Here is a 72,089-nt window from a genome sequence, read left to right on the forward strand (position 1 = left end):
AGAACTGTTTTTCACATTTCCCTGTACATTTCAATTATGAAATTAACATGAGCATACCTCTTGAGTATTCCAAGATGATTTTTCTGTCATTATATAATTTAAATGACTTTCAAAAATTCAAAACAATTCTCTAAAGAAGGCAGAGAAAATATCTTTATTTATTTATTTTCCCCCTGAGTGGGTTACTGGATTGCCAGGGAGGAGGGAGTTGGGGAGCTGAGTGAAAAAGTGAAGAGATGAAGAAGTACAAATTAGTAGTTACAAAATAGTCGTGAGGATGTACAGTACAGCATCGGAAGTATAGTTAATAGTATTGTAATGGCTATGTGTAGAGCCAGATGGGGGCTAGAGTAATCTGGAGAATCACATCATAAACTATATAAATATCTAGCCAATGCAGTATATACCTGAAACTGATATAAAATACAAAATTTTAAAATATATTTTTTAACAGTGGTTTCCTTTAAGGAGAGTGATGTGGTGGAGAGAAGGGAGACTTCTACTTTTCATTTTGAACCGTTTAAATTTTCTAACCTAATACAGTTTTTATTGTTATTTATTTCTTTTTAAAATTTTAAAAATAATTTTATTTCTCAATTATAGTTGGCATATAATATTATATTAGTTTCAGGTGCACAACATAGTGATTGGACATTTATATAACTTACAATCTGACACCATATACAGTTATTACAATATGATTGACTATATTCCTTATGCTATACTTTACATCCCCATGACTATTTCATAACTACCAATTTGTACTTCTTAATCCTTTTTCCTTTTTCACCCATCCCCACACCCCCTCCAAACTGGCAATTCTCAAAATGTTCTCTGTATCTGTGAATGTGATTCTGTTTTGTTTGTTTATTTTGTTCCTTAGATTCTACATGTAAGTAAAATCATACAGTATCTGTCTTTCTCTGCCTGACTTACTCCACTCAGTACAATACCCTCTAGATCCATCCATATTATTGCAGATGGCAAGATTTCATTCTTTTTTTTTATGGCTGAGTAATATTCCATTGTATATATGTACCACCTCTTCTCTATACATTCATCCCCTGATGGACACCCAGGTTGCCTTTATATCTTGGCCATTATAAATAATGGTGCAATGAGCATATGAATGCGCATTTCCATCAACATAGTGTTTTGAGTTTCTTTATATAAATACCCAGAAGTACAATTTGAGGTCCTTTTTTGTCTCTTGTTACAACCTTTGTTTTAAAGTCTATTTTGACTAGTATAAGTATTGCTACCCCAACTTTTATTTCTGTTTCCATTTTCGTGAAATGTCTTTTTCATCCCTTTACTTTAATCTGTGTGTATCTTTCAATCTGATATATAAGGGTCTTGTTTTCTTATCCATTCAGCCACCCTACCTTTTGGTATACATTTAATCCATTTACATTTAAAGTAATTGTTGATAAATATGCAGCTATTTCCAGTTTATTTATTTTTTCATTCCTCCTCCTCCTCCTCCTCTTCCTCTCTCCTTCCTTTCTCTCTCCTCCTCCTCCTCCTCCTCCTCCTTCACCTTCTTTTTCCCAGTTCCCCAACATTTCCCGTAAAACTAGATTGGTGGTGATGAGCTCCTTTAGCTTTTTCTTGTCTGAGAAGCTCTTTATTTGTCCTTAGATTCTAAATAATAGCTTTTCTGGGCAGAATAATCTTGGTTGTAGGTCCTTACTTTTCATCACTTTGAATATTTCTTGACAATTCCTTCTGGCCTGTAAACTTTCTATTGGGAAATCAGCTGACATTCTCATGGAAGCTCCTTTGTAGGTGACTAACTGCTTTCTCTAGCTGCTTTTAAGATTCTTTTTTTTTTTTGTCTTAAACTTTGGCATTTTAATTATGATGTGTCTTGCTGTGACCTCTTTGGGCTCCTCTTGTTTAGGATTCTCTGTGCTCCCTGGGCTTGTATGTCTATTTCCTTCACCAGGCTAGGAAAATTTTCAGTCATTATTTCTTGAAAGAGGTTTTCAATTCCTTAGTCTCTTTCTTCTCCTTCTGGTACCCCTATGATGCAAATGTTGGTATGCTTGATGCTTTCCCAGAAGCCCCCTTTTTTTTGATTCTGTTACTGTTCTGATTGGATGTTTTCTGTACCCTATCATCTTAATCACTAATTAGATCCTCTGTTTCATCTAATCTACTGTTAATTCCCTCTAAGGTAGTCTTCGTTTCAGTTATTGTATTCTTCATTTCCTTTTTATATTTTCTATCTCCACTTTTATGTTTTCTATCTTTTTGTTAAATATCTCATTGAGTTCATGTACTCTTCCCCTAAGTTCAGTGAGCATCTTTATAACAAGTGTTTTGAACTCCGCATCTGATAGATTGCTTGTCTCTATTTTGTTTATTTTTTTTCTAAAGTTTTTTTTAACATGGGTTATGTTTCTTTGGCTCCCCATTTTGGCTGCCTACTTGTATTTGTTTTTAATGTATTAGGTAAGGCTGCTATGTCTCTTGGTCTTAGTAGAGTGGCCTTATAAAGTAGATGTGCTGAGGGTCCCAGTGGCACAGTCTTCCCCGATCACCTGAGCCAGGTCCTCCAGATGTGTCCCTTATGTGGGTTGAGTGTGCCTTCCTGTTCTAGCTGAGCCTTGGTTTCTCTTTGCTCATTAGTGGGAAAGATTGACCCTTTGTTGATTGGTTGTGATGACTGACTGTGACCAGGAGAGGAGCTGCTGTGCAGAGGCTGACTCTACAGAGCAGGATTCACTTTAGCAGGGCTCTTGTGCCTGTCTTGTCTGCTCTTTGGATGTGTCATCCTCAGAAGTGATCCCAGGTGGTACTCTGGCTCAGACCAAAGCTAGCCACTAAGCATGTAGGTTGGGGCTTCCTGAGGGGGTCCTGCCTTAAGTCAAGTTCGGTTGCAGCTTGTGCCCTGCCTGGACCATTTGGCATGAGCCACCAAACAATCCACAGATGGCCACCACCTAAACTGGGCTTGGAATTGCCTCAAGTGGCCAAGCAAAAATTGCTAGTGCTGGGCTTAGGGCTGCTCAGCAAGAGGTATGGAGCACACCAAGATCAGATGCTGCTTGTTTAGATTTTGTGAGCCTTTGAGAGGTTTTAGGAACATCCACAGCATGAGACAAGACAGTTTGTATGGAAAATCCAATGGAAGCGACTTGGGTGGGCCTACGCATTGGGAGGGGCAGGGTCTGAGGGACTTACCAAGATGGAGCGACCAGTGCTAGCTATGTTGCCAGAGATTTAGATATGGTGGCCATCTGGGTCTGCAAGCCGGACAGGGGAGGGCTCAACAAAGGAACAAAGCCCTCTGCCAGCACTATCTGGGAGAAAGTTGCCCCTCCAGTCCCTTACCATGAAGCCAGACAGCTCAGTTCCTCCCTCTAGGTCCCTGGCAACTTTCAAGCTGCTGCCCCAACACTGGAGCTCAGAGTGAGTGAATTCATCACCGAGTAAGCTGCTGTGGGGTCCTTAAAGAGGAGCACCTGGGACTTCCTCAGTCTTTCATCTCACTCAGCCACAATCTCTGCTGATTTTTACAGCAAATCATTGTGGGGACTTCTTTTCCCAACACTGGAACTCTGGGTTGGGGAGCCTGGGCTGGGATCCCTTGTTTCTCACAAAGGAATTTCACAGTCAGGACATTAATCCCGATTCTCAACCACCACACGTGGGTGTAGGACTAGCCAGTTTTGCATCTCTGCCCCTCTCATAAGTCTTAAAGTGGCCTCTTCTGAGTGTTTCCAGTTGTAGGACTTCTGCTCAACTAGACGTCAGGTGACTCTCAATGATGGCTATTCTGTAGTTTAGTTATAATTTTGATATGGTTTTGAGAGGAGGCAAACACAGCATTTACCTACTCTACCATCTTGACCAAAATTCTGGGTAACACATTTTTACATTAAATAACCAAACATCTGCCTTCTTCTATCTTCTGTTCGTTGGTTCATTTTTTCTATTTAATTCAGGACTCCTGAGCAAAAATTGTATTCAATGTCATTTCAATTATTTTTAACAGCAAAAGAAACAGCTCTCTTCTGAAGAGTGGTTTCTCCTCTCAGGCACCTATGATTTAGTGCTGGCTCCCACACTCCATAATTTTTATTCTCATACCAGTACTTTCTTCATTCCCAGCAAACTGTGGTAGAAAATGCCACAATGGTTTCTGGCCCAATCATTGGCTGGAATAAGTCACAATCTACATGATATGTTTTATGGACTCAAAAAAAAAAAAAACACCTTTCTTATCTCCAAAAATGACAGCTTGTTTTGGTGAAATTAGACCCAATCATGAGGACTACATTCCAGTCCTCACTATGCCACAGTCTCTTGTTTTACCTGGGATGAGCTATTTTACTTCTTTGGCCTCAGTATTTTCACTTGTAAAATGAGTGCTTTGTATTATCTGGACTCTGACATTCCTTCCAGCTCTTACATTCTATATTTCTATGATTTACACTTTTAGATTACATCCTACCAGCATCCAGAAGGCATGTGTAGGTGTCTGAATACAACTACTTTGTGTTGGCCTAAATGACTTTATGGCAATTTCACCACTTGGGAAAAAGAATTGTGTGCAGTTTCAAATCCTGGACCTCTATTACAATGCCAAAACAAAACAAAACAAAACAAAAACAAAAACAAAAAAGCACAGGCATTCTCATAATACAACTGCTCTTACAGGAAATGTGAACATAATCAGAACTCAGAGTATAACCAGACTTTGCCAGATGGGTTACTTCTCGGCTTTACTTTTTAAACCAATTGATTTCCTTTGGCTACTTGTTATTCTGTTATATTGGAAAAGACAGTGGATTGCGGGCATGAGGTAAGCAGAATAATGCCTCCCCCAAAGATGTTCATGGTCTAATCCTCAGAACCTATAAACGTGTTGCATGGCAAAGAAGAAATGAGGTAGCATATGGAGTTAAGGTTGCTAATAAGCTGATTTTAAAATGAGATTATCCTGCAGAAATGTCTTTACATATCCTCTGTCCATTTTTCAATCAGATTGTGTATTTTCTTGTTATTGAGTTGTGTGAGTTTGTTATATCTTTTGGATATCAACCCTTTATCTAATATGTAACTTGCAAATATATTCTCCCATTCAGTAGGTTGTTTTTTTTGTTTTGTTGAAGGTTTCCTTCACTGTGCAGAAGCTTTTTAGTTTGGTGAAGTCCCCTTTGTTTATTTTTGCTTTTGTTTCCCTTTCTTGAAGGTATGTGTCCGAAAAGATATTACTCAGATGATGTCAAATAGTTTACTTTCTATGTTTTCTTCTAAGAGTTTTATAGTTTCAGTCTTACATTTAAGTCTTTAACTCATTTTGAGTTTACTTTTGTATACAGTGTAAGAAAGTGTCCAAGTTTCATTTTTTTGCATGTATCTGTCCAGTTTTTCCAACATTACTTGTTGAAGAAACTGTTGTTACTCCGGTGTTTATTTTTTACCTCCTTTGTCATAGACATATAGATGACCAACATAGACATATAGATGACCAATATAAGAAGATGCTCGACATTATCAATCGTCAGGGAAATGCAAATCAAAATCACAATGGGATACCATTTTGCATCAGCCAGAATGGCTATTATCAAAAATTCAAGAGGAGGGGAAAAATGACATAGATGATAGACTCTTTGTTCATCCCTCTTGCGACTACATCAAAGTTGTGACAGAAACATGGACCAAACAGCAAGCAGAAAATACATAGATAAACATGTGATAAAGCAAGCATAGTAGACATTAATGATAGAATCTAATTTGTCAGTATATGGAAATTGTTTATAAAATTTATTCAAGTTTGCTTATGTTTGAATTTTTCTTAATAAAATAATGGGGGAAAGAATATGCCGATTAGATTTAAAAAAACAATATCGACAATAAAAAGTAACGAGTCATATTTGTATTACAAAGATAAATACATATTTACAACAGACTAGAGCAGGTGTAGAATAATGATATCAAAATATGCTAATATAAAAATATTATGCATTTTCTTTTAAAAATATGCTAATATAACAATATTATCCATTTTCTTTAGGTAAAACATGTATGTATCTGTATAGTTACAAAACCTCGGGGGTAGAGGACAGTGTATATACCAGGACTGAAGTATGGTCAAAGGGACATTAGCCTAATCTATAATGCCTTAATATTTTACAAAAGTAATGTTACCGGAAATCACTTTTTAAATAAAATTAAAAATAATATTTAAATATGTGTGTGTGTGTGTATGTGTGTGTGTGTGTGTTTTAATTTATTCTCATTCTCCTAGTTAAGGACTCAAGCTATCTGTGGCAGGCATAAAATTGAGTACTTATTGCTTCTTACCACAGAGGCTTCCCCAAAGGATCCCCTCTCTTCCTGGGTCCAAATATTTTGTCTCTAGCCCTCAGAAGACTAAAGCCCTCTCTCTATTTAACCCCAGCCAAATTGATGAAGTGATTAAGTGCAAAAACTCTGGAGACAATCAATCTGGAATTGAATCTTACAATTCCACTATCTTTGCCACTTCCTAGGTGTAGACTTTAGGTGGATTCTTTAAACCTCATTGTGCTTCAGTTCTATCATCTATAAAATGGAGATCATAAGACCTCACAGGGTTACTGCAAGGATTACATGGATAAATACATGGTAATTATGCAGAATAGCTCCTAGTACATATAAGATTCTCAATATGTGTTTGTTAGTATTACCTGTGAAAACTGCATGAATTTGACTAATACTTCTGACTGCTATATTTTAGTCAAAGGAAGCCATCATTCCTGCTTCTCTGATTAATTTGAATTTTATAAGAAACTTAAGAAGACTTATTTTCTGAATCAATAGCTAGATATAAAATTAGTATAAGGCAGAAAAAAGTTATAGGTGCCAAAAGGCAATGTCAGTTTATAACTAAAGCCTAGTTTAGGAGTACAAACATGTTTTATGCCCCTACCACCACCTCACTTGAAATGCACTTGTTCTCACTTTCTACTGATTCAAATTATTTCTATCCTTCAAAGTTGAAATCTCACTTGTCCAAAGAGCCTTCTCTAACTCTAGCTTTCATAAACTGCTTCCTCCTCCAAATTCCTTGAGCACTTTTAGTTGGTACCAAGCAGTATAACTTTTAGTACAATAATGTTTTGTATCACTCCTTAATAACTCAGTATGGGAGTTTTGTCTTAGGTATGACAGTGAGATATCTATCACCTCCCTAATCACCAGTACTGAGCCACATGTCTCACGTGGCAGATTACCTTTCCTTCCTTACTACTTATGGCAAAACAAAGAAACACAGTGGGCACTACAGACAAATAGTGGTCTGATTGCCAAGACATTTGTGAATGAAAATGTGAGTATTGTTTAAAAGCAGGTTTACTAGGTTTATTTCTGGAATTTCTTAAAGTCTTGTATAATGTTCTGCCTATAATAAATATCTGTTGGATGGATACATCAAGGAACGTTAACGAAGGCACACACTACAAAAAGTATAAAGTAGAGCCACTATTATTTGTTAATGAATACATAGATTAAAATGGCTATTCTGATAAAGGCAAAATTTCAGGGAAAGAAAGTGCTTTGTTTCAATTTTTTAAAACAAAATCTTTCTACTGGATAAATCATGATCAAAAGAGAGACTTTAAAAAAATTCATTTGTGAATCTATCTGGACCTGGGCTTCTCTTTGTTTGGAGATTTTTTATTACTGAGTCAATCTTGTTATTGATCTGTTGATATTCTCTATATTTTATGATTCAGTCTTGGTAAGTTGTGTTTTTCTAGGAATTTATCTATTTCTTCTAAATTACCTAATTTATTGGCATATAATTGCTCATCATAGTCTTTTACGATTCTTTGTCTTTCTGTGACATCATTTGTTACGTCTCCTCTTTGATTTATAATTTTATTAATTTGTGTCATCTCTTTTTTTCTTAGTCTATTTAAGATTTGCAAATTTTGTTTATCTTTTCATAAAACCAACTATTAATTTTGTTAATATTTTCTATTGTTTCTAGTCTTTCATTTATTTCGGCTCTAATCTTTATCACATTTCTCTTTCTGCTAAGTAAAATAAGAAATACAGAAAGAGAAAAATACTGTATGATACCACTTAAATGTGGAATTAAGAAAAAGCTTATTTCATCGAAACAATGAATGGTGGTTTCTAGGGGCTGCAGGAAGAGATTTACAGTACTGAGTGGTGACTATAGTTATTATATGGCATCATATGCTTGAAAGTTGCTGAGAGTTTCTCTTAAGCATTCTTTTTTTGTTATTTTCTTTCTTGAGAAATGCTTTTCTTTTTAAATTTTTTTTGGCTTTATTGAAATATAATAGACAATTAGTTGCTTAATACATATTATAATCCAATGAGTTTTCTTTTCATAGTTGGCATACAATAATATACCAGTTTCGGTTGTACAGCATAGTGATCAGAAATCCACATGACTCACCAAGTGATCACTCCACTAAATTTAGTATCCCTTCTCCCCTTACATATTTAGTACAACATTATTAATCATCTTTGCCATGCTACACTCTACCTCTCCATGTCTATACTGTAATTATTCATGTGTACCTCTTAATCTCTTTGCCTTTTTTTTGTTCCCCCAATCTCCCTTCCATCTAGTAGCCCTCAAAATATTCTCTGTATCTATGAGTTTATTTCCACTTTTGTTGTTGTTGTTTATTCTGTTCTTGACATGCCAAATGTACATGAAATCATGGAAAAATGTCTTTCTCTATCCGACCCATTTCATTCAGCACAACATCCTCTAGATCAATCAAGGCAATATCTTTTTCAATCCCCTTCCTTTTAGTCAGCGTCTTTTAATCTGAAGTGAGTCTCTTCTAGTCAGCAAATGTAGGGGTCTTGTTTTCTTATCTATTTAGCCACTCTATATTTTGGTTGGAGCACTGATTATCTTTTTTTCCATTTGAGGTACTTGTTGATAGGAATGTAGCTATTACCATTATTTATTCCTGTTTTTGATACATGTTCTTTCTTCTTAAATAATCCCTCCAAAATTTCCTGTAATACTGGCTTGGTGTTGATAAATTCCTTTAGCTTATTTTTGTCTAGGAAGCGCTTTATCTGTCCTTTGACTCTAAATGATAGCTTTGCTGTATAATGCATTCTTGGTATAGAATTTGGGTTTTCATCACGTCAAATATTTTGTGTCAATCCTTCTGTCCTGCATAGGTTCTTTTGAGAAATCAGCAGCCGGTCTTATAGATGTTCCCTTATAGCTAACTAACTGCTTTTCTCTTGTTGCTTTCAAGATTCTCTCTTTGTATTTAACCTGTGGCATTTTAATTATGATGTGTCTTGGTGTGGGCCTCTTTGGGTTCCCTTTTGGGGGGTGGCAGGGAACTCTCTGAGCTTTCTGGGGTTGTATGTCTATTTCTTTCACCAGGTTAGGGAAGTTTTCTGTCATTATTTCTTCACATTGCAATTTAACATCTTGTTTTCCTTCTGGTACCCTTATGACATGAATATTTTTACATTTAATAGTGTCCCATAGGCTCCTTGAATTATTATTTTAGTCCTGGCTTCTTTTTCTGTGCCATTCTAATTGAGTGTCCTTGGCTTCCTCATCCTCTATATAGGTCATTTGATCCTCTTCTTTATTCGCTCTGTTTATTCTGTTTAATATGCTTTTTCATCTCAGATGTGTTCTTCATTTATGATTAGTTCCCTTTTATAATTTCCATTTACATTTTTATGCTTTTTAAATCTTTTTGTTAAAGTTCTCACTGAATTCATCTACACTTTCCAGAAGTTCATTGAGCATCTTTATAACCAGTGTTTTGAACTCTGCATCTGTTAGATTGTTTGAGTCCATTATTTCTGGATCTGTGTTCTGTTCTTTTATATGGATTCTGCTTCCTTGTTCTCCCATTTCAACTGGCTTTCTGTGTCTATGTTTGTGTACTAAGCAAAGATCTGAAGTCTCTTGGTCTTATTCGTGTGGCCTTGTGAAGTAGGTGTCCAGAGGAATAGTCCTGAGAGGGACTCAGCTGCAGGCCAAATTTAGCCCTTGCCTGTGCCCCTCAGGGCCACCTATTAAGATTCAGCAAGCAACCTACAGATGCTATGCTTATAGTTGCCTCAAGAGGCCATGCCAAAAAGCATGATCAGCTGCCACCAATGTGATTCTTGGCGCTACTCAGCAAGGGGCACCTGACTCACCTAGGATACACTTGGATGTGGCTTGTGTGGGGCCATGAGTTGGGGGAGGCAGAATTTCAGGAAATCCTCTAGGCAGAGTGACCTCTGTTATCCAGTTTGATGAAGTCTCAGCTATGGTGGTGCTGAGTCAGCACACTGGGAATTGGGAGGGCTCAACAGAGGAACAATGGATACCACCGGCACTTCTGTACAGAGTGAGTCTTGCCTCCAGTCCTCACTCCAACAACTCAGTGTCCCCCCTGTAAGTCCCTGGTGCAACCTGTGTAGCCGACCCGGTGCTGGTGCTGACAGCAAGCAGGTCCATCACCCCAAAAGTTCAGTCATAGACACAGCTCCTTTAAGTGGCATCTGCAGCTGCAGGCTGCCTCTGCTATGGCCTCTGTCCCACTCAGCCATTCAAGACCAGGCAGCCTCACGTTCTGGTCCCATCCTACCTCCTCTTATTGCAGAGTGATTTCTTATTTCTCTCCCTAGTTGTAGGACTTGTTCCTCTAGATCTCAGGTGATTTTCCTTGCTATTTGATTCTTGTTTCTGTCGCAATTTTGATTTGGTTACAAAAGGGATGAACAGAGCCTCTATTATCTATGCTATTTTTTTTTCACTATTAAGCATTCTTACCGGAAAAAGTTAATTGTGTTACTTATGTGAGGCGGTGGATAAATGTTTAATTATCTTCATCCTGGTAATGTTGCAGTTCCACGATGTATATGTACATCAAATCATCACTTCATACACTTTACATATATACAATTTATTTGTCAATTATTTATTAACAATTTTTTTAAAGGCCATCTATAAAACAAAAGGAAAAGGTAGAGAGAGATGACTTTTTGATTAATAGAGAGGAATTTCTGGAAGCAAGGCTATGTGCTTGTTATATAATAGTGTGATCAGAGAAAAAATTCTGGAAAGAAGAGCCCTGTTGTGCAATCTGAAACAGGAAAATCATCAGTGAAAAATATAGAATCCAAATTACCATCGATCACAAAAATGACTTAGTATTAAACAAAATTCTTAATTCCATTATGATACTGGAGATAAAAACAGTGATGTAATGTTTAAATAAAGTGTTCTCCCTTTTCCTCGGGGATATATTCCAAGATCCCCAGTAGATAGATATCTGAAACCACAGATAATACAAAACCCTATATATATTGTTTTTTTCCTATGCTATGCATATCTATGATAAAGGTTAATTTATAAATTAGGCACAGTAAAAAAATAATAATAACTACTAACAAAATAGAACAATTATAAGAATATGCCATAATAAATGTTAAATGAATGTGGTTTTTCTCATTCTCACAGAATATCTTATTGTACTGCACTCAATATTGTGATGACGACGACGATGATGCTGCTGCTGATGATGATTATGTGAGGTGATAAAATACCAAACCTATTTCTGAATCTCTATAACCATCACTTACTTGCAGTAAATCGCTTGGTGTGACTCATTTCAAGAGATCCTTTGCTGAAGTCTTCCTATAGATTCAATGCTTTCTGGCATAACATGTCATCAATTAGAACACATTTTTTGTTGATGTCTCCCACCCACAAATCTAATGTATTTTCGATCTTGACTAAGCACTTATCACGCACTTGGCTGTAACTTTTGCAGTTTGAGGCACAAAGTAAAATTAGCACAATTTGTTCTTCACAATTTCATGAATACAAGATTTATTCTTACTGTAGATCTTAGCAACTCAGAATACAATATTTTTTTCCTTATTAATTCAATAACTTTCTTCTTTTCACTTCAGAGAAGTACTTTACAGTTTCCCTTTGTCATATTAATATTGCCATCATCACTAGTCTTGTGCTTTGGGTACATTATTAACTAAAATAGGGGTTATTTGAACACAAGCACTGTGATACCTTGACAGTTAATCCAATAACTGAGACTGTTACTAAATGAATAATGAGCAGCTGGTGTATACAGCGTATACAAAAGGATACAGTAGACAAAAGGATTATTTACATTTGGGTAGAGTGGAGTGGGACAGCATGAGATTTCATCATGCAACTAAAAACAGCACACAATTTAAAACATGTGAACTGGGAGACCAGTCAAAATGGTATAGATGTTAGAAGCTTCACTCATGCTTTCTTGTGACTACATAAAAACTGAGGTGGAAACACAGAGCAAACAGCAAGTAAAGTCACATGAGGGTCTAGATGAACAGAAACACTACTATTAGGGAGAGATATAAGACATCAACTTGCAACAGTAAAAGGTAGGAGGGGGCAAAGATGCGAGGCTGACCAGTCTCCAGCAACTGAGGGATACAGAGGCAATCACAGGGAAAGCTAGCCACTGCAGATGCTTCTTAAAGTGACTGTGTCTGCAGCTGGACTTTTATTGACAGAATCGCTTGTGCTGAGCACCAGAGCTGGTTTGGCTGCTCAGAGTGCAGCAAGAACATACGCTGAGTTGTCAGAGCGAGGGCTGGAAGAGAGGCTTTTCACAGGCAGAAGTGCTGGCAGTCTCCATTGCTCCTCTGTTAAGACGCACCCTATCTCAGCAGGCGAATGGTGTTCCACCATAGCTGAGAAGTCATCATACTGGGTAGCAGAGGTCACTCTTCCCAGAGAATTCCCTGAAACACCATCTCTTCCAACTCGTGACCCTACGCAAGCCACATCCAATTGTCTCTTTGACAAGTCCTGTGTCCCTTGCTGAGCAACAGTAAAATCCCACACTGGTGGCAGTTAACCTCAATTTCTTGCATAGCTTCTTGAGGCAACTATGAACACAGCATCTATGGATTCCTTGCTGAATCTTATAGGTTTCTCTGGAGGGACACAGGCTAGGGCTAATCTTGGCCTGTAGCTGAACCCTTCTCAGGACTGTGCTGCTGGACACCTACTACACAATGCCACGCCAAAAAGACTGGGAGAGACTTAAGAGCTTTGCTTAGTACACAAAAGTAGACACAGAAGGGCAGCCAAAATGGGAAAACAAAGAAGCAGAAACCATATGAGAAAACAGAACAGAAATCCAGGAAAAATGGAGTCAAGCAATCTAACATATTTATAATTCAAAACCCTGGTTCTAAAGATGCTCAATGAACATAGGGGAAGAGTACATAAACTCAGTGGGAACTTTAACAAAGAGATAAAAAATGTAAAAGTGAAAATGGAAATTATAAAAGGGAATTTGTCAGAAATAAAATATACATTATCTGAGATAAAGAGTATATTAAATGGAATAAACAAAGTGAATAAAGAAGAGGATTGAAACACTGATAAAGACGATGGGCGAACCAAGGATACCCAATCAGAATGACAAGAGGAAAGAAGCCAAGAATATCATAATAATTTTAGGAGACTATGGAACAAAATTAAATGCAAAAACATCCATTTCATTGGGGTGTTTGAAGGAGAAGAGGGAGAACATAAAGTTAAAAAACTATTTGAAGAAATAATGACGGAAAACTTTTCTAACCTGGTGAAGGAAATAGACATACAACCCCAGAAAGCTCAGAAAGTTCCCTGCCACCCCCCAAAAGGGAACCCAAAGAGGCCCACACCAAGACACATCATAATTAAAATGCCACAGGTTAAATACAAAGAGAGAATCTTGAAAGCAACAAGAGAAAAGCAGTTAGTTAGCTATAAGGGAACATCTATAAGACCGGCTGCTGATTTCTCAAAAGAACCTATGCAGGACAGAAGGATTGACACAAAATATTTGACGTGATGAAAACCCAAATTCTATACCAAGAATGCATTATACAGCAAAGCTATCATTTAGAGTCAAAGGACAGATAAAGCGCTTCCTAGACAAAAATAAGCTAAAGGAATTTATCAACACCAAGCCAGTATTACAGGAAATTTTGGAGGGATTATTTAAGAAGAAAGAACATGTATCAAAAACAGGAATAAATAATGGTAATAGCTACATTCCTATCAACAAGTACCTCAAATGGAAAAAAAAATAATCAGTGCTCCAACCAAAATATAGAGTGGCTAAATAGATAAGAAAACAAGACCCCTACATTTGCTGACTAGAAGAGACTCACTTCAGATTAAAAGACACACACAGTCTATAAGGAGGGAGTGGTGAAAGATGATAAATTGATGGACTTAGAAGGTAATGCATGGAATGAAATAAGTTACATAGAGAAAGATAAATATCACACGGTTTCATGTACATTTAAATCTAAAGAACACAATAAACAACAACAACAATGAAAATACAGACAAACTCATAAATAGAGAATATTTTTAGACTCCTAGACAGGAGGGGGTTGAGAGGATGGTGAAAAGGGGCAAAGGGTTTAAGAAGTACGAATAGATAGTTACAAAGTAAGCATGGAGATATAAAGTTTAACATAAAAAAATAATCAACTCTGTTGTAATAAATATGTAAGGGGGAAGAGGGATACTAGATTTAGTAAATGATCACTTTGCGAGTTACATAGATCTCTAATTTCTATGCTGTACAACTGAAACTAATATATTATTGTATGTCAACTATAATTGAAAGAAACTCATTGAATTGTATAATGTGAATATAAGGAACTAATTGTCTATTATATTTCAATAAAGCTGGGGAAAAATTTTTTAAAAGAGGAAAAAATAAAGTGAGTGAGGTGTATTTCTAGAATTTTTAATTTCATATTTTTGACTATAGGTAACTGAAACTGTGGAAAGTCAAACTGTGAATAAGCAGACTATTGTATATGTAACTATGAGGCATTTTTGTACCAGTTTTCTTACAACATCCCTGTAAATTTACTTTTTCTTTCAGAGTTATTGCCTGAAAAAGAAAATGAATATAATTCTAGGCACCCTAAATAAGTTATTTCTATGAGATAACATGTTTGAGGGGCTTTAATTTTTTTTTTAATTAGACTCCTGTACATCAAAAACATGGCGGAGTGAGAGATGTCCTCAGATCTCCCCCGATGAGCCAGCAATAAGCTGAAGAACTAAAAGTCAACAAAAAACACCCAACCTGCACAAACACACAACTGAACATGGGATGTGAGTACAAGAACTACCACAGGTCAGAAAACCGGGAGTGGAGGGATAGACTGGGAGAAACAAAGCAGCTGCTTCTAGCAGCCGGAGCTCCCAGGAATAAGAGGAGAAAGGGAGAAAGTGTGGCAGGTTCCATGAACAGCTCTGCCTGGAAGAAATGTGAACTTCACACAGCAACAGTGCCCAGGGATCAGGGCAGAAAGCAGAGAATTGGGGACTGCAAAGAAGTGAAGAAAGCAGAGAAATGACAGTTGATTATTACTGGCTGCGATTGCAAAATGCTAGGCTGAGCTGCAGCTCTCATCCCCCAACTTGGAGGGCCACTCTTTCCGTATTCTCCAAAACTGAACACTGCTGAGCACCAGAGAAATCTGAGCAAAGGCTACAGGAACTGTCACTAACACTGACAGGGACAGAGACACAGGATAGCCAGTGTGCCTAAATATCTATAAGAAAAAAAAAAAGGCGTTATTAAGACTTATACACAGCAGGATCCATGAGGCTTAGACGCTACCTACTGGAAATCAAAAGAAAAACGCTATTTTAGCAACAGGGAAAAGAGAGACCTTTTTACAATAAATCTCTGGAAAAAAAGCAGAATACACTTCCTTTAATGGATTAATGAAATAGTCTATTAAACACCATGAGCAACCAAGGTGAGAAGGCACCTTAGAAAGAAAGAGAAAAATCTCCAGAAAATACTTACGTAGAAATATACAATTTAAATAACAGAGAATTCAGGATGGTATTTCTGAAAATAACTCAATGTGATCCAAAATAATTCATATCAACAATTCCAGGAATTAAAAAAAAGAAGAAAAAAACTAGATTAGCAGAATGAGTATTTAGCAAGGATATTGAAACCTTCAGAAAGAAACAAAAAGAACTTCTGGAGAAGAATGACACACTGAAAGAATTGAAAAATGAAACAGCAAGCTTGAGAAATAGAGTCGACCAAATGGAGGAAACGATCAGTGACTTCGAAGGCAGAAATATATGAATAAACCAGAAGGAAAAAATAGAGAAACTGAAGAATAAAAAATAATGAAAAAGAAATACAAGAACTAGCCGATACCATAAGGAGAGGAAACATAAAAATAATGGGCTTTATCAAAGGCGAGAAAAAAGAGCAGGGACTAGAATTCATTCTCAGACAAAAAGTTAATGAGAACTTCTCAAATATAAAGAATGAACTGGACATTAGAATACAAGATGTCAATAGAACAACCAATTATCTCAACCCAAAAAGGCTATCTCCAAGACACATTGTATTAAAAATATAGAAAATCAATGATAAAGACAGAATTCTCAGGGCAGCCATGGAAAAGAAGATGGTAAACTATAAAGGAAAACCCATTAGATTATCTTCTGACATCTCAGCAAAAACCTCACAAGCCAGAAAGGAGTTGAATCAAATATTCAAAGTATTAATCAAAAAGAACTAACAGCCTATAATAATGTATCCAGCAAAGCTCTCCTTTAGATATGAAGGAAAAATAAAAACCTTTACAGACAAACAAAGATTGACGGAATTCTCCAGTATGAGGCCTGCAATACAGGAAATACTGAAAGAGGTCAGCTCACCGAAAACAAAATGACAAAAAACAAAACAAAACAAAACAAAACAAAAAAACCCAAAACACATAATTAGGAGTAAAGTGACTATCAGGCAAATAGAAGCAGAGGAGTGCAACCCTTATTAAGAATGGGGCATTATGAACTTAAATGATAAGAAGAGATATGCTATAGCAAGATAGTAATGAACGGTCAGCATAGTTACGGATAAAATGAGACAATGATGACAGAGAAAGAGATGATTCAAAGATCCAAATTTACAAAGGAGAATGGAGATGAGAAACGCGTGGAAGAAAATAGACTACTATATATACACAAATATCCTCTACATATTCGTATGGTAACTACACATCAATGATTCAGAACTGAAGTATATAATATAAAACAAGAAGAGCTAGAGGGAAAATCCGCAAAACCCAACCAAAAGATAAAAAATCAGACACAAGAACAAGGAGGCAATGAAAACACAAAACTACCAGAAAGTAAAAAATAAAGTGGCTATAGGAAGACCTCATATTTCAATAATCACTCTAAATGTAAATGGACTTAACTCACCAATAAAAAGGCACAGAGTTGCAGATCAGCTAAAAAACAACACCCAACCATATGTTACCTCCAGGAGTCACAAAGACAAATATAAACTCAAAGTGAAAGGGTGGAAAATAATATTTCAAGCAAATGACATTCAGAGAAAAGTGGGAGTACTGCTACTAATATCAAATAAAATAGACTTCAAAATAAAAAAGATAAAGAATGATACTGAGGGACACTTCATAGTGATGAAGGGAATCATGCATCAAGAAGATATAACACATTAGTATCTATGCCCCAATCAGGGAGTCCCAAAACATATAAAGCAATAACTAACAGAACTAAAAGGAGAAACAGACCAAAACACTATTGTAGTATGGGACCTAAATACCCCACTGTCAAATATGGACAGATCATCCAAACAAAAAATCAATAAGAAAATAACATCCTTAAATGACACATTAGACCAACTGTACATAATTGACATTTTCATCCCAAAACAACTTTTGAGCCTTTCATCCCAAAACGACTGCTTATACATTCTTCTCTACTACACATGGAACATTCTCAAGGATTGACCACATACTAGAGGGATATAGAGATAGACTCAACAAATGTAAGAGGGTCAAAATCCTACCAAACATATTCTCTGATCATATGCTTTGAAGCTGAAGATGAACTATAAAAAGGAATCAAGAAGAACCACAAATACATGGAGACTAAACAACATGCTACTGAAGAATGACTGGGTCAAAGAAGAAATAAAACGAGACATCAAGAGATACATACAAACAAACGATAATGATAGTATAACATATCAAAACTTTTGGGATCCAGCAAAAGTGGTCATAAGAGGAATGTTCATATCATTACAGGCTTATGTGTAAAAGCAAGATTGAAACCGAATAAACAACCTAATGCTTCATCTTAAAAAAAAAATAGAAAAAGAAGAACAAATAAAGCCTACAACCGACAGAGGGAAAGAAATAATCAAAATTAGAGCAGAATTAAATGAAATTGAAAAAAATAAATAAATTAAATAAATGCAACAAAGAGCTGGTTCTCTGAGAAGGTTAATAAAACTGACAAACCCCTGGCTAGACTCACTAAAGAAAAAAGAGAAAAGACACAAATATAATTCTGGATGAAAGTGGAAAAATTATAATAGACACCGCAGAAATGCAAAGGATCATACAAGAATACTATGAAAAAGTATATAACACCAAATTTAATAACCTGGAAAAAATTGGCATGTCCTTAGAAAGACACAACCTTCCTAGACTGAATTAAGAAAAATCTAAATAGACTGATCACCAGTATGGAAATTGAAACATAAATCAAAAACCTACCAAAAATTAAAACTTCAGGACCAGATGGCTTCACCAATGAATTCTACCAAACATTCAAAGAAGATTTAAAACCTATTCTCCTCAAACTCTTCCAAAAAAAATCAAAGAGGAGCCAATACTTCCGAACTCATTTTATGAGGCCAATATTACATTGATACCAAAACCTGGTAAAGATAACACAAAAAAAGAAAACTACAGACCAATATCTCTCATGAACACAGATGCAAATATCCTTTGTAAGATACTAGTGAACTAAATACAGCAACATATTAAAAAGATTATACATCACGATCAAGTGGGCTTCATCCCAGAGGCCCAGAGATAGTTCAACATATGCAAATCGATTAATGTGACACACCACATAAAGAATTAAAGAATAAGTATCATATGACCATATCAAACATTGCAGAAAAATCTTTTGAAACTATATAGCATTCAACTATGATCAAAACACTTAACAAAAACAGTATAGAAAGAAAGTACCTTAACATAATATAGGCCATGTATGACAAACCCTCAGCCAACATTATATTTAATGGTGAAAACTAAAAACTTTCCCTCTAAGATCAATAATAAGACTAGGCTGTCCACTATCACCACTGTTATGTAATATAACATTGGAGATCCTAGCGAGTGCAATCAGACAAGAGAAAGATTGCTGGAGCCAGCTGGATGAGATGAACAGTACCTGAGAAGAGGAGTGAGGATTAAAGAAAAGACAGAGACAAGAGATGGAATCGGGAGGGCGTACAGTGAATACTGCAGCCCTGAGTTTATTTACAACATACTACTTATAGCATCGCAATGAGAAAACAGCAGTCAAAACCCAAGGTCAGCCAAATTACTTATCCTGCAAAACAATGAAGCTCTCACAACTCAGAACTCTCTGCTCTGCGATCAAGCTCCCTTCTTTGAAAATACTGAGTGCTTCAAATAGTTTAGTGTCACTTATCTCAAGTTAGCTCGGCTCCCAACAAAAGATATAAATGGCATCCAAATGGGAAATGAAGAAGTCAGAATGTCACTATTTGCGAATGGCATGATTCTCTATATAGAAAACCCTAAATACTCCACAAGAACACTACTATAAACAATAAGCAAGTACAGTAAAGTTTCTGGATACAAAATTAATATTCAAAAATCTATAGCTTTCCTATACTCTAATAATGATGTGTCAGAAAAAGAAGTGAAAATCATAATTTCTTTTGCAATTGCAACAAAAAGAATTAAACACCTAGGGATAAATCTAATGAAACATAAGAAGATCCCATATAATGAAAAGTATAAGACCTTATTCAAAAAAATGGAACAAGATACAAAGAAAAAATGAAAGATATTCCATGTTCTTGAATTGGAATTATCAACATAGTTAAAATGACCTTATTACCAAAAGCATTATATAAATTTAATGCAATCCTTTTCAAAATCCCATTGACATTTTTTAAAGAAATAGAACAAAAAATCATCAGATTTGTATGGAAGCACAAAAGACCCCAAATTGCCAAAACCATCCTGAGAAAATAGAACAAGGCTGGAGGCATAACTCTGCCCAACTTCAAGTTTTACTATGAAGGACAATAATCAAAACAGTGTGGAATTGGCAGAAAAACAGACAAATGCACCAGTGGAACAGAATCGAGAGTCCAGAAGTAAAGTCATCTTTATATGGGCAAATAATTTTCAACAAAAGAGCCAAAAACATACAGTAGAGAAAGGAAAGCCTCTTCAATAAATGGTGCTGGGAAACTGGAGAGCCACCTGCAAAACAAATGAAGTTAGACTGTTGTCTGTTGTCTCACACCAAACTTAACTCAAAATGGATTAAGGACCTGAATATAAGACCTGAAACAATAAATTGCATAGAAGAAAACATAGGGACTAAACTCAAGGGCTTTGGACTTAAAGAAGACTTTATGAGTTTGACTTCAAAAGCAAGGGAAGTAAAAGCACAACAAATGAAACAGTCAACAATGTAAAGAGACAATCATCCAAATGAGAAAATATATTTACAAGCAATGCCTCCAATAAGGTCCTAATATCCAGAATATGCAAAGAACTCATTCATCTCAATAATGACAAAAAAATTCCAATTAAAAAATGGGCAGAGGACCTGACCAGACACTTCTCCCAAGAAGATACACAAATGGCCATCAAACATATGAAAAGATAATCATCACCAGCTATTAGGGAAATGCAAATCAAAGCCACTATGAGATACCATCTCACACCTTTTAGAATATCTGTTATCAACAGGACAAGTAATAACAAGTGTTGAGGAGGATGCAGAGAAAAAGGAACCCTCATACACTGCTGGTGAGACTGTAAATTGGTACAGCAACTATAGAAAACAGTAAAGAGATTCCTCAACAAACTAAGAATTGATCTACCATATGATCCAACAATCTCTCTACTGGGTATTTATCCCAAAGACTTGAAAACCCACATCCAAAAAGATATTGCACACTGATGTTCATAGCAGTATTATTCACAGTGGCCAGGACATGGAAGCAACTGAAGTGTCCTACAATAGATGATTGGCTAAAGAAGCTGTGGTACACACACACACATACACACACACACACACACACAATGTAATAATACTCAGCCATAAGAAGAGATGAAATACTGCCATTTGCAACAACATGGATGGACCTTGAGATGATCATGCTAAGCGATATAGGCCAGTCAGAAAAAGTTGAAAATCACATGATATCACTTATATGTGGGATATAAACCTAAAAACAACAAAAGAACAGGACAACAAAGAGTCGCATGGACTTGGACAATGATATCGGGATTACCAGAGTGTCGCCATGGAGGTGGGATGGGGGTGTTAAATGGCGTAAAAGGGCTCAAATATATGGTGACAGAAGGAAGTCTAACTATGGGAGGTGAACACACAATGCAATATATATATGCCTTACTGTTAAATTGTATATTTGAAACTTACCAGTATACCTGAAACTTATATGCTCAGCAATGATGAGTATGGAATCCTGCTATTTGTGACATCATGGATAACCTAAAGAATACTGCTAAGTAAAACAAGTCAGTAAAACACAAGTATCACATGATTTCACTTACATGTGGAATTAAAAACATCAAAAAACATGAACAAACAAAACAAAATTATGGCAGACTAATAGAAAAAAGCAAAAACTGATGGTTGCCAGAGTGATGGTGAAAGAATGAATGAAAATGGTAAAGGAAAATGTAGTCACTAATAGTATAACTTTCACAGTGACAGATGGTTACTAGACTTAGTGTAATGTTCACATTGTAGAACGTAGAAATATCAAAACAATATGTTGTGCACCAGAAACTAGTATAATATTGTATGACAAATGTACTTTAATAGAAATAAAAAAATAAATAAAAAATTTATTTATTTAACTCCCACATAATAAATTACACAAATCTTAAAAATTGAAAAGATAACCCATAAAATGGAAAAGTTTTTGAAATTCATATATCTGAAAAGGGAATTGTATCTAAAATATATAAAGAACTATTACAAGTCAATAATAAAAAGACAAAATACAAATAACGCAATTAAAAGAAGACAAAAAGATCTGTATAGATATTACATCAGCAAAGGTATACATATGGCCAATGAACACATGAAAAAATTGTTCCACATCATTAATCACCATAGAAATCCAAGTCTAAACCACAATGCAATGAAATACAACTTAAGAAACTCTAGGATGACAATCATCATCATCATCATCATCATCATCATCATCATCATCAAGTGTTGTCAAGAATATGGAAAAATTAGGCCCAAGCAAAGTCTGTTCATCATGGAGAAGCATTTGGTGGCGGGCCACAAACTCCCATCCACAAGCTTCGGTAATTCTTAAACAGAGCTTGGATGTTTGCAGGCCCAAGGTGAGCAGCAGCTGATCTTGCTATAATTGAAAACTTGTACAGGGAGCCAGAAAGAGTGCTGGTATGTAAAGTGACACTGCAGTGGCAGGGGGGAATTTACTCAATAGACCCAGGAGACTCCCCATGACCCTGCACCACCCAACACACATATCACCCAGAGGCTCTTCCAGTTTCAGAGACTTACAGGCAACTGATAGGTAGAGTCAGGCCTTGAGGAACACTGGTCCCTCTGCTAACCGAACTGCTGCCTACAGTGTTGTCTCTTCCACTTACCTACAGATCCAGCATAGGCAACAACCATCTGTGGATAACTTTGTAGCTCCCACCATATAGCCCTAAGAAATCGAAGGTAGTAACTGACTTTGGCCTACTAGGGAGCCCCACCCAAGGGGCCACAAAACCAATGGATATGGAGGCTGGCACCAGACCACAACAGAACAACTCCTGACTAGTCCCACACAAAGGGCGATTGCAACAAGTACAGAAACCTGCTAGGGCAAATCCCACTCACAGCGGGGTCAGCCCACACATAGCAACTCTTATCCTGTGGGTGTAGCCATTTTCCATAATTAGTCAGGCTGAGCATTAAATCCATCCACTGATGTACTAACACCAATAAAGTCTTAGCAACAACAGAAGATCAGACAAAATCCATGCAAAGATCATGTCCAGAGTGCCCAGCACAGGGGATCAGGGAGAGTGTGCCACTGGGCTACACAGGACACCTTCCACATTAGGCCATCTGACCAAGGCTGAGAGCTGAAACAAATATTCCTAACACAAAGAAATGAACACAGAGAGGCTAATAAAATGAGACAACAAAGAAACGTGCCACAAATTAAACAAAAGGAGAAAACTCCAGAAAATAAGCTAAATGAAATGGATACAAGCAATCTATGAGAGACAGAGTTCAAAATACTGGTTATAAGGATGCTCAATGAACTTAGCAGGAGAGTGGATGATCATAATGAGAACCTCAACAGAGAGATAGTAAGCAACAGAGAGATAGTAAGCATAAAAAAGGACATAGAAACCATAAAAAAGAACCAGACAGAAATGAAGACTACAATAATTGAAATAAGAATACACTAGAAGGATTCAACAGCAGGTTGGATGAAGCAGAAGAACTGAATCAGCAAACTGGAAGACAAGGTGGCAGAATACACCATATCAGAACATCAAAAATAAATAAGAATTAAAAAAAAAAAAAAGGATAGTTTAAGAGACCTCTGGGACAACATGACATGTAAAAATAACCAGATCATAGGAGTACTCGAAAGAGGAGAGACAGAGCAAGAGATTGAGAATCTATTTGAAGAAATAATGACAGAAAACTTCACTAACCTAAGAAAAGATTTAGACACAAGTTCACGAAGCACAGAGTCCCAAACAAGAGACATTCAAACAGACACACACCAAGACACACCATAATTAAGATGTCACAGGTCAAAGACAAAGAGAGAATCTTACAAGCAGGAAGAGAAAGGTGGCTAGTTAGTTACAAGAATGTCTGATGATTTTTCCATGGAAACTTTGCAGGCCAGAAATGACTGGCAAAAAATAATCAAAGTTATGGAAAACAAGAATCTACAACCACAAATACTCTACCCAACAAGACTTTCGATTAAAATGGAAGATAAGATAATGAGGTTTCCAGAAAGGGAGAATCTTAAGGAATTCATTACCAATAAGCCAGTATTACAAGAAATGTCAAAAGGGACTTCAATAAAAAAAGAAGGGATAAAAAAGGAAAAAGAAAAAAATGAATAATAAAATGGCAATAACTATGTACCTATCAGTAATCACTTTAAATGTAAAAGGATGAAATGTTCCAATCAAAAGATATGGGGTAGCCAAATGGATAAGAAAACAAACCCCATGCATATGCTATATACAAGAGATCCATTTCAGATTAAGTGACACTCGCAAACTAAAAGTAAAAGGATGGAAAAAGATATTTCACACAAATGGAAATGAGAAAAAAACCAGGGAGGTAAAACTTATATCAGATAAAATATACTTTAACACAAAGACTATAATAAGAGACAAAAAAAGACATTACATAATGATAAAGGGATCAATAAATCAAGAGGACATAACTGTAGGAAACATATACACACCCAGCATAGGAGCACCTACATACATAAAGCAATTATTGACTGAAATAAAAGGAGAAATCAACTCTAATACACTCATAGTAGGAGACTTTAACACCCCATTCACACCAATGGACAGATCTTCCAGACAAAAAGACAACAACGAAACAATGGGACTAAAAAATACACTAGAACAGATGGACTTAATAGATATTTCCAGAGCATTTTACCTCAACGCAGCAAAATATACATTCTTCTCAAGTACACATCGAACATTTTCAAGCATAGACCACATGTAAGGACACAAAAGAAGTCTCAATAAATTTAAGAAGATTGAAATCATATCCACCGTCTTCTCCAATCACAATGGTATGAAATTAAAAATCAACTATAAGAAAAAAACTGGCAAATACACAAACACATGAAGAATAAATAACATGCTACTAAACAATGAATGGGTGATCAATGAGATCAAGTAAGAAATCAAAAGATTGCACATACTCCATCCCATTTGATCTCAGAAGCTAAGCGGGGTTGGGCCTGGTTAGTACTTGAATGGGAGAACACCTAGGAACACCAGGTGCTATAGGCATAAAAAAAATATTGAAAGATACCTAGAGACAAATGAAAATGAAAACATAGTGACTCAAAATCTATAGGACATGGCAAAAGCAGACCTAAGAGGGAAATTTATAGCAATACAGACCTACCTCAATAAACAAAAAAAGCTCAAATATACAATCTAACCCTACACTTAAAAGAACTAGACAAAGAACAGCAGACAAAGCCCAAAGTGACTAGAAAGACGGAAGTAATAAAGATCAGAGTGGAAATAAATAAAAAATAGAGTCTAGAAAAACAATACAAAAGATTAATGAAACCAAGAGCTGGTTCTTTGAAAGGATAAACAAATATACAGACCTTTAACTAGATTCATCAAGGAAAAAAGAGAGAGGATTCAAATAAATAAAATCATAAATAAAAGAGGAGAAATAACTACGGATTCTACAGAAATACAAAGGATCATAAGAAAATACTATGAGTAATTATATGCCAACAAATTGAACAATTTGGAAGAAATGGACACATTCCTAGAAACATACAATCTCCCAATACCGAGTCAAGAAGAAACAGAAAATCTGAACCAACCGATTACCACCAAAGAAATCGAATTAATAACCAAAAACTTCCTTCCCTAAGCCCCCCAAAAAGTCCTGGACTAGATGGTTCATAATTGAATTTTACCGAACATTCAAAGAAGAATTATCACTTATTTTTCTGAAACTATTCCAAAAAAATTCAAGAAGATGGAAGACTCTATAATTCCTTTTATGAGGCCACCATTACTTTGATTCCAAAACTAGATAAAGACATTTGAAAAAAAAAAGAAACTATAGACCAATATCTCTTGTAAACATTGATGTAAAAATCCTCAACAAAATATTAGCAAACCAAAGTCAGCAATACATTAAAAATATCATACATCATGATCAAGCTACATTTATTCCTGGGATGCAAGGTTGGCACAATACCTGCATATCAATTAATGTGATACACCACATTAACAAATCGAAAGTAAAAATCATATGATCATGTCAATAGGTGCAGAAAAAGTGTTGGAGAAAATCCAGCATCCAGTTATGATAAAAACTCTCAGCAAAATAGATATAGAGGGAATATATCTCAACATAATAATGGTCATATATGACAAACTATAGCTGACATCATATTTAATGGGAAAAGGCTAAAAGAGTTTTCCTTAAGGTCAGGAGCAAGACAAGGATGCCCACTTTCACCATTCTTCTTCAACATTGTATTGGAAGTCTTAGCCACAGCAATAAGAAAAGAGTAATACAAGGCATCTGAATTGGAAAGGAAGAAGTAAAACTCTCTTTATTTGCTGAAGACATGATACTTTATATAAAGAACCATAAAGTTTTCCACACCACACAGACACACACACACACACACACACACACACACACAAAAACCTATTAGAACTGATCAATGAATCACTAAGTAGCAGGACACAAAATTAATATTCAGAAGTCAGTGTCATTTTTATATACCAATGATGAATGTTCATAAAGAGAAATTAAGAAAATAATCCCATTTACAATTGCATTCAAAACAATAAAATGCCTGAGAATCAAATTAACCAAGGAGGTAAAAGACCTATTCTCAGAAAGTTATGTCATTGAAAAAAGAAATTGAAGAAGATACAAATAAATGGAAGCATATACCGTGCTCATGAGTAGGAAGAATCAACATCATTAAAATGGATATACGACCCAAAGCAATCTATAGATTCAATTTTATTCCCATCAAAACACCAATGGCATTTTTCAGAGAACTAGAACAAATAATCTTAAAATTTATATGGAACCATAAAAGACCCCAAATAGTGACAGACATCTTGAGAAAGAACAAAGTTAGAGGTATCATACTAACTGATATCAAACTTTATTACAAGGCTACAGTCATTAAAACAGGATGGTAATGGCATAAAAACAAATATATTGATCAATGGAACAGGATAGAGAGCCCAGAAATAAATCCACATCTGTACGCTCACTTAATATATGACAAAGGAGGCAAGAATATACAATGACGTAAAGATAGCCTCTTCAATAAATGCGAAAATTGGGAAAATTGCTGGGAAAATTGGACTGATTCATACAAAAAATAAAAAGAAACTGGACCACCTTCGTACTCCACATAGAAGAATAAACCCAAAATGAATTAAAGACTTAAATGCAAGACCCGAAACCATAAAACTTTTAGAAGAAAAGATAAGCAGTAAACTCTCTGATATTGTTAACAGTAATTTCTTTTCAGATATATCTCCTTGGGCAAGGGAAACAAAAAATCCTAATCCAAGTTGACAATGGAACATAAGCAACATGATGCTGATTTTATTTTGTTATAATTTCATTAAACATATTAAATTTCTAATTTAATAAAATGGGCAATATATAAGTATGCATGTTTTAATCTTTGTCTACTTTTAAAATAACTTTTTAATCCAAGTAGTATACAATTATAGAAAATTTAGAAAATAGAAATAAACAAAAACTATTACAACTCTTATGTTACTATCCAGTGATAACCACTGATAATATTATGCATATATATACACTTTTATATATGGGTATATTCATTATTTATAAAATATCATATTTTATTTTATACTCTTCAGGAATTTGATTTTTTTCATTTAAACATACATCACGGACCTTTACACTTTATTAAATATTCTACAGCTTCATGTTGATGGCTGTATAACATTCACTTGTATTCATATGTACTCAGGTTGTTTCCAATTTTTAAATATTATATACAACTATTTTGGTAATGGTTTGCAGCTAAATCTTTACACAGATCTATAATTATTCCCTATTCATTCTAGATTGGAATTTCTAAGTCAAAGACAATATTTCCGTGTTTAAATACATGTCATTAGAGATGTTATATAAATTTAAATTCTCACCAATAATGCATAGTTGCCTGTTTATTTCAACTCTTGCCAACTTGCCAACACTGGATATTAACATTTCTAAGAAATCTTTGTTAATTTGATAAACAAAGGATTATATTTTATTGCTGTTTTAATTTGAATTTTGCACACTTTTTTAAAACCCTTAATTGACTAATTTTAATCACCTTTCCATAACTTCGTCCATGTTTTCTAGTGGAGTCTTTTTTTTTTTTAAATAATTTTAGGAAATCACTACATGCTAATAGGAGTAGTACTTCATTATATATGCTGAAAATATTTTTCCCCATTTTGTATTTTGCTTTTTAATTTTTTTTTACTTTTTAATTAATGGTATTTTATGTTTGTATGGTTTAATTTCTAGTGGTTAAATCCATTACATTTTCCTTTACCTTTTCTCTCTGTAACATTTTCTGTCTCTTTATAGGATAATATTTTTATAATAATTTTTGGCTTTACACTTTCACCAGTCTTTCAAGTATTTGGTTCCTGATGCATTGTTGTTGTATTGCTGTTTTATGGAAACTTTATATTTCTGTAAATGACTATATTTTGGTTTTCTTTTATTTCTAGAACTTTCACATTGTGAATGAGCTAATGTTTGCCAAAAAACTACTTCCCAAATACTTCAAACATAACTATATATCAAGCTTCCCTTGACAGCTTAATATGTGTAAGCATGACTGTTTTATTTCTGCAAGCATTGTTAGAATTCAGAAGGATATCACAGAAATAATAATCTTTAAAAAAAAACATATGAATATTATTTTCGGTTGGGTGAGGACTCTTACTATAGCTTATCATTAAGACTTTAGTAGTTTGGTTTATTGATTGTGGTTCCAAACATAAAAAAAATTTACTTTCTGGAAGGTCTTATTTTAATCATTTTTAGTTATAGATTCTTAGAGCTGAAAAATGCCTAAGAATTTATTAAGTTCAAACCCATTATATTACAGCTAAGCAATGGGGCTCAAAGAGGTTAAGTAAACTTGCCTCAGGTCAGTCACTCTGATAGGCAAGTCAGGTCTGAACTTTATTATTTTGGTTAAAATAGATTATTTTTTCTCTAATCTTTAGAAACCAATATCTGAACTAGCACAGATGTGAGTGCTACTTCTGTCATTAATCACCTTTTTGCATACATAAATTTTTGTATGACAATTATAAAATATTGAGGAATACACAGAATTATTATAAAGTATATATTATACATATATTATAAATTATATATTATATGTTATATATTATATATAATTTTAGGACACTCTTTTTGGAAAATTTGTCTTGCATATTTTAATAGCATTTTGTCAAAAGAAAACTCCCCCACATTTAAAATAATATATCGTTATTATATGCAATGCCATTATCATTGTCATTGTATGTAATACCATTATCATTATTAAGGCAATTCTTATTTTTACATTTTTACATGTTTTTAATAAGATGCTTATGTTTTCTGTATTTTATCCAATGTTCATAACAGGTATGTATTATTATAGTAAAAAGAAAGCATTATTTATATAAAATATCTTTAAAGTATTACTTTCAGGACCTCAAAATGGTGGTAGGAGAGAGAGCAAAATGCACTGTTTTAAATTGTCTAGGTTTAGAAGCACAAAAGCTTTTAAAATTTATTAATAACATAAAATATTTTTTATTTTAAATACCTGAGGTAAACCAACAAAAACTGTAGATATTGTTACAAGTTTAATTAAAGGCTTTCTTCATGAACTGCTAAGTCGATATAGTTACTTTTTCTCCATTTTTCCTCTTTTCATCTTCCAAATTTATCCCTTTACTACGGAGTTTATTGCAACATAACCAGAGATGTGAGTTGTTTAATAATTATTTACAAGGATAAAAACTCCTTATGAATTTTACCAAGTTCCAGTCAAAATGGCAGAGTAGTTATACGCTGTGCTCACTTCACCCATGATCACATCAAAATTACAACTAAATTAAAGAACAATCAGCCTGAAAAACCACTTAAGTCTAGCTGAATGGAACTCCTATAACTAAAGACATAAAGAAGAAACCATGTGGAGACTGGTAGGAGGAGCAGAGATGCAAAATGGGCTGGTCTCATACCCACTTGTGGCAGTTGAGAATTAGGAGAACTATCTTGGCTGCAGAGGAGTGAGGGATTCCAGACCCAAACTGGGCTCCTTGGCCCAGAGATCCAGTGCCGAGAATAGAATTCTCTACAATAGCTGGCTGTGAAGATCAACATGATTTTATTCCAACCCATTGAGACAGAGGGATGCTGAAAATCCAGACATCTTCTTAAATGGCCCCTGCCCAGACTCACTCCCTCACAGGCACTCACCCTGAGCTCCAGTGAAGGAACAGCAGCTGAAAAGATGCCAGAGATATACAGGGAGAAAATGAATTCTGTGGCTTCAGGGCAAGGTCCACTATTGTCCCTGGGTTGAGCTCTCCCCACACGCAGCCTGCAGGTACAAGCAGGTGCCAAATCTGAATCTGTATTAATGAGTTAAACATCGCAAGTCCCACCGTGGTGACTCCCTGAGACCCTGCTCCATCCAACTCAGCAGGGATTCCCTTTGAGTGAGATGAATGGCTGCTGTAAACTCAGGGGTCCTCTTAAAAGGCCTGTACAGATTCAATAGGTCACATGCACTCACCCTAAGCTCCAGCAAAGGGACAGCAGCTCAAAATGTACTAAAGACATAACGGGAGACACTGGTTTCAGGGCAAGGACCATCATTGTCCTATGTTGAGCCCTCCCCCAACACAGCATGCAGGGGTAGAGGGTACCAAACCGGAATCTGCATTAACCTGGTGAACACCGCTCACCATACCCAGGTGACTTCATGAGATTCCATTACTCTAAACACCAACACCACTCTTGGCTTTTTCAGTGACTTTGTCTAGTGGGCAGCCTCAATCCACACTGCAAGTTTTCTTAAAAACTCTCCAAGGACGACAGCTGCCAGCAGGTGGTGGCTGGCCTCATTGTGAACTGGGTCATTTGCTGAGTGACCCCAGCTTGGCACAGGTGGCAGCTAGCCTCATGTCACAGCGTGGCATCTCCCACATGCTTCTGGCCCCAGCGCAGGCAGCTGCCAACCTCGGAACACTTTGTAGCTCTTACTAGGTGCCTCTAAAATACACAAAGGTGGTGACTGAGCTCTGACTGCACAGGAGCCACTACCAGGAGGCCTCAGAATCAAAACACCCATTGGCCTACCCCAGACCACAATAGAGCACAACCTGATTAGCTCCAGAAATGGCACACCCAAAGAGTGGTCTCCACAGGCATCAGAAATTGAGTAGTCACTACTTAGATGAACTGATGTATGGTTGCTTATAGTTTAATAACAAAAGAAGTATATAGTTGAGGTTGCCTTTGGTTAAATTATACTACCTAGCAATGCAAATTGAAATTCCTCATGAGAGACAGTGAAAAATAAAGAGTTAACTATCTTCTCACTTAAATATTCCAATTTTTTTTTTATTAAGAAATTCTGGGTCCAGACAGGAAAAATTGGCATAGATGATAGAGGCTTTGTTAATCCCTCTTGTGACCAAATCAAAGTTGTGACAGAAACGTGGAGCAAACAGCAAGGAAAGCCACCTAGGGAGATAAAATAATTAATTGACTTGCAACGGTAGAAGGTAGGAAGGAGTGAAGATACGAGGTTGCTCGGTCAGAGCAGATGAGTGGAAAAGAGGCTGTGTCAGTGGCAGCCAGCACTGTAGACGCCTCTTAAAGGAGCCGTCTCTGTGAGTGGACTTTTGCAGTGACTGACCTGCTCACTCTGAGCACCAGCGAAGGGTTGGCTGCATGGTGGGCACCAGGGGCTTATAGAGGAACGGTGAGTTTTCGGAGTGAGGGCTGCAAGTGAGGCTTGCTCCTGGGCAGAAGTACGAATGGTATCTATTGTTCCTCTATTGCGCTTTCCCCAACTTCCAGTGTGCAGAGACAGTGCTGCCATAGCTGAGACATCATTAAGCTGGATAACAAATGTTGCTTTGCCCAGAGAATCCCCTGAAATTCCACCTTCCCCAACTCATGGATCCACCCAAGCCACACCCAGCTGTGTCCTCGACAAGTCCTGTGCTCCTTACTAGGCAGCACCAAGATTCACGATGGTGGCAGCTGGCCTTGTTTCTGGTGTGGTTTCCTGAGGGACCTATAAATACAACATCTGCAGATTGCTTGCTGAATCTTAACAGATGGCCCTGAGGGACTCAGGTTTGGGCTAAACTTGGCCTGCAGCTGAACCCCTTGCAGGACTGTGCCACTGGACTCCTACTCCACAAAGCCACATTAATAAGACTGGGAGACTTAGGAGCTTTGCTTAGTACATAAAAACAGATACAGAAAGGTAGCCAAAATGGGAACAAAGATGCAGAAACCATATGAGAGAACAGAACAGAGACCAGAAATAATGCCAGAAATAATGGAGTCAAGCAATCTAACAGATGCAGAGTTCAAGACACTGGTTATAAAGATGCTCAATGAACTTATGGGAAATGTAGATAAATTCAGTGAGAACTTTAACAAAGAGATAAAAAACCATAAAAATTGAAATGGAATTTATAAAAGGGAACCAGTCAGAAGTGAAGAACGCATTATCTGAAGTGAAGAGTATATTAGAGGGTATAAACAGAGTGGATAAAGAAGAGGATCGAACCACCAAAATAGACGATAGGAAAGCTAAGAACACTCAATAAGAACAGCAAGAAAACAAGAAGCCAAGTCTATAATAATAAAATAAGGAGCCTATGGGATATTATTAAATGTAAAAATATCCATGTCATAGGGGTACCTGAATGAAAACAAGACATTGAAGAGCTATTTGAAGAAATAACGATGGAAAACTTCTCTCACCTGGTGAAGGAAATACACATACAACTCCAGGACATTCAGAGAGTCCCAAGAAAGAGGAACCCAAAGAGGCCCACAACAGTACAAATGTCAAGGATTAAATACAAAGAGAGATTCTTAAAAGCAGCAAGAGAAAAGCAGTTAGTTACCTACATGGGAACACCCCTAAGACTGGCAGCTGATTTCTCAAAACAAACTATGCAAGATAGAAGAGCTTGGCACAAAACATTTGACATAATGAAGACCCAGGATCTACAACCAAGAATACTTTATCCAGCAAAGCTATCATTTAGAGTTGAAGGACAGAAAAAGAGCTTCTCAGACAAAAATAAGCTAAAGGAATTTATCATTGCCAAGCTAGTATTACAGGCAATGTTGGAGGGACTTCTTTAAGAAGAAAAAATGTGTATCAAAAACAGGAATAAAGAATGATAATAACTACATTCCTATCAACAAGTATGTTAAATGGAAAATAATCAAGTGCTCCAACCAAAAGAGAGAATGGCTGAATGGATAATAAAACAAGATCCCTACATATGCTGCCTACAAGAGACTTACTTCAGATCAAAAGACACAGACTAAAAGAAAGAGGAAAGAAAAATATATTGCCTTGATGGATCTAGAGGGTATTGCACCGAATAAAATGGGTCAGATAGAGAAAGGCAAATATCGCATGATTTCACAGACATGTGGAATCTAAAGAACAAAATAATAATAAAAAAACCCAACAACATAAATGCAAATAGACTCATAGATACAGAAAATATTTTGAAAGCTGCTAGATTAGAGAGAGGAGGGGAGATGGTGAAAAAAGGCAAAGGGTTTAAGAAGTACAAATGGATAGCTGCATAATAGAAATGGAGATGTAGAGTGTAGCATGGGGAAGATCATTAATAATGTTATAATAAATATGTAAGAGGGAGAGGGGTACTAGATTTAGTGAGGTGATCATTTTATGAGTTATGTGGATCTCTGAGCACTATGCTGAACAACTGAAAGTGGTATATTATTGCACCCCATCTATAAATGATAAAAAACTCATCGAATTGTACAATGTAAATATGAGCAAAAAAATAAATTCTGAAAACTAGGAAAATAACATAAAAGCATAAACATTAGTTACTCCTCAGACTTATGTTTCAATATAAGGTAAGAGGCTCCCATTTGTTCCCCAGCAAAGCAGTTATGGGTGGTATTTCAAACCCAAGAAAGAGGCTTAATATATCAAGTGCTGCTGCTAGACTATGATGTGATGTAAAGGGTATACTGCATATATTCATTTAAAAAAGTGTTCATCAACTGGAATAAGACAGAATCTCTCTAGATGCCTTTGGAAACAACTATCGTCCTGAGGAAAGTCACAAAAGGAAAATTAAACTTCTTAGTACAGTGAAGAAATAGAAATGCTTCTGATAGTACATTTTTTAATATACATACTCTAGCTGACATCTGAGTATACTTTTCTCATTTCCTTGCTTGGTTTCAGTTTACTATGAATGAACGAATAGGTGTATGTGCACTCATAAATCTATATTCTTACATTAACTTAAAGGAATGAGATAGGTAAGCCACATTTAGTTTTTACAAACAATTCAAAGCCCTGCATTTTACTCCCATTGCTATCCTCTCCTATCGGTACACTAGACTGCACCTAGAAAGTGTAAATTTTATTCTTTTAAAATAGTCTGTCTTACTGATTGCTATTTTGCCTCCTCTGAATTATTTATATAGCCATAGTTGTGATTTTTTTGTTACATAAAAAAGCACACACACACAGATACATCCAATTGTTGGTTATTCAGCAGCAAATGATCTAGTTTTCCATCTCTCCAAATCCTTTGATTCTTTTCCTTTCTCAAACTGCCTTCTTTTGAACTGTCTTTTCCAAATTGTTAGCAGAGCATTAAAAGGAGATGAAAATCGGATCAGTTAATTTTACTCTCACTCATTAATCCTTGGAAAAGATATAGTGAATCTTGCAGAAAATTGAAGTTATTGGTTAAAATAAGGTTTGAGAACTATATATAGATTTCAATTATTCATGCTTTTCTACTAGCAAACTAGAGTAATTTATAAGTTCTATAATAACAAAGTAAACAATCAAGATCTCAGTTTCAAGTTTGAAAATTAGGCCATTATTATACACTAATTTAGTAATGTATAGCAATCAAATATTTTGCAGTGTTGTTATTTATTCTGGTGATTTCCAAAAATTTTGTCAGAGATTATATTAATATCTTCCTTTGTTGTCTCTTTGTTTTGCTTTTCTTTTTTGTTTTGTATCTGTTTGTTTTTAATGGGTGGGTTCCAAAAGATGATTGCATTGGAGAATGCAATGACTGGGTAGGAGAAGAAAGTAACTTCAACATCAGTTCTTCAGAAAGGGGGAAGCCAACCTGCTGAACAATAACAGACACAAGGTATGTGTAATGTTGCCACAACTTTTTCCATAGGATTTTGGGCTACAGACAGTCTTTCCTTGATCTAAACATTTTACAATTGTTATAAGTCTTAGGGGTCAAGTTGTTTGCACTTTGGATTTTCTGGCTGGAAACTCATTTGCTAGGTACTGCTTCTAATCATCTGGAAAAGATGAGTTTTAGATATCAACTTATCCAAAGACTTATAACCATTGTTTCTGAGGTGTATTTTATTATCTTTGTTACTTTTTACCATACAGATGTGGATAAAGCATTTTCGGAATTGAGCAGAGGAGACTAGGATACATTATGAAGTAATAAATTTATTTTTATATTTTTTCTTAATGAGCAAAATATCTGCTGAACCTCTGCTTACACACAGAGCTGCTTACAAGTCAAGGAAGAATATAAAACAGTAACATAGTATTTTACTTATTAAACATCCATTTATCTTGATACTTTGCATAAACCACATATACGAATGAAGTCTGTGTTCTGGACGTTCAACGGAGAAAGCAAAATCAGGAAGATTGATATGTATAAGTTGTTATCAGAGGGGAAGGGAGGAGGGTGTGGTAGATAAGTGCAAAGGAGGTCAAGTATATGAAATGGAAGTAAACTTGACTTTGGATGCTGAACATACAATGCAATATACGTATAATGTGTTATTGTACACTTAAAACGTATATAATTATATTAACAAATGTCATGTCAATAAATTTAATAAAAAACAACAAAAATTAGGAAGATCTGAAATATCACTTACAGGAGCAGTACTCAAAGCATTATTTGTGAACCCCTAGAAGTCTCCAAGACATTTTCAGGGGAACTGTGAAGTCAGAACTATTTTCATAATCATAGCAAGACAGTATTTGTTTTTTTCACTCTCATTCTTTCATGGAAACAGTGGAATTTTCCCAAGGACATATATCTGATAATGTCATTATTCTAATGTTAAAATATAACGTCTACACGATTATACTTTTTAAAATTAATTAATTTTAAAGGAACAAATGATTAAAATTTTTCCACCCAACTATCCCCTCTCTCCCCTCTCCCACCTACCTTCTATTAACCACTAGTATATTGTCCATGCCCAGGAGTCTCTGTTTGTTTGTCCTGTTCATTTGTTGCTTTTAGGTTTATATCTCACATATAAGTGATATCATGTGATTTTCAACTTTTTCTGTCTGCCTTTTTTTGCTTAGCATGATTATCTCAACGTCCATCCATGTTGTTGCAAATGGCAGTGTTTGAACTCTTCTTACGGCTGAGTAATATTCCATTGTATATATGTACCACAGCTTCTTTAGCCAATTATCTATCATAGGACACTTTGATGGCTTCCATGTCCTGGCCACCATGAATAATGCTGCTATGAACACCGGTGTGCAAATATCTTTTTGAATATGAGTTTTCAAGCTTTTGGGGTAAATACCCAGTAGAGGGATTGTTGGATCACAAGATAGATCAATTCTTAGTTTTTTGAGGAAACTCCATACTGTTTTGCATAGTGGCTGTACCAATTTGCAGTCCCACCAGCAGTGTATGAGGGTCCCTATTTCTCCGCATCCTCACCAACATTTGTTATGATTTGTCCTGTTGATTATAGTTATTTTAACAGGTGTGAGATGGTATCTCATTGTAGTTTTGATTTGTATTTTCTTAATAGTTAGCAATGTTCAGCATCTTTTCATATATTTGTTGGCCATTTGTATGTCCTCTAGGGAGAAGTGTCTATTCAGGTCCTCTGCCTCTTTTTTGATTGGATCATTACATTTTTTGTTGTTATTGAGTTGTATGATTTCCTTGTATATTTTGGATATTAGGCCCTTATCAGAGGTGTTGCTTGCAAATATAATTTCCCATTTAGATGGTTGCCTCTTTACCTTGTTGAAGATTTCATTTGCTGAGCAGAAGCTTTTTAGTTTGATGTAGTCCCATTCATTTATTTTAGCTTTTACTTCCCTTGCCTTTGAGGTAAAACTCTTAAAATCCTCTATAAGTCCGAAGTCCTTGAGTTTAGTTCCTATGCTTTCTTCTATGCATATTATTGTTTCAGGTCTTATATTCAGGTTCTTAATACATTTTGAGTTAATTCTGGTGTGTAGTGATAGACAACAGTCTAGTTGGCTTTCCAGTTTTCCCAGCACCATTTATTGAAGAGGCTTTCTTTTCTCCACTGTATGTTTTTGGCACTTTTGTCAAAAATAATTTAGCCGTATAAACATGGGTTTACTTCTGGACTCTCAATTCTGTTCCACCTCTTCGTGTGTATATTTTTCTGCCAACATCATACCATTTGATTACTGTTGCTTCATAGTATCATTTGAAGTCAGGCAGAGTGATGCCTCCAGCCTCATTCTTCCTTCTCAGGATGGCTTTGGTAATTCGGAGTCTTTTGTGCTTCCATACAAATCTGATGATATTTTATTCCTTTTCTTTAAAAAAAAAATGCCGATGAGATTTTGATGGGGATTGCATTAAATCTGTATAATGTCTTAGATAATAAAGTCATTTTAACTATGTTGATTCTTTCAATCCAAGAACACAGAATAACTTTCCATTTTTTGTATCTTCTTCAATTTCTTTGAATAGTGTCTTATACTTTTCATTATATAGGTCTTTCACATGTTTCATTAGATTTATTCCTAGATATTTTATTCTTTTTGGTGCAATTGCAAAAGGAATTATGTTTTCCACTTCTTTTTCTGACACTTCGTTGTTAGAGTATAGGAATGCTATGGATTTCTGAACGTTGATTTTGTATCCAGAAACTTTACTGTATTTCCTTATTGTTTCCAGTAGTGTTCTTGTAAAGTCTTTAGGGTTTTATATAGAGAGAATCATGTAATCCCCAGTTTTACTTCTTCGTTTCCTATTTCGATGCCTTTTACATTTTTCTCTTGTCTGATTGCACTCGCTCGGACCTCCCATACTATATTGAATAACAGTGGAGAGAGTGTACAGCCTTGCCTTGTTCCTGATCTTAGAGGTAAGGTTTTTAGTTTTTCACCATTAAGTATAATGTTGGTTGAGGGTTTGTCATAGATGGCCTTTATTATGTTAAGGCATTTTTCTTCTATACCAATTTTGTTGAGTGTTTTGAACATAAATGGATGCTGTATCTTGTTGAAGGTGCTTTCTGCATCTATTGATATGATCGTGCAATTCTTATTTTTTAATTTGTTTATGTGATGTATCACATTAATCGATTTGTGTATGCTGAACCATCCATGTGCCCCTGAGATGAAGCCCACTTGTTCGTGGTGTATAATATTTTTAATATGTTGCTGTATTTGGTTCACTAGTATCTTATTTAGGATTTTTGTATCTGTGTTCATGAGAGATATTGGTCTGTAGGTTCCTTACCAGATTTTGGTATCAGTGTAATACTGGCTTCAAAAAATGAGTTGGGAAGTACTGCCTCCTTTCCGATTTTTTGGAAGAATTTGCAGAGAATAGATATTAAATCCTCTTTGAATGTCAGGTAGAATTCACTAGTGAAGCCATCTGGTCCTGGACTTTTACTTTTTGGTAGGTTTTTGATGAATGCTTCAATTTCCATACTGCTGATCAGTCTATTTGTCCAGTTCTTTTTGATTCAGTCTAGGAAGATTATATTTTTCTAAGTACTGGTCCATTTCTTCTAGGTTATCATATTTGGTGTCATAGTATTCTTGTATGATCCTTTGTATTCCTGCGATATAAGTCGTAATGTCCCCTCTTTCATCCCCGATTTTGTTTATTTGTGTCCTTTCTCTTTTTTCTTTAGTGTGTCTAGCTAAGAGTTTGTAAATTTTATTAACCTTCTTAAAGAACCAGCTCTTTGTTGCATTTATTTTTTCCATTGGTTTTTGTTTGCTTGTTTGTTTTCGATTTTATTTATTTCTGCTCTAATTTTGATTATTTCTTTCCTTCTGCTGTCTTACTCTTCATTCGTTCTTCCTTTTCTAATTTTTTTTTAAAGATGAAGCATTAGGTTGTTTCTTTGGGCTCATTCTTGTTTTTGGAGATAGGCCTGTAATTATATGAACTTATGACCGACTTTGCTGTGTCCCAAAAGTTTTGATATGTTGTACTATCATTACAATTCATTTCTATCTATTTCTTGATCTATCTTTTTATTTCTTCTCTGACCCAGTTATTCTTCAGTAGCATGCTGTTTAATCTCAATGTATTTGTGGTTCTTCCTGATTTCTTTTTGCAGTTGATCTCTAGTTTCAGAGCATTGTGTTCAGAGAATATGGTTGGTATGATTTCAGCCCTCTTATACTTGTTGAGGCTATCTCTGTGTCCCAGTATGTGGTCAATTCTTGAGAATGTTCCATATGCACTAAAGAACATTGTATAAGTAGCTGTTTTTGAATGGAAGGCTCTGTATATGTCAATTATGTCCAGTTGGTCTAATGTGTCATTTAAGGATGTTATTTCCTTATTGATTTTCTGTTTGGGTCATCTGTCCATATCCACCAGTGGAATATTTAGGTTCCCTACTGCGATAGTGTTTTGGTCTGTTTCTCTTATTAGTTCTGATAGTAATTGCTTTACATATTTTCGGTCTCCCTGATTGGGAGCATAGATATTAATAAGTGTTATATCTTCTTGGTGTGTGCTTCACTTTATCATTATGAAGTGACTCTCAATATCTTTCCTCACCTTTTTTATTTTGAAGTCTATTTCATCTGGTATTAGTATTACTACTCCTGCTTTTCTCTGAATGCCATCTACTTCAAATATCATTTTCTACCCTTTCACTTTGAGTCTATATTTGTCTTTGGGGCTGAGTTGTGTCTCCTGGAGGCAACATATGGTTGGGCCTTTGTTTTTTGATCCAGTCTGCAACACTGTGCCTTTTTATTGGTGAATTAAGCTCATTTACATTTAGGGTAATTATTGAAATATGAGGTCTTCTTATAGCCATTTTATCTTTTGCTTTCTGGTAGCTCAGTGTTTTCCTTTCTTTCTTATCCTTATGTTTCTTTTTTCTTTATTTTAATTGGCTTTTGTGGTTTTTACCTGTGGTTCTTTTTGTTTTATGTTATTTACTTTAGTTCTGAATCTTTGGTGTATGTAAAGAATAGTTATTTATGTATAGTGCATCCATTTTTTTCTGCGTGTGCTTTAACTCTATTCCCCTTTGCAAATTTGGATCTTTGAATCCTCCCCTTTTCAGTTATTTTTGTCTCAGTTTGTTTTTATGTATGCTGAATGTTCATTACTATCTTGTTATAATAATTCACTTATTATTATTTAAGCTATATTGCCCTGTTCTTAGTAAAGGTTTCACTCCTCTGCTTCTATTTGCCTGATATTTGCCTGAAAGTCTCTTTACTTCTGATTATGTATGTTTTTGTTGTTATTTTGTTTTAGGTGAGCTGACCCCTTTCAGTATTTCCTGTAGTGTGGGCCTCGTAGTGGAGAATTCCCTCAATTTTTATGTCTGGAAAGGTCTTAATTTCTCCTTCATATCTAAAGGAGAGCTTAGCTGGATATATTATTCTAGGATGGTAGTTCTTTTCACTTAATAGTTTAAATATTTGCTTCCATTCCTTTCTGGCCGATAAGGTTTGTGCTGAGAAGTCCAAGGATAATCTAATGGGTTTTCCTTTATAAGTTACCGTTTTCTTCTCCCTGGCTACCTTAAGAATTCTATCTTTTTCGTTGATTTTTGATAACTTTAATACAATGTGTCTTAATGAAGGTCTTTGTGTGTTCAGATAATTGTGTGTTCTGTTGACTTCTTGAATTCCAAGCTCCAGCTCATTCCTTAGATTTAGGAAATTCTCGTCCACTATTTGTCTGAAAATGCTTTCTCGTCCCTGCTCCTTTTCCTCACCTTCAATAATGGTCATTATTCTTATGTTTTTTTCTCCTGATGCTATCAGCTAGTTCTTGTATTTCTCTTTCATTATTTTTCATTGTTTGGTTTCTCTGTTCTTCCTTCTGATTTATTTCTAGAATTCTGTCTTTGATATCACTGATCTTTTTCTCCATTTGGTCAATTCTATTTCCCAAGCTTGCTATTTCATTTTTCAACTCTTGCAGTGTGTTCTTCATCTCCAGAATTTTTGTTTCCTTTTGAGGGTTTCAATCTCCTGGCTCTGCTCATCTAATTGTTTTTTCAATACCTGAAATTGTTGATATGACTCGTTTGGAAATTTACTGTGTTTTTTCTTAAGTACCATCCTGAATTTTATGTCATTTTAGTTGCATATTTCTATGTCTATAAGTTTATTTCTGGATATTTTTCTCTTTCTTTCTGAGATGCCTTTTCACCTTGATTGTTCATGGTGTTTAATTGACTATTTCTTTGCCTGGGTATTAATGGAAGTATATCCTGCTGTTTTTCCAGAAAGAAGGTTTATTATATAAAGGTCTCTCTTTAGCCTGTTGGAAAGAAAGCTCTTTTCTTCCAGTTTCCAGTAGGTGGTGTCTAAGCCTCTTGGATCTCCTTTATATAAAGCCTTAAAATGCCTTCTTTAAAAAAATTCTAGTAGATATTTAATCATGCTCACTACCCTCAGTTTTAGCCCCTGTCAGTGTCAGCAACAGTCTTGGCAGCATTTACTCATATTCTCCTGGGGCTCTGTGGTGATCAGTCTCGGAGGGTATGGGTGGAGGGGCCCTCTGGCTTTGGAGTTGGTGGCTGTTACTCAGCTTCAGTTTTGCCACAGGGGCTGGTAAAAATCAACTATTGTTTCTCTGCAGTTCCATCCTGCTTCTTTGTCTTCTGCCCTAATGACTGGGCCCTGCCGCCTACCACAGGGATCTCACTGCTGTCCCATGCAGGGCTGTTGAGGGAAGTTCCTGTACCTTTACTCCTCCCTCTCCTCCTGCAGGCGGTGAGAGGTAGCTTCTTTATTTCTCCTAGTTCACTGACCGAAACCTGGGTTTCTGATCTGTGGTAGCTCTTATACACAGATCCCACACTCAGATGTGCTGGTGTGCAGTTTCTGCTTTTTTTTTTTTTTTTTTGATGGTTTTAGATGTTCAGCCTATTGTTGTTTCAAGGGGAAAGATCTGGGAATGTCTTTACTCTGCCATGTTTCCGCAAAATATGATCTCAGTTTTTTTCTTGTAGCTGATTTCTAGTTTCATACCATTGTGGTTAGAACAGATGCTTGATATGCCTTTTGTCTTTTTAAATTTATTGAGACTTGCTTCATGTCTTAACATGCGATCTACTTTGGAATATTTCCCACATGTACGTGAAAATAATGTATATTTTCCTGCTTTGGGATTAAATGCTCTAAAAAAATATTAATTAAATCCATCTGGTCTAATGCATCATTTAAGGCTGCTTTTTCTTTGTTGATTTTCTGTCTGGAAGATCTATCCCTTGATATCAATGGGGTGTTAAAATTTCCTACAATGACTGTATTGCTGTAAGATTTTCCCTTTATGGTGGTTAAGTCCTCTATATATTTAGATGCTACTATGTTGTGTGCATAAATGTTTACAAGGATTATATCCTCTTGTTGGATTAATCACTTTATCATTATGTAATGTCTCTTTTTGTCTCTTATTATAACCTGTGTTAAAGTGTTTTTTGTTGATATATTTATTGCTACTCAACTTTTTAAATTCCCATTTGCATAAAATATCTTTTTTACATTTCTTACTTTAGAGTGTGTTACTTTTCAATGATGTGAGTTTCTTGTAGATTGTTTTTATGTATATGTATGTGTCTTGTTTTCTTATCCATTCAGTTACTCTATGTTTTTTTATTGAAGCATGTACTTTATTTACATTTAAAGGAGTTATTAATAGGTACGTTGTATTGCCATTTTATTATTTATATTTATGTTCTTTGCTTTTCTCCTTCTTCTCCTTCTTAAATAAGTTCTTTAACATTTCTTGTAATATTGGTTTCTGATGATGAATTCCTCTCACTTTGTCTTGTCTGGGAAGCTGTTTATCTCTCTTTGAATTTTAAATGATAGCCTTACTGGATAAAGTAATCTTGGTTGTAAGTGCTAGCTTTTCATCACCTTAAATACTTCATGCCATTTTATTCTGGTCTGAAAATTTCTGCTGAAAAATCAGCTGACAGCTATGTGAGGGCTTCTTGTAGGTAACTAACTGCTTTTCTCTTGCTACTTTTAAGGTTGTCTCATCTTTTAACTTTGACATTTTAATTATGATGTGTCTTTGTGTGGGTCTGTTTTGACTTATCTTGTTTGGGAGTCTCTGTACTTCCTGGGCTTGTATGTCTATTTCTTTCACTAGGTTAGAGAAGTTTTCAGTCATTTCTTCAAATAGTTTCTCATTCTGTTGTTCTCTCTTTTCTCCTTCTTGTACCCCTATAATACAAATATTGGTACATTTGATGTTGTTCCAGAGGTCTTAAACTATCTTCATTTTTTAAATTCTTTTTGCTGTTCTGATTAGATGTTTTCTGCTACCTCACCTTCTAAATCACTAATTTTATCCTCTGCTACCTATAATCTGCTGTTAATTTCTTTTAGTGTATTTTTCATTTCAGTTATTGTATTCTTCATTTCTGATTTTTTTTTATGATTTCTATATCCTTTTTCATGTTTGCTATCTTTTTTGTTGAAATGATCACTGAGTCTCTTAAGTATTCTTATAACCAGTGTTTTGAACTCTGTATCTGATAGATAGCTTGCCTCTATTTTGTTTAGTTCTTTTCTGGGACTATGCTCTGTTCTTTCATTTGGGACATTTTGGCTGTCTCCTGTGTTTGTTTCTGTATATTGGGTAGAACTTCTAAGTCTCCTAGTCTTGGCAGGGTGGCCCTATGTAGTAGGTGCCCTGGGTGCCCAGTGGCATTTTTCCTGGTCACTTGAGTTGGATGCTCCAGGAATGTACCTTGCCTGAGTTGTGTGTGCTCTCCTCTTGTCGTTGAGCACTGATTGTAGGTGGCACATCAGAAAGTAAGACTGACTTTCATACTTACTGGCTGTGAGAGTTGGCCAAGGTCACAGTATAGAGCTGCTGTGTGGACACTGATCTCTTGGAGCAGGATTTACCCCAGCAGGCTCTGATGCCTGCTAAAACCACACTTCGGGTGTGCCATGTTTAGGGTTAATCAGGTGGTGTTCTGTTATTGTATGAAGTCTGCTGTTCTGTGGCCTCTTAGAATGGGCTCGTCTATAGGCCAAGGTTGGCCACTGCCTATGACCAGTCCTGGGTTACCTGCTAGGAGTTTCAAGTGATCCGTGATTGGTCACTGCCTGTGCTATACCTGATGGTGCATGGGAGAGGCCACACTGAGACTCAAGTTCAGCTACTGCCAGTCATGTATCTATAAGGCTTGTTTCCTGCAGGAACCTTGAGTGGAATGGGTGATACTGGAATTGGGGGGAGCAGGGTCTCAGTGAGTCACTAGGGAGGAAAGTGATGTTCAATAGGTTAATGCAGATTTAGATTTAGCACCAGTATTGAACCTGTTGTTGCTCTACAAAAATCTCAGAGCCCACTGATGCTAGCCACCACCTACCCAGGGCCCACGGAGCCCCAACAGTTGCCCAAGAAAAACTGAGATGCAGGCCAGCAACAGCTTTCAGCTAGCCACTAAAAAGCCTCTGGCATAGCTTGAGTTGGATGGGGCAGAAACCCAGGGAGTCAACAGAGCGGAATGAGCAGGGCTCACCAGGTCAATGAAAATGTGTATTTGGCCATGTGAAAGGAGGACTCAACACAGGAAAGATAGTATCTGCTCACTGGCTACATGGGAGGAGGGCTCAACACAGGCACAATGGCTGCTGTTTTCTCCAGCCTTCACCCTGAAGCCTCACAATTCAATTGTTCCCTATGTGTCTCTGGAAACTCCCCAGTCACTGTCTCTTTGCTGGAGTTCAGGGCAAGTGCCTGGGAATAAGAGAGTCTGTGTGGACCCCTTAAAAGGATGCTCGGATTTCCAGCTGCCTTCTATCTCACCTGGATGGAGAGAATCCTGGCTGATTTTCACAGCCAGGTGTAGTGTGGGCTGCTCTTTCTGGCAGTGGTGCTCCAAGCTGGGGAGCCTGGTGTGGGCTGGGGCCACCAGCTGTTCGGAGCAGACCTTTGCAGCCAAGATATCCTTTTTGATTCTCTACTGCCACACATGGGTGTGGAGTCTCCACTCCTCCTACTAGTCTTGAGGTGGCTTCTTCTTTATGTCCTTAGTTATAAGACTTCTGTTTATCTAGTCTTTGTATGGTTCTCCAGGTTGATTGTTTGGTATTTTAGTTGCAATTTTAATGCAGAGATGGAATGAGGCAAGCACTCTACCATCTTGACTGGAATTTTGACTTTATTAACTCTAGGTGTTTTCTTGGTTACAGAAGGCTCCATAACTTTCATGTCTCATAATTTTTCTCTTCCCAAGCTCATTCTTATTTTTAAAGGTCAAAGCAGTTAGTCAGCATGTATGAATTGGTGTGTGACATCTAGACAAAAAAGATACCTTTCAAGGAAAGCTATACATATCACCAGTTCATTATATGTTTTCATACTTTTAAAACTATACACACTAATTTGCCACTGCATGATCATAATAGGTGTAACCTAGTTGCTAACACCTTTTTGTAGATTGCTTCTGTCTAACACCTTTGTATCTTTAAGGTGTTAATAAGAGAGACATTGAGAATCTATGAGGTCTAGGAAGCATCAGTCATTCTAAGGCTTCTACTAAGCTCTGCAGACTCAAATGGAACTGGGCGACTTCTGACATCTAACCTAAGATTCTCACAAAATAAAATAAATGTAAGATATCCCTAAACTTCACCTTGTTAAGGAGCCACGGAACTACTATAGACGTTCTTTATACAAAGGCTTTACATGGATTGCTATTTTCTTTCTTCTTTATATAACGACTGTATAATATTAAAATCAGGAAACTTATCATTGATTTAATACTATTTTTTTTTAATTTCCAAGTTATACTAAAATTTCACCAGTTGTCTCACTGATGTTTTTTATAGCTACCACACTCCTCTCTATTTTCTCACAGTCTAGAATTTAACCTAGGATCATACACTGCATTTAGTTTTATATCTCTTAATTCTCTCTCTCTCTCTCTCTCTCTCTCTCTCTCTCTCTTCATCTGGAAGAGTTTCTGCCTTTCTTTTGTCTTCTATGACCTCAACATTTTTTAAGTGTCTGGTCTGGTCTCATGAATAAAATCAGATTACATACATTTGGCAGTAATACCAAGAAGTAATGTTATGTTCTTGGTGTGTTGTATCAGAGATAACAAATGTCAGTTTGTTTCATTATTGATGATGTAAACTTTAATCAGTTGATTAAGGTGCTATCTCCTAGATTTCTCCACTTTTAAGTTGCCATTTTTTTCTTTTGTAATTAATAAGTAAATTGTTGGGAGATACTTTGAGTCTGTAGAAATATCCTGTTCCTCAAAAATTTATCTATTAAGTTTAGCATTTATACATAATTTTTAACTGAATTATATATTACTATGATGGTTATACAATGGTAATATTCTAGTTTCATCATTCTTCTATGATTTCAGTTTGCATTCTACTATAAGAAAGTTTTCCTTCTTTCCTGCTTACATATTTATTTATACCAGCATGGAAATATGGATTCTTATTTTACTCAAGGATTATAATCTATTTTTATAACATGTCCATTGGCCTGTCCTAGCCTGGAATCAAGCATTGCTCAAAGGATTCTGGTATCCCTTTTTGCTTTTTGCTTTAGTTTAATCTGACAAAATGTACATTTAAAAAAAATCAAGCTTTTAGGATGTTTTAATGTAGGCACTCAGGAGGAAGTTAACCTAACGAGGATAATAAGGATAATATTCCAAATTGTTAATAATTCTAAGCTACCCACCATTTAAATGTGCTGGGTCCTTTTCTTTTCCTATTTTGCTCCTGAGATACCCAAAATTTATGTCTCATAACTATTTTGACAAGAATGATTAAAATTTAGTTTTCATACAACAGAGTTGGCTTCTCATCACAACATTCAGATAGCTAATGACAATGAAATATGGGTCTCATTGCAAGTTATTACTAGTCACATCTGGGGCTTCGGCTTCTAAATGTTTTCATATTCCAGCAGAAAAGAAGAAAGAAACTGTAAGATTCTGAGATGAGATGGTGAGTTGGTGGTGGTAGTGGGGGGAATGTAAAAGAAGAACATTTACTGTTGCTAAAAATTCCAATGTTTGTTGCTATTATTTCTCATATCATTGTTAAATATTATCAATGGGAATAACATCAAATATTATCTAAGAAATAGCAGATATATAAATATAATCATAATAATCTCTTTTTTTCTCTAACCCTCTTATTTATGGAGATATTAAAAATCTATGTGCTCGTCGAAGACAAAAATAAAAGTCACCTTGATAGTGTCTTAATTACTTTGAAACATAAATCTAAAAACTTAGTGTCACCTATGAATAAAGCAAGTGGAAATGATGGATAAGCAACATTGTGGGTAATGAAATGTAATATGAACTGCAACTATGTTAAAACATGGGGCATGTCTTATTTTTAAGTGAGTACTTGCTTTCGGTTGAAAATAATAATACTTGCCTTTAATTAAAAAATAACTCTACTGACATCATGTCAATATATTATTCATTTGAGTTTGTTTCTTAATAGTGATAATGGATATGTAGTGCTGTCCATGTTCTTGCTTAGTCTCCCTTGTCACCACCAAAACGCACCTGCAAAATAACTAGTTTGACCTGTATTTTGTAGCCACAGAACAGAGCAATGTCAACTGACTCATTAAAATGTGTATACAATAGTATGATTTTGAAGAAATAGATATTAAAACATAGCTTACTTAGTATAAAATATGTGTATAAAATTAATACTTTTGCTACATGTTAACAAGTTAATTTTTTATTTAAAAACTTTCACAATGGCAACAAAAATTAAATTAGCAAATACTATAAATTTAATAAGAAACATTGAGTACCATTTGAAAAACAATGGCCTGAAAATTTGAGGTTTTATATACATGCTGAAGAAAAAATAAACATTAATATCATTCTAAATGTGTTTTATAAATGGCAGATCTCTGGATGTCTATTGCAGAGTGTTATTTACTTAGATATCTAGGCCTAAATGATGCTTATTTGGGTTGAAAGAAGAATAAAGTGGAGAATTATTGTCTGGTGGGAGACAGTGGAAGTTTTGGAAGATTATATCTGTCTTTTTTATTATAGTCATTCTGGATGTGATGTCTTATTTTTTCATAAAATTAAGGTGATTAAATGGAGGCCTGTCAGAATGTTCAGCAATTGCAATATATAATTTGTAAATAAAATGGAGGAAAGGGTTGTTGGCATGTTATAGGTTATTTGACCTAAATATTGTAAATCTTTTGTATTATATGACTGATGGGTATACTACAGCCCATATAATTCAAGCACTTGAAAACATGTTGGAGTAATATTTTCTTGCGTTAATTATTTCTCAGAAAATATCCTAACGTGTCAATTTAGGATGTACCTATGAGTGAACATTCACTGGACATTTATTGGATTTGTTAATACCAGATTTCCAGCACTACATATCCAATGCCTCTATTAAGAAACAAAATAATGGCCAAGGAATTCTTTGGACAGGAAACTAAGTGTATTTATTTGGAGTTAATGTCATCTCTTTCTCAAGACAATGATCCAATCTTGAATGAAGACAAATCAGACACTCAGTGTAACACTATAATGGACAGGTATATATTCTCTTCCTTTTCTAACTGAAGGATGGGGTCCTCCCCTTGTTTTTCAAAAAGATGTCTAATTTTTTTCAACTTTTTACAGTCTTAAAGTTACTTTAGCTAAGGTTGAGGAAAGGTAAAGATTATGTTAACAGTAGTTTGTAGAGTCTTTGAGGGAAGCTATTTCCTTTTCCTTTCTGAAAAGCACAAGAATATTATTTAGAATGATGAGGAAGACTGGAAATACAAGTATATAGCTGGCAACCCCCAAATCTAGCTGAAAGGTAGAATACTTTTATGTTACATTAATGGTTGTACAGGTGAATATTAAATTTACACTCACTTTGAAACCTTTACCAATCAGACATTTTTTTAGGGAAAAAAACTAAATTATGGTGAACAACGTATACAAGGAATTAGCTCTTATAGATGACATGTGTTTCTGAGGAACTACAGTTGTTGATTTTCAAAGACATATTCTTCTAGGGTTAGAAAATTACCTATTAGCCCAAAGGGTAATATTATGGTGAGGGTAATGAGTAATGAGATATGATTAAGGAAACATTTGCCTTACATCTCCACTCTCAAACATTATTATTATTTCCCATAATACAGCAGATTCACTCTTTGCTTTTCCCCCTATTTTGTATTATTTTTTGCTTCCCCCACCCCCATACATTGATAGTGTAACATCCACCCTTTACCTTATATCCGAAATTAGCTCTTTAACTAGGGTGAAACTTCCTGCTTGGCACATAACTGTAGGGTAAAAAAAGAGATGTCTTCATTTCCTGAAAATAGGAGATTATGTGTGCTTCAGCAGAAATACTACCAAAATAGAGCCACAAAGTCACTATCATCAGCAAATCCCTACCCATAAAAACCTTGAGCAGCATGTGGAGGAGAGGTGTCTGCCTAAGTTTCAACTTCATCAGCAGTGCTTACATTTGCATGCTTTATGATTTTATGTTTATGTTATTCCCTGCTACTGATCCTCTTTTATTGCCCAACCTCAAGGTGAAAAAAGTCAGATATGGGCCTTGATAGATCTTTCACATGAATAGTTTCCTTTGGAAACACACCTAAAAGGGAGCTCTTTGAGATTTCTCAGCTTGATCCCAAACTTCACTGTAGACCATACCCTTGGCCCTGTACCAAAGGGAGCTAACTAGACAATGAAATAATCTTCATTCTTCAGGGCACTGGAGCTCCTCAGAATCTTAACTGATCATAGCAACTTTGTCAAATGATAATTAACCTGGATAGCTTTAACAATAAATACCTGAGTTGCCTACCAAAGCTGAGTTCAACTTCTGCTAGATTGAGATTGCTATGGAGAAGACCGAAGACTTTCTGTGTTAGTGGCATCTAGGCCTCTTGGAATTAGATTAAATTGTAATGGTTGACAGTAATACCACAAATATTTCTCAGAATACCTGATTTTTCTAATGAATATCACCATAAAATGAAGTAAGTAGCTGTTCCATAGGATGAAGTCAAAATATGCAACTTTTTTCAGATTAAATGCTGTTCACTGCGAAGAACACAGTCATCTCAAAGCCTAAATTACATGTGTATAGAATCTTGTACACAATAGTACCCTAGAGGTCATTTGGATTAGGCAGCTGCATTGTTGCAGTACTTTGTACCTCACTCTGTTCTGACAGAGGACAGTGAAGTGATTTACCTGGCACTGCATGATTAAAATTGTATCCTTTGGGCTTTCCTGGATTGAAGAATACTTCTTAATCAGGATCCCTATGACCTAATCTAAACTAATGTGTTGTTTTCTTCCTCCTTCCTTTCTGGGCCTCTTCAGGTTACAAACTCTGGACTGTCACTTGGAAGAGAGCCACTCTGGCTGAATTATAACCAAATGAATTATGTACTGAAATCTTATAAATAAATAATAGGCTTTATTGTCTGGAACTGAAATATCTGTAACTAAAAATGCCATATGGTTTGTGAAATATTGATCTAGGATCTGCCACAATCTGTAAAATTTATGATGTTTAGATTTTTTTCTTAAAGATTGAATCTGTTATTAGTCTCAGGGTTGTGTATCTCCTAGAAGTTAGATTACCATTTTTTCATCCTGCTTGGCAGCAGAGCTTATTGATTCCACACCCTTCCATTTGTCATTTAAGAAAAGAGATGCACATGCAATATATTGAAGCTAATCTAGTGGAACAAAAGTCATTGCTATGTAGGAAAAAAGTGAATATGACCCTGATTATCTCAGTGAGGTAAGCCTATCAATTCATTTTTGAGACTGCACTGCATTTATTTGGGTTATTCAACAAAAAAAAATAGGATGATATATGATAACTGACAGAATAATATTAGGCCTGGGGTTCCAAAATATTTGAATTCTTACTTTGTTTTTTTTTTCACCAATTTAGTGTGTAAATCTTGGTTTTATGAACTGGAAAATGATGAAGCTATTATAGCCTCTCTTCTCCAGAGTAAAACCACCATTTATTTGTTATTATGTGGTGTGTGGTGTTTTTACTTGCTCTAATAACTTTAAAATAGTCTATATGAAGGTAGCTATCATGTAGAATTATGATGCTTTAATCAGTTTTTCATGAATCCAAAGTTCCTCTTCTTGTCAAATTATCTTTTACTATAGCATAAAATACTTTTATACATGATAACTAAAAGTTTATAATTTATTATATTTTGAAGACCTCGTTTATAATTCTTTTGTTTTTCTTTTCATCCAGTCAGTTTTTAACTTCCTACTTTGATAACAAGTGACACTGTAGCTTTACTCGATATGAACGTCATGGCAGAAATAAATGTAAGATCCATTTCTCTACTTTTTCTATATTGCTTTTTACATAGCACCCAGCTGTAAGGACCTGTATTGCACCCATACCAAAGAAGACTGCCATAATAATAGGTTATTAGCAGGAAAACTTTACAGTTATGTGACTGAAGCAGGGTGGCTTAAGTCATGCCATCTACATCCTCCTACTGCCTTACTCATGCTTTTTCCTCCTCTGCCTTAATATTGACTAATTACAGGAAAGTCCAGTCTAGATTAGTAATTTTTTCAATACTTTATTGCTATCTAGGATGAAAGTGATTTATGACCTTGATCATGTCAGTGAGGTAAGCCTATCAATTCATTTTTGCGACTTTACTGCATTTATGTGGGTTACTCAACAAAAAAGAAGATGATATATAACAACTGACATTGAGTATAATATAAGGCCTCGGATTAAAATATATATATATTTGAATTCTTGGTTTTTGTGCCAATTTTGTGTAAGTTTTTTTGTTTCTTTATTTTATTCTTCATACGATAGGATATCCACTCCATTTTTTACACCATAATTTTGAGGCCTTGGCTAACATTTAATGAGAACATTTGATAAAGGAAGAATTTTCACATTTTAGACTATGACATAGTTAAATGTCTAAATGGTAAATGCACTACCGTATAAATATTAGATAGGCAACCAAATTTAATTTATACAAAGATATTATACCTTTTGACTGAACTGAGTCAGATAGTAAAAGGCCATATTATAACAGCAATTATAGGAGGATCAAAAAGAGCAGAGCCTCTGCTTTTTAAAATTGCCCTTATTAAGCTCTTCCTCACCTACTTGTGAATAACAAGGAAACTCAATTCCTGCCAGATAATTGTCTTTAACACTGTGCTTACAGGTTTCTTCCTCTTGCCTTAATAAGGTCTTAACAAGGTCTGTATTTTGACACAAAAATCAAAATAAAATAAACCCTCTACCAGTACATCATAGGAAATATAGTCAATATTATCATAATGACAGTATGTAGTGCCAGATAGATCCTAGAGTAATCAAGGGAACACTTTATAAATAATAAAATGTCTAGCCATTATACTGTATACCTGAAACTAATATAATATAAAAATATTTTAAAACTCTCTATTGAGTGACGTTAGAAATATGATGGAGTGAGAGGCATCCCCAGATCTCTCCCCTTGAAACAACAGCTGTGAGCTCCATGAAGTGACAGTGCCCAGGGAACACAGCAGAAAGCAGAGAAGTGCAGACAGCAGAGAAGCACCTAAATATATAAAGCAATTAATCACCATAAAGGGAAAAATTTACAGCAATACAGTCATTGTAGGGGATTTCAACACCCCATTTATATCAAGGGATAGATTTTCTAGACAGAAAATCAACAAGAAAAAAGCAGCCTTAAATGATACATTAGATCAGATGGATTTAATTAATATTTTTTAGAGCATTTAACCCCAAAGCAGCAGAATATACATTCTTTTCAAGTATGTGTGGAACATTTTCCAAAGTAGACCGTATATTAGGACATGAAGCAAGTCTCAATAAATTTAAAAAGACAGAAGACATATCAAGCATCTGCTCTGATCACAATGGTATGAAACTAGAAATCAGCTCCAAGAAAAAAAAACCTGAAGAAATTACACATACATGGAGGCTAAATGCTATTATACAATGAATGTATTAACAAGGACATCAAAGAAGAAATAAAAAAAAATACCTTCAGACAAATAAAAATGGAAACAAACAACCCCAAATCTATGGAACCCAGTGAAAATAGTCCCAAGAAGAAAATTCATAGCTATGCAGGCCTACTTCAAAAAAACAAGAAAAATCTTAAATGAACAGTCTAACCGTATACTTAAAAATTAGGGGGAAAAAAAAAATAAACAATGTCCAGAATTACTAGCAGGAAGGAAATAATAAAGATCAGAGCAGATATAAAAATAATAGTCTAAAAAAAAATAGAAAAGATCAATGAAACCAAAAGCCAATTCTTTAAAAAGATAAACCTTTAACCAGACTCATCAAAAAAATAGAGAGAAAAAAACAAATAAATAAAATCTGAAATGAAACAGGAGAAGTGACAGCTGACACCACAGAGATACAAAGGATTATAAGAAAATACTATGAAGAATGATATGCTAACAAATTGGACAAGCCGGAAAAAATGGATAAATTCTTAGAAACATGTAATATTCCAAGACTGTTTCAAGAAGAAACAGAAAACATGAACCTACCAATTACTACTAATAAAATCAAAGAAGAAATAATAAAAAGAAAAACTCGCAACAAACAAAAGTCTTGGACCACATGGCTTCATGGGTGAATTTTTGTAAACATTTAAAGAATTAAGAGTGACATCAGAACATGGAGGAGAGACGTCCCTAGATTTCTCCCCTTGAAACAACAATAACCTGAACATCTAATATTCAACAAAAATCACCCGACCTGCACACAGGCACATCTGAGAGTGACATCCGCACATAAAAGCTACCACAGGTTAGAACCAAAGGAGTCAGGCAGTAGACTAGGAGAAAAAAGAAAGAAGCTGCCTCTCACTGTTGGAGCTCCCTGCAGGAGGAGGAGCAGGGGAGAAGGTGTGGCAGGTTCTGTGAACAACCTTGCCTGGGAGAGCTGTGAGCTCCACGTGGCCAGCGGCAGTGCCCAGGGATCAGGGCAGAAACTAGAGAAGTGGGGACAGCTGAGAAGCAGGTGTGGCAGAGAAACAACAGTTGATTATCACCAGCTGCAGGAGCAAAATGCGAGGCTGAGCTCTAGCCCATATCTCCCAACCCAGAGGGCCCCTCCACCCGTATCTTCTAAGACCAAACACAGAGGAGCACCAAGGGGATCTGAACAAATGCTACCAAAATTGTTGCTAACACTGACAGGGACTGAGACTGAGGGTAGCGAGCATGATTGAATAACTATAAGAAAAAAAAGTCATTATTAATACTTTATGTAGAGCAGGGATCCAAGAGTCTTAGATGCCATCTCCTGGAAAACAAAAGAAAAACACCATCATAGAAACAGGTTAAAGGGAGAACTTAATATAATAAATCTTCTTTCTGGGGGAGACGGAGCAGAATACACTATTGTTGACACCCAGACAGAGAAATTGTCCATTAAATACCATGAACAAATAGGATCAAAAGACAGCTCAGAAAGAAAGTGAAAAATCTCCATAAAATAAGCTTAAAGACATAGAAAAAATGTGACTTAAATGACAGAGAATTCGAGATGCTACTTCTGAAAAAATTCAATGAAATCCAAAATAATTCATATCAACAATTCCAGGCATTGACAAACAACTAGATCAGAGGAATGAGTTTTTAGGAAAGGGGACTGAAACCCTCAGAAAGAACCAAACGGAACTTCTGGAGATGAAGAACACACTGAAGGATGAAAAATGAAATAGCAAGCTTGGGAAATAGAGTTGACCAAATGAGGAAAGGATCAGTGATATCAAAGACAGAAATCTAGAAATAAATCAGAAAGAAGGAGAGAGAACAGAAGAATGAAAAATAATGAAAGAGAAATATGAGAACTAGCTTCTACCATCAGGAGAAGAAACAAAATCAGGGAAGGAAAAGGAGCAGAGATTAGAAAGTATTTTCAGACAAATAGTTGATGAGAATTTCCCAAATCTAAGGAATGAACTGGAACCTAGAATTCAAGAAATCAACAGAACACCAATTGTCTCAACCCAAAATGCCCTCTGCAAGACACATTGTATTACAGTTATCAAAAATCAGTGACAAAGAAAGAATTCTCAGGGCAAACAGGGAAAAGAAGATGGTAACCTATAAAGGAAAACTCATTAGATTATTGTCAGACTTCTCAACACAAACCTTATGAGCCAGAAAGGAGTGGATTCAAATATTCAAACTATTGAATGAAGGGAACTACCAGCCAAGATAATGTATCCAGCAATGCACTTCTTTAGATATGAAGGAGAAATAAAACCTTTCCAGACATACAAAAATGAGGGAATTCTACACTATGAGGACTGCATTACAGGAAATACTGAAAGAGGCTGGATCACCTAAAACAAAATGACAAAAAAACAAAACAAAAACCAAAACCCAAAAAAAACATAATTGGGGTAAAGTGACTATCAGGCAAATAGAAGCAGAGGAGTGCAACCTTTATTAAGAATGAGGCATTATAAGCTTAAACAATAAGAAGAGATTTGCTATAGCAAGATAGTAATGAACAGTCAGCATACATAGGGACAAATTGAGACAACAATGACAGAAAAGAGGATGATCCGAAGATCTACATTCGCAAAAGACATGCCCAGAAGAAAATGGATTACTATATAAACATAAATATCCTCTAAATGTTTGTAATGGTAACCCCAAACCAATGATTCAGAACTAAAGTATACAATATAAAACAAGGACCGGAGAGAAAATCCAGAAACCCCAAGCAAAATTAAAAAAAAAGAAAAAGAAAAAGAAAAAGAAAATAAGACTCACAAAGGACAAGGAAGCAATGGAAACATCAAACTACCAGAAAGCAAAAGATAAAATGGCTATAAGAAGACCTCATATTTCAATAATCACCCTAAATGTAAATGGACTGACTCACCAATAAAAATGCAGAGATTTGCAGATTGGATCAAAAAACAAAACTCAACCATATGCTGCCTCCAAGAGACATACCTCAGTTACAAATACAAATATAGACTCAAAGAAAAGGGTGGAAAATGATATTTCAAGCAAATGGCATTCAGAGAAAAGCAGAAATAATGCTACTTCAAAATGAAAACATAAAGAAAGATACCGAGGGACACTTCATTATGATAAAGGTAACTATACATCAAGAAGACATAAAACTTATTGATATCTATTCTCCAAAACAAGGAGCTCCAAATAAATAAAGAAATTACTAACTAAATTACTAACTAAAGGGAGAAAGAGAAAAAAAAAACACTATAACAGTAGGGAACCTAATACCCCATTGTTGGATATGGACACATTCTCCAAACAGAAAGTCAATAAGGAAATAATATCCTTAAATGACACGTTAGATCAATGGGAAATAATTGACATTTACAGAGCCTTTCATCTCAAAACAGCTGGTTATACATTCTTCTCTGGTGAACACGAAACATTCTCAAGAATTGACCACAAACTGGGACACAGAGTTAACCTCAACAAATACAATACAGTTGAAATCATACCAACTATATTCTCTGAACATAATGATTTGAAGCTAGAGATCAACTTTAAAAAAAGTAAAAAGAACCTCAAATACATGAAGATAAAACAACATGCTATTGAAGAATGACTGGGTTAGAGAAGAAATAAAAAGAGATTAAGAGATACATAGAAACAAATGATAATAATAGTAGAACATATCAAAACTTTGGGACATGTCAAAAGCAGTAATAAGAGGAAAGATCATACCATTATAAGCCTATCTCAAAAAACAAGAATGAGCCCAAATAAGCAACCTAATACTTCATCATAAAACATCTACAAAAGGAAGAACAAATGAAGCCTAAAGTCAGCAGAAGAAAATAAATATTCAAAATTAGAGAAGAATTAAATGAAACTGAATACAACAAAAATACAAAAAATAAATGCAAAGAAAAGCTAGTTCTTTGAGAAGTTAGTAACATTGAAAAATCCCTGGGTAGACTCACTAAAGACAAAACAGAAAAGACAAAAATAAACCAAATGAGGAGTGAAACAGGGGAAATTGCAACTGACGTCGCAGAAATACAAAGGATCACACAAGAATACTATGAAAAATTATATAACACCACATTTAACAACCTAGAAGAAATGGACATGTACATAGAAAAATACAACCTTACTAGACTAAATCAAGAACTGGAAAATCTAAATAGACTGATCAGCAGTATGGAAATTGAAACAATTATCGAAAATCTACTAAAAAGTAAAAGTCCAGGACCAGATGGCTTCACTAGTGAATTCTACTAAACACTCAAAGATGATTTAATACCTATTCTCCTCAAACTCTTCCAAAAAAAAAAAAAGATGAAACACTTCCTAACTCAATATATGAGGCCAATATTACCCTGATACCAAAATCTGGTAAAGATAACACAAAAAAAGAAAACTGCAGACCAATATCTCTCATGAACACACATGCAAATATCCTATGTAAGATACTAGGAAACTGAACACAACAACATATTCAAAAGATTATACACCACGATCAAGCGGGCTTCATCATAGAGGCACAGGGATGGTTCAGCAAATGCAAATTGATTAATATGATACATCACGTAAACAAATTAAAAAATAAATATCCTATGATCATATCAATAGATGCAGAAAAAGCCTTCGACCAGATACAATATCAGTTTTGATCAAAATACTTAATAAAATTGGTATAGAAGGGAAGTTCCTTACATAAGAAAGCCATATAACACAAACTCTCAGCCAACATTATACTTAATGGTGAAAAATACAAACCTTCCCTCGAAGATCAGGAACAAGGCAAGTATGCCCACTATCGTCACTCTTATTCAATATATCATTGGAGGTACTAGTGAGTGCAATCACATAAGAGAAAGATATAAAAGTCATCCAAATAAGAAATGAAGAAGTCAAACTGTCACTATTTGTGGATGACATGATTCTCTATATAGAAAATCCTAAACACTCCACAAGAGCATTACTAGAAACAATAAGGAAATACAGTAAATTTTCTGGATACAGAATCAACATTTGAAAATCCATAGCCTTCCTATACTCTAATAACAAAGTGTCAGAAAAAGAAGTGGAAAACATAATTCCTTTTGCAATTGCAACAAAAAGAATAAAATACCTAGGAATAAATCTATTGAAACATATGAAGAACCTATATAATGAAATCTGTAAGACCCTATTAAAAGAAATTGAATAAGATACAAAGAAAAATGAAAGATATTACATGTTCTTGGATTGAAAGAATCAACATAGTTAAAATGACTTTTATTACCTAAAGCATTATACACATTTAATGCAATCCTCATCAAAATCCCATCAGCATTTTTAAAAAAGAAATAGAATAAAAAATCATCAAATTTGTATGAAGGAGCAAAAGACCCCAAATTACCAAAGTAATCCTGAGAAAAAAGAATGAGGCTGGAGGCATCACTCTGCCCGACTTCAAATTATATTACAAAGTGACAATAATCAAAACAGTATGATATTGGCAGAAAAACAGACATGCAGACCAGTGGAACACAATTGAGAGTCCAGAAATAATCTCATGTTTATGTGAGCAAATAATTTTCCACAGAAAAGCAAAAAATAAAGTGGAGAGAGAATAGCCTCTTCAATAAGTGGTGTTAGGAAAACTGGAAAACCACAAGGAAAAGAATGAGACTAGTCAGTTGTCTGTTACCACACACCAGAATTAACTCAAAATGAATTAAGGACCTAAATATAAGAAGTGAAACAACAAAGTGCATAGAAAAAAAACAGAACTAAACTCAAGGACCTTGAACTTAAAGAGAATTTTATGAAATTGACCTCAAAAGCAAGGGAAGTAAAAGCAAAAATAAATGAATGGGGCTACATCAAACTAAAAAGCTTCTGCACAGAAAAAGAAACCATCAACAGGGTAAAGAGACAACCATCTGAATGGGAAAATATTTTTGCAAGCGACACCTCCAATAAGGGCCTTAATCCAAATGAAAAATGAAATAGCAAGCTTAGGAAATAGAGTCGACTAAATGGAGGAAAGGGTCAGTGATAACAAAGACAGAAATCTAGAATTAAATTAGAAAGAAGAATAGAGAAACCAAAGAATGAAAAATAATGAAAGAGAAATACAAGAACTAGCTGATACCATCAAGAAAGGAAACATGAGAATAATGGGCATTATCAAAGGTGAGGAAAAAGAGCAGGGATGAGAAAGCATTTTCAGACAAATAGTGGTTGAGAATATACCAAATGTAAGGAATGAACTAGAGCTTGGAAATCAAGAAGACAATAGAACAACCAATTATTTGAACACAAAAAGGCCTTCACCAAGACACATCGTATTAAAGTTATCAAAAATCAGTGACAAAGACAGAATTCTCAGGGCAGCCAGGGTGAAGAAAACGATAACTTATAAAGGAAAACTCATTAGATTATTGTCGGACTACTCAGTGCTAAACGTACAAGGCAGAAAGGAATGAAATCAAATATTTAAACTATTAAGTAAAAGGAACTATGAGCCAAGAAAAATATATCCAGCTAAGCTCTCATTTAGATATGAAAGAGAAATTAAGACCTTTCCAGACACAAAAATTGAGGAATTCTCCACTATGAGGCCTTTCAAAATATTGAGAGGGGTCAGTTTACCTAAAACAAAATGACCACTATGAGGCCTTTCAAAATATTGAAAGGGGTCAGTTTACCTAAAAGAAAATGACCACACAAAAAAATATATAATTAGCAGTGAAGTGACTGTCAGGCAAATAGAAGCAGAGGAGTGCATCCCTTACAAAGAACGAGGCATTATAAGCTTAAATAAAATGAAGAGAATTACTATAGCAAGATAGTAAAGAATGTTCAGCACACATAGAGACGAATTGAGACAACAATGACGGCAAAGGGGAGCATTCAAAGATCCAAATTCACAAAGGGGAAAGAAAATGAAAGACTGTATGTATTTAACTATCCTTTACATGTTTGTAATGGTAACCACACACCAAAAGATTCAGAACTGAAGTATATAACACAAGAACCAGAGGGAAAACTCACAAAAGCCAACCCAAAAAAAAACCAAAAACAAAAACAAACAAACAAACAAAAAAAACAAACAGAAATACAAGGGCAAGGAAGCAATGGAAACACTGAGCCACCAAAAAGCAAAAGATAAAATGGCTATAAGAAAACCTCATAATGCAATCATCATCCTAAACGTACATGGGCTTAACTCACCAATAAAAAGTCACAGAATTGCTGACTGGATCAAAAAACAAAACTCAACCATATGCTGCATACAGAAGACACATCTCAGTTCCAAAGAGAAATGTAGATTCAAAGTGCAAGGGTGGAAAATGATATTTCAGAAAATGGCATTCAGAGAAAAGCGGGAGTAGCAGTACTAATATGAGACTAAATAGACTACGAAAGAAAAACAATAAAGAAAGATACAGAGGGACATTTCGTAATGATAAAGGGAATCGTGCATCAAGTAGATATAACACTTATTAATATATATGCTCACAATCAGAGAGCCCCAAAATATGTAAAGCAATTACTAACAGAACTAAAAGGAGAAAGAGACTAAAACACTATTGTAGTAAGGGACCTAAATTCCCCACTGTCGGATATGGACAGATCATCCAAACAGAAAATCAACAAGGAAATAACATCCTTAAATGATACATTAGACCAACTGGACATTATTGACATTTACAGAGCCTTCCATTCCCAAACAGCTGCTTATACATTCTTCTCTAGTGCACATGGCACATTCTCAAGAATTGACCACATACTGGGACACAGAGATAGTCTCAACAAATATGAGAGGCTTAAAATCATACGAACCATATTTTCTGATCATAATGCTTTGCAACTAGAGATCGACAGCAGAAAAAAATCAAGAAGAACTGCAAATACATGGAGATTAAATAACAAGCTACTGAAGAATAACTGGGTCAGAGAAGAAATAAAAAGAGAGATCGAGAGATACATAGAAATGAATGATAATGATAGTATAACATATCAAACTTTTGGGACATAGCAAAAGCGGTCATAAGAGGAAAGTCATATCATTACAGGCCTATCTCCAAAAACAAGGACAAGGCGAAATAAACAACCTAATGCTTCATCTTAAAAAAGTTAGAAAAGGAAGAACAAATGAAGACAAAGTTCAGCAGAAGAAAAGAAATAGTCAAAATTAGAGCAGAATTAAATGAAATTGCAAACAAACAAACAAACAAAAATATTAGAAAAAATAAATGCAACAAAGAGTTGATTCTTTGAAAAGGTTAATAAAACTGACAAACCCCTGCCTAGACTCACTAAAAGAAAAATAGAAAGGACACAAATAAACAAAATCAGGGATGGAAAGGGGGAAATTATGAAAGACAATGCAGAAAAAGCGTCAGAAAAAGAAGTGGAAAAAATAATTCCACTTGCAATTGCAACGAAAAGAATTAAATACCTAGGAATATATTCATTGAAACAAGTGAAGAACCTATATAATGAAAACTAAAAGACTCAATTAAAAGAAATAGAAGAAGACACAAAGAAATGGAAAGATATTCTGTGTTCTTGGACTGGAAGAATCAACATAGTTAAAAATGACCATATTACCTAAAGCATTATACAGATTTAATGCAATCTCCATCAAAATCCCACCAGCATTTTTTAAAGAAATAGAACAAAAATCATCAGATTGGTATGGAAGCACAAAAGACCTCGAATTTCCAAAGCGATCCTGAGAAAAAAGAACGAGGCTGGAGGCATGACTCTGCCCAACTTCACATTATTCAACAAAGAGACAGTAATCAAAATGGCATAGTATTGTTAGAAAAACAGACACATGGAACAGTGGAACAGAATCAAATGTTCAGAAATAAACTCATATTTTTATGTGCAAGTATAATTTTCAACAAAAATGCCAAAAACATACAGTGGAGAAAGGAAAGCCTCTTCAATAAATGGTGCTGGGAAAATGGGGAGGCCACATGCAAAAGAATGAAACTAGACTGGTGTCTAGCACCACATACCAAAATTAACTCAAAATGTATTAAGGACCTAAATATAAGACCTGAAACAATAAAATGCATAGAAGAAAACATAGGAACTAAACTCAAGGACCTTACACTAAAAGAGGATTTTATGAATTTGACCTCAAAAGCAAGGGAAATAAAAGCTAAAATAACCAAATGGGACTATACCAAACTAAAAAGCTTCTGCTCAGCAAAGGAAATCGTCAAGAAGGTAAAGAGGCAAGCATCTGCTCAGCAAAAGAAATCGTCAAGAAGGTAAAGAGACAAGCATCAGAATGGGAAAATATATTTGCAAGCAACGCCTAATATACAAAGGCCTAATGTACAAAGAACTCATACAACTCAATAAAAACAAAAAAACAAATGATCCAATCAAACAATGGTCAGAGGACCTGAACAGACACTTCTCCCTAGAGGACATACAAATAACCAACAAATATGTGAAAGGATGCTCAACATCACTAGCTATTAGAGAAATGCAAATCTAAACCACAATGAGATACCATCTCACAGCTGTTAGAATAGCTATAATCAACAGGACAAGTAGTAACAAATGCTGGAGAGGATGCAGAGAAAAAAGAAGACTCATACACGGCTGGTGGGACTGCAAATTGGTACAGCCACTATGGAAAATAGTTTGGAGGTTCTTCAAAAAACTAAGGATTGATCTACCATATGATCTAGCAATCCCTCTACTGGGTATTTACCCCAAAGACTTGAAAATCCATATCCATAAAAATATCTGTACACCAATGTTCATAGCAGCATTAATCACAGTGGCCAGGACATGGAAGCAACTGAAGTATCCTACGATAGATGATTGTCTAAAAATGCTGTGGTACGTATATACAAAGAAATATTATTCAGCCATAAGAAGAGATGAAATACTGCAATTTGCAACAACATGAATGGACCTCGAGATAATCATGCTAAGTGAAATAAGGCAGACAGAAAAAGTTGAAAATCACATGACATCACTTATATGTGGGATATAAACCTAAAGCAACAAATGAGCAGGACAAACAAACAGAGACTCATGTTCATGGACTATAGACTAGTAGTTACCAGAGGGCTATAGACTAGTGGTTACTAGTGGGGGAGGGAGGATAGGAGGGGATTGGTAGATGAGGTAAAGTGGTTCAAATATAGGGGGACTGTGGGAGAGTGAAGTGGGTAAAGGAGATCAAATATATGGTAGCTGAAGGAAACTGAACTTTGGGTGGTAAACACACAATAGAATATACAGATGTCAAATTATAATGTATACCTGAAAATTATATAATTGTATTAAGCAATGTTACCCCAATAAACTTAATTTAAAAAATCGTCAGATTTGTATGGAAGTACAAAAGACCCTAAATTGCCAAATCCATCCTGAGAAAAAAAGAATGAGGCCGGAGGCATCACTCTGCCTGACTTCAAATTATACTACAAAGCAACAGTGATCAAAACAGCATGGTATTGGCAGAAAAACAGACACACAGACTAGTGGAACAGAATTGAGAGTCCAGAAGTAAATCATCTTTATATGAACAAAGAATTTTTGACAAAAAAAAGCCAAAAACATACAATGGAGAAAGGAAAGCCTCTTCAATAAATGTTGCCGAGAAAACTGGAACTCCACCTGTAAAAGAATGAAACTAGACTGTTGTCTATCAGCACACTCCCAAATAAACTCAAAGTGGATTAAACCTGAATATAAGACCTGAAACAATAAAATGCACAGAAGAAAACATAGGAACTAAACTCAAAGACTTTGGACTTAAAAAGGATTTTATGAATTTGACCTCAAAAGCAAGGGAAGTAAAAGCTAAAATAGCTGAATGGGACTATACCAAACTAAAAAGCTTCTGCTCAGTAAAGGAAGTTGTCAACAAGGTAAAGAGACAACCATCCAAATTGGAAAATATATTTGCAAGCAACACCCTCGATAAGGGCCTAATATTCAAGATATTCAAAGAACTCATACAACTCAATTACAACAACAAAACAAACAAATGATCCAATTAAAAACGGGCAGGGGATCTTAACAGACTCTTCTCCCTAGAAGATATACAAATGGCCTACAAATATTTGAAAAGATGCTCAACATTGCTAACTATTAGGAAAATGCAAATCAAAACCACAATGAGATACCATCTCATGGCTGTTAGAATAGCTATAATCAACAGGGCAAGTAGTAATAAATGCTGGAGAGGATACAGAGAAAAAGGAACCCTCATACACTGCTGATGGGACTGCAGATTGGTACAGCCACTATGGAAAATAGTTTGGAGGTTCCTCAAAACATTAAAAATTGATCTACCATATGATCCAGCAATCCCTCTACTGAGTATTTACCCCAAAGACTTGAAAACCCATATCTGAATAGATACTTGCATGCTGATTTTCGTAGCAGCATTATTCACAGTGGCCAAGACATGGAAGCCACTGAAGTGTTCTACAATAGGTGATTGGATAAAGAAGCGGTGGTACATATATACAATGGAATATTACTCAGCCATAAGAAGTGATGAAATACTACCATTTGCGACAACATGGATGGACCTCAAGATAATCATGCTAAGCGAAATAAGGCAGACAGAAAAAGTTGAAAGTCACATGATATCACTTATATGTAGGTTATAAACCTAAAAGCAACAAGGGAACAGGACAAACAAACAGAGACTCATGGACATGGACTATTGACTAATGGTTACCAGAGGGTAGGGTATGGGGAGGAGGAGGAAGGTAGACAGAGTAAAGAGGGTCAAATATGGGGGGTAGAGGGTGGGTGAAGTGAGTAAAGGGGATCAAATATATGGTAGCTGAAAGAAACTGGAATTTGGGTACTAAACACACAGTAGAATAATCAGATGTCAAATTATAATGTACACCTGAAAATTATATAATTGTATTAACCAATGTTATCCCAATTAATTTAAAAGAATAAATAAATAAAAATAAATCTATAAAAAATATAGATGTAATGCCCTCCAATTGTGTAGTTCTATGCAAAGTAAAAACATCACAGAATCGTATGTATCACAAAGTAGCATAAGCAAAAGTGAGCTGGACTGAAAGCCATGTCTATGTTAACTAGATATGCAGACTTGATGCTTAGTTCTTAAAGGCTGTTGAGAGTTTTAAAGAAATAATAGAAGGAGAATCGGAAGTGATGGTGAATACCTGGAGCAGAAATTACAAATAAGAACAAAGAGATAAGTTAGGCAAAGTAAGGCAGTATTCCTAAGCCAATACTTTGAGAGCTTATCTTTTAAAATGATAAGCAATAGGAAGCAATCAAGAATTGAGGAGTAAGATGAGATGTAATTGGCATGCTGTATGAATAATCTGGTTGTGCTTTAGATAGCTTTAAAAATCGGACATTTATAAGTCTACCTAACGTTTTTCCAGGGTCCACAGGTCATACATACTAAACAAGTAATGAAATAGTCAACATATTTTGCTACTAGCCTCAAACAAATGACCAAATGACCGAAAGGTCTCAATGTTTACCAAGTGAATATTGAATTGGGGATTTTTCTTTGTTTGTTTTGGTAAGATTTTTTCTAAACCAGTCACCTCATTGCCTTGCACATCCGATGGGATTTCTATGGAGGATGCTCATTCTGAATCATTCCACTTAGAATCAAAAACTATGCCTAAGGAAAGTACTTGAAATAAAGAAAGAAGCTATTCCCCCTCTTATGGTGAGCCCACACCTATTCTGTTTCATTGTGGAAGCCATTCACATACTGGACCGGAAAGTCTACCTTTGTTTTTTTGTGATTGAAATGCAATTAACCATTTCATGTTCTTTGCTTTTTCCTGCCTTTCAATATTCATTTATGTCTTTAAATATTTGTTTCTTCTACACTGCTGTGATGACCTGTAAAAGTGAAGGTTCAATCCATATACTCCCAGAAGTTTCCTACTCTAATGTTTGTTATCTTAGCACAATAAGTACAGTTATTGCTGGTTTTAGACATACATATTCCAACAAAGTTGACTAGGAAATAAGTTACTTGAAATAACATTCATGTTCACTAAATAAATAATTATGGATGGAAATCATAGAGTATGAAACTTACCAAATAAAACGATTAATATGGTTGTAACTCTTCACATACAGGGTAGCATTACATGATAGTAATACTAGGGCCTGCTGAGGTATGAGAGTATTTGGCATCTGTTATCAAATTCCAGGATCTTTTCTTACCCTTTATTATATTTATGCATTTTTCCAAATCATAAGAATCATTCCCATTCCTGGTGAGCCCCTGACTCTATACTTTGATCGCATGTTCACCAAGGATAGTACTTAGTCTAATTTCCCAGAATATCATTTCTTATGTGTGTCCATGATAAAAAGGGGGAAGAAGGAAGATATGGTAATCCCTGGAAATCTTGATAGTTATATCTGTAGTCACAGTAACTCAAACAACATTTGGATTTACACAATGTTTACTCTAATGCAGTGGTTCTCAACCTTAGATACACATTGGAAAGAGCTGAGAAGCTTTACAAAATACTGATATCTGGGACCCACTTCTAAAGATTTCAATTTAATTTGTCTGAGATAATATCTGGGCATTGGGACTTTCTAAAGTCCTCCAGATGATTCTTACATATAATCAAGACTGATAAGCACTGCTTTATATATTGATTAATTTGACACCATTCACCAGAGTTAATAGTTACTTCCTGGATCCATGAAGTTAAGAACTTACCCTGAAGTAATTGGAACCAAACCAACCCTTGAGGATCCTTCAACCAGCCACAATATAGATATGTGTCTTAAAATAAATATGAGAAGTGCACATTTCTTTCTAGTACCTAAAAGATATAAAATGTTGTTGAATTCAAGATATCAAGACTTTGGAAAAATAAATGCTCTTAAAATGTTTTTTTTTTTTAAATATATTTCAGTGATATATAACTCTCACTTTGAGAGTTAGTTATCACTAACTGCAAGGCTCTGAGACATTTCCTTGCAATAGTTTCCAAAATGAAGATCGGCAACAGTGTGGTCCATGTATATTGAAGAAAGCAGCATCTACTGTTGGACACTTTGAACGCCCTTGCATGACACAGCACCAGAACAATTCCACTGAGATAGTTTTGCCTCAGGTAGAAGGACATTTAAATCTATTTATTCATGACTCATCCTCAGTAGTGCTAGCCAGGAACAGCCTTACAAAGTAGCATAGTAATAAACTTAATATTACCACTCTTCATTTAGGTGACAGTGACCAAATCAGTAAATGTGGTGCAAGTGTTAATGAATTCTGCAATTCTGGGCATTCTGATGACTCCTTTTAAGTTTGTCTTGGTTGTTCCTTTCATCTGCTCTTTGTGTCCCCCAACTTCACCTCATTGCTCCACCTTTATAGTTGTTCCATGATCTATAAAAGATTGATTTCTCTATTAGGTCATCGAGGCCATCTCTCCACCTCTGTAAGCACTCCCTGTGAGAATGCTTTTATTTCCAAACTTCTCAGTCATAAGGTTGAGTATCACAGCTTATTAGAGTAGTCATTAGGGAGGAAATCTAATAAGGATTCTCAAAAAGTGCTCAGACTCATGAGGCCCTGACCTGTGAAGCAGGCTAATGGAACTAGGATTATATATTACAGAGAAGGAAAGACTGGGAGAAGGAGTACTAAGGAAAGGGGCAGCCTTGCTAGCAGTAATGGAAGTTATGCTAAACAGCACCTGACTGTTTTCTGCTAATACTTTAATGAGATTAAGCTGTCACAGGAAAGATATCTTATATTGGGATTTAAAGGCAATATTAAAGGTGATAGTAAAAGACAGAATTAAAGTTGATCTCTCCCCTTTCTGCTTCTGGACTAATTAGTATATGTAACATGACTCTTATTTTATGCAGTCTAGAAGTCCAATTAGTTGCATTGTGTCTATATTCACTATGGATTCTGGGATTCCTGAAAGCAGACATATTTTGTACTCATTCTTGTACATCTGGCACCAGTTCAGGGTCAGGCACATTATAGGCACTCAACAGCTAAATGAAAGAATACATGAACAAATGAACAGATTCTAACGGGGAGTAGTTTTAGAAACTGGAAAGGCATTTTGAGAAAAAATGTAGTCTTACCTCTTAGAATATATGAATTCCAAGCTTTAGGGGCATGTTTAATTCTTATTTGAACACTAGAAATGAAGAAAATGAACTATAATATCTTAGAGTGTTCATTCATTTATTTATTCATTCATTCAACAAATATTTACTGAACTCCCAATAGCTTCCAAACACTGTTCTAGGCTCCTGGGAAATATCAATAAACATAATATATAAAATCTCTCCTTCAAGTAGTTCACATTCTAGCAGATAATAAAAAGAAAAAATAAGTTATATTTGTGTTCCTCACTCTTAGCTGCCCTCTGATAGAATATCTGGGATATCTAAGTTCAGGTTTATGGACTTGTGTGATAAAGCCAAATGAAGAGGAAGAGTTGGAAGAGTTTTAAAGACTGAGAAAAGATGGTTAACATAGTTTTTGGTGTAAATTTAAAGAAAAATATCAGATAGCTAGGCCCATAAGAAGAAACTTTAAATAGTCCAGCTGTAAACTACACAGAACCTCAACAAGAAATTTGACTATAAAGTTTAGGAGAGAGGAACACAATGAGTCACCTGAAAGAGGGGAGACAAGAGAAAGGAAGAATACCTAGTACCTCTAAGACAGGAGATGAGATAGGATGAAGTATAAGCATAAGAGCAGAATTAAGTTTAGAACATTTATATTGCTCATATTCATGAGGGAATATTATTTGTGTCCATTTCAAAATCCCTGATCAGCTGGGCTTTGTGAGCTTTAGCCACTTCTGCTTTGCTCCAAAACCAGTGAGATAGAAGAATTTGGTTTGCTCAAGAGTTCTCAATCTCTGTGGTCAGTGAAAGCCCATGACCTAACAAGACACATAGTTACTCTCAGGTCTGGACATGTCCTAGAACAGAACATAAGGGGTTCCACTTCTGCTTTCCAATCCCTAAAGTAACAAAACAGTCTAAGTGTGTGAAAGTTGATGGCTGTGCAAAGGACTAAGGGAATACATCAGGGAAAGTTTGTTCACTCTCCACTTGAATGAATCTGGACAGTGTGCAATATGAAGGAGCACAAACCTGGAGTCACGCAGAACAGGATAAGAGATCTGGTTCCACTATGTGTCACCTTGAACAAATTACTGAATTTCAGAGCCTCTGTTTCATCTACAGAGCAATGATAATAATTGATAGATTTGAGAAAATGCATGCAAAAATACTTCAGTTTCCAATAATTTTTAAGAACAGAGATTTAAAGCTTTCCCCATCCAAGGAGCTCCTTTGCAGGTTACCAGATATTCTGCTCTCCATAAGGAGGTTTTATACAATTTCTGTTGACCTTGCTTGCTTCTCTGACAGTTATCAAACCATTATGTGAATGTGGATTGTCTACTTTTTCTTTACCATTTTTTCTGACTTCAGAAACAATGCATTAAAATTATTAAAAATTAAAACAATACAAAGCATAATAACTAATATTAATTGAACACATACATACATTTTCCATTTTATCATCAAGACAGCCTTATGAAATATGTACAATTTTTAGCTCTCTATTACATATAAACAACGTAGTAACTTAGAGAGATGATAACTTATACAAGGTCCCATGCCTTAATAAGTAGTAGAACTATGATTAAAACTCAATCCTCCTCCTTAATAGAAAGTGAAATTTGCCCTATAGATTATATAGTTTGTCATTTGCCCTGCACAGAATTGTACCATGCTTATATTAACATATTTTGTTTCTAGAAAATGAACTCATATTATGCATTCTCTTTAAAAATTTGCTTTCTTAATTAAGAATATGTTGTAGACATCTTTCTGTATGTGTACATTTACATTCACCTCATTCTTTTTTTAGGTAATGCATCTCTTTATTACTGATAATTTCCTACATTTGAAAGTGAATTATCTGAAATTAGTACATTAAACATTTTTAAAATAAATTAAAGTCCAGTTTTCTTTCCAGGTGCTAGGCAACACAATAATTTCTTATCTTCTTGCCTTTCCTCTCCCAGCTTTACCCCATACATTTTAATAGTTTCATAGTATTCTCCATTATATTGATGAACTCTAATTTATTTTAAAAATTCTAAATTATAGTTTATATCAATGGACATTTCACTTCCCTATTGATGGACAATTAGGTTGCTTCTAATTTTTGTTTATTATTATCAATGATGCAATAAACATCTTCACTTGTATTTCATTGTACACTTGTCTAAATGTTTCTGTAGAATAATATCCTAAAACTTTAATAGCTTAAGAACTCTGTTTACCTTCATAGATATTGCCAAATTGCCTAAAGTGGCACCAGTCAATACTCTGGTCATCCCTGTGGAAGAGTGCCTCTTTCCCCACACCTTCACCAACAATGGGCAGTATCCATTGTTTTCCTCTTTTATCTATTATAAGTGAGGTTTAGTATATTCCCATGTGTTTACTAGATGAATGTATCATTTCTTGTGCAAGCTGTCTCCTAATTATTGTCCATTTGTTAACTGGTTAATTTAAATAATTTATATTTATTTATAGATGTTATAATATACAATGGATATTTGGTGGTATTTCCAAACACTTTAGTTTTGTCTGATTATTAAAATAATGAATTTTAATTGTAGAAAAGTTGGAAAATGGTGGAAAATAACCAGTATAAAAGAAAATTTATTTTAAAGTTGTGTTTAGCCAATTAAAAACAAACATTAACATTTGATGTTTATTTTCCATGTATATAATTATAGAAAGAAAACATATGATTGTTGGGAAAATATAGAAAACTTAAAAGAAAGAATAAACACTATATGAAATTTCATCATATTTTAACAATTGGGTTTATGACTTATGTACAGTATCATATTCTTTTTTATTGTTTTATATTGTATTGTAAACATTTCTCAGGCCATTTAAACTTCTTTCAAAACCGTAGTGAACCTTTTAACAGCTTTATTGAGATATAATTTACAGGCATATGGTGCACTTATTTAAAATGTACAGTTCAATAATTTTTTCCTTTAAATTATTTTATTTTATTATTAGTTTCAAGTATACAGTACATTGGTTCAACATTTATACAGTATTTGAAACAATCCCCCTTATTTTTAATATGTTCACAGAGTGGTACAACCTTCACCATAATCAATTTTAGAATATTTTCATAACCACCAAAAGAAACCTTGTGCCTATTAGCAGTTACACCTCATTCCCTCTGTCTCCCAGTCTAAGGCAAAACTAAACTATTTTGTGACTATAAAATTGCCTATTTTAATGAATTTTTAATGCTTGCTTATTTGTTTCTACCTACCAATATAGCCACAGCCACCTTCTTGAAGTCCTCCAGATGGTATGTGCTAAGGGAATGTAAACTTATACTTAATATCATAGATATTTTATTATTTGGTGTGCCGTTGCATAGCTTTGGGTATACCATAGGTCAAATACTGTCTTGAGACAAAATATCTTTTTATGTCTGGGGGCTAAAGTCTAGCATATTAGTCAAGATTAGAGGTGCTGAAAAGAAAGTCATCTA

This window comes from Pteropus medius, unplaced genomic scaffold, assembly GCF_902729225.1.
Source record: "Pteropus medius unplaced genomic scaffold, Ma_sr-lr_union100, whole genome shotgun sequence".
Classification (NCBI taxonomy): Eukaryota; Metazoa; Chordata; class Mammalia; order Chiroptera; family Pteropodidae; genus Pteropus; species Pteropus medius.